This window comes from Anas platyrhynchos, chromosome 14 (genome assembly GCF_047663525.1).
Source record: "Anas platyrhynchos isolate ZD024472 breed Pekin duck chromosome 14, IASCAAS_PekinDuck_T2T, whole genome shotgun sequence".
Lineage (NCBI taxonomy): Eukaryota > Metazoa > Chordata > Aves > Anseriformes > Anatidae > Anas > Anas platyrhynchos.
Window position 1 is genome coordinate 3,630,124 of NC_092600.1, and position 63,418 is coordinate 3,693,541.

Below are 63,418 nucleotides of genomic sequence, written 5' to 3' on the forward strand. Positions count from 1 at the left end.
GCCTCATGATGAGCTTGTTACTTGCCTGACCCACGGATCTGCACTCCATCATCAATGGCGTTTCCGTTGTGGAAGAATCTGATGGGTCCGGAGAGCTGGCCGCTGAACGGGGCGTACACCGTCGCGCCATCAGCACAGATGACATCCACACCCGCGTGCCTTTCTCCTTTACCGCCCTGTCTGAAAACAGAAATACAGGATTATGCAAGTCAGGCTCTGTATAGGTAGGTTGGATAGCACAATACGTGAAGCATGTCTAAAAATTTAAATGGTTACATCTGCAGTGAAATTGGAAAGAGTTAGTGGCTTCAATTTTTTTTTTTTTCTAATTGCAAAATATTTGTATTAATCTGTCCTGCTGTAAAGAGGGACAAGATTTCAAATTTTAAGACTGTTTTAAATTTTAACAAACTCATGGGACATTTCAAGCTGTTACAGCAAAGTACCTCTCTTCTACTCCAAAATACCTCTGTGTTGCTGTAAATAGAATTGTATGTCTGGCATTTTCCCATTTAGAAAATCATAAGTTGCATGATGAAGATGGGCAATTTTTGTAGGGCCCGGGCATTTTTTAGGACAGCGTAGCCTTTTGTGTTGTAAGGTGCCTACTTAGAGAAAAGGATGCCTGCAGGGTTTTGTTTGTGCAATCTAACCTGCATGGCTTCCTATAAGATCTGTTGATGAATGTTAGCTAAGTATCTGGTCTATAAGGAACAAGAATAAATTACATTAGCCCTTGAAATATTTTCCATTACTGTTACTACTGTTACTACTAGTATATGTAGTAGTCTTACTTCTTCATCCCTGTGTCTGTTGGTTAAAATAACAGTAATTACTTCAGTGAGATTGCCAAGTAATGTCCCAAGGATGAGTAAGTGATCACACAGAAAACCATTTTCTCTCATTTAAAAGTGTAAAAGAAATATTAATAAATGGTAAAAAAAAGCAGAAATATTAATACATGGTAAAAAGAAAGATGCTATCAGTGATTTTATGTACTGCTTAGGTCTTGGTGAAAGAAGGCAAAATAGTAGCAAGCCTTTGAGTTTTGAAAGATGTTTAAACTTGACCCTATTTTCTTTGTGAGCTTTTGATTTAGGTAGGCAACAACAAGCTCCACGGCTCCAGGATCCCGGTGCCCACTTGGGTTACCTGCTAGCGCCGAAATTGCCACAGCCGTATCTGTCACAGCCTCGGATCCTGTTGGAAGGATTCCCGCTGCACAGCTGCGCCCAGTGCCTGTGCTGTTGTTGGGGATGTTGGGGATTTTGGGGATGTTGGGGATGTTGGGGATGTTGAGGAGGGTAGACATCCAGCTGCTTGGCGAAAACTTCATGTGCAAAAGAGGAAAATAGAAAAAAAAAAAAAAAGAGAGAGAAAAAAAAAAAGAACTGTATTGTTAGCACCGTGCAAGAGAAGGAATTAAGCTGCCACATACAGTGTTTAAAGTGGGAGATGTGAGTGACTTCTGCCCCAGAAAAGAGGTTCCTTTCTTAATGACGGGTAGACAGGGCTGTGGGGAATGGTACAGGAGCTTTTGTAATTTCACAAACTCTATCTATGAGAACATTGTACAACCTGTTAACCTGTTTTATATATATACAAAGTTTTGATCCCTTTTCTGGAAGCCTTGTGTCTTAATTATTATAAGATACAGAAACTAAAATAAAGCAAAGATTTAGATACACATTTCAAATATTAGTTTCTGAAGTAATTCCAACCACTCACTTTTTTCACAAAGCCAAAACACTTCACTACAGCTCTAGCTCTAAATGCAAACCCTTTCCTACTTTTTCTAATTATACTAGTACACACTACCATAACTCTTCATAAAAATACATTTTAAAAGTTTAGCATTATTCATGTTGGAGAGAATTTCAAAAATTAACGAGTGTCTGCCTAAAAATCTTGAGCTAAGCTGCAGCAGATCTCAACTCACCAGCGGACAGCACGCTGACCAGGGCGATCAGGCTGAGAGCTGGCATCGTGTGGCCGCTTCCCCGGTGTTCTTTGATCAAATCAAAGACGTGGTGTGGTGGCTGCCTTTAGTATTTATGTGTTTTCGAAGGCATACATCAGTTGTCTTGGGCAATCAGCCCTGAGCAAAGTATTACAGCCCGGGGCAGGCAGTTTTGCCATATTAGGCACTAAGGATGTCCAAAAAATATAACAGTTAGAGCCGGTTGGGAAAGGCGGATAAAATAACTGGCCTCTTAGCACACAGTAACAGGTGGAAATGAACAATCCCGCATTTCAGGAAGCTCTCGTTGAGCCATTTCTTAACACCTTTTCTTCCCCTACCTCAAGTAAGGGCACACTTAGGCCAAAAATGGTGGGAACCAAAAATCTGATTCAGAGGATTCAGCAGCTGGGAAAAGATGGGCGAAAGTCTCTGCATTGTCTGGTCTTCTGTGTACATAACCTGTGTGTCCATCACTGCTCGCTCCACTACCTCCTCCCCAGGGGTAAATGCCCCTTACAGCTTTCCAACATTGAACACATGAGGGTGTAATGTTTGGCATAGCCCAAATACTCACTTAGGCTAAGAAATACAGTTGCTTTTGCATGGCAGCCCGTTTTTCCTGTTCGTCTGAAATGATCTCCTTGTCTGGACATAAACCCATGAAGTCCTTTAACTGAAACCCTACTTTTTGACAATGAAGTACGTGTTAAAACATCTTCAAATTCTGAAGCAAACAGTTACAAACCAAAGTTACATTGCATAACTGATGCAGAGTTAAAAAAAAAATAAATCTAGGTTTTATAATGGTTCATTTAGCATTTGCTTGACTTCAGCTAGCGTACTGTTAAGCAAGCTGGTTAACATCTCCTCATTGTTCCTTCCAGCCAGTTTTTCTGCACCACTTACAGAAAAGCATTAGATTTTCTTTACGAACAGATCTTATTTAATATGAAATTTAAATAAGTACAGAGCTTTCGTATAAGCTGTCCAATGCTCCAAGCTACAGTAACCTCTGGAAGCCCTGCACATTTTGTTCGGAGGAGAACCAGATGTCTCTGCTGCACTGCTGCTTTGCAAAGAGTGCAAATTGTGTTTTCTCAGAAACTCCCTGCAACAAGCAGCTGGAGACAAATTCCTGCCTTGTGGTTCCAAGCTCTTTTACAGCCAATATTTAACCCCCAAACAATATTTTAGGCCTCCCTGGAGTTATTACAAGTGGCTTTAGTGATTTTATCCCCGCTGCTTTCTCCCCCATCGTGCCAGACAGAACTGCTGTTTTTCACACTCAGAGCCACCAAACAAGTATTTATATAAATATGTTGTTTCCAGCTTTCCAGGCTTATTCGCCTTCATTTCTCAAGCTAGTTAAACTGCACAGATGGAGAGCTGCGTCCTGCCAGGAAGAAATGACCTGAGACTTAGGAGCCAGCTCATGTTTTTCCATGACCCAGGTCCCTCACTTCCTCTTCGACTTCAGCACACTTTGAGTTGTCATCTAAAGATTTTGGATCTTAGATTTCATATATCGGTTAAATTACTCTGAACTTCCAGAAAGCTTTAAAGTTGCTGCGACTGTCTGTGTAAAACACTTGTGCATGCCACCTAACTTCCACAGCTGCTGCCTGTCACCTGTTTCTGTCCCTGGTCACCTCTTCGAGCCCAAAAGAGCCCAGAACCTCTCTAAGAAGGCGGTGCAGTGCCAGAGGCTGCCCAAAGGCCCCTGGGCTCTATTCAGAAGACAGAAGGATGAATGAGCAAGCAAGGTGGTGTGTTAGATTTTATTCCTGGTGTGTCTCCCAGGTGTCAGTTTGCACTCGCCAAATTTTAGATACACCATAAGGCAAAGTTCACCTGCAGCAGACCTGCTTTGAAAAGCTAAGGATTTTTATAAAGCTTTGAGAACTCACATGCTCTTAATTTTCCCAAGGAATAAATTACAGCACCTGTTCATGTGCTCTATGAAGTCTTGCAAAGGGAAGGCCAGGTGTAAAGCCAGCCAGCCCAGCTGCTAGGCAGGAGGATGGAGGTGCAGCTGCTATCGGAGCAGAGGCACTGAAGATTTTCTCTGAGTCCTGCTTTGGTATTTTATAAAACCACTCTCGGCTACCTGTTCTTTGCATTTTTTTTTTTTCCATTTAATTTGTGTTACAGAACTTACTCCAAATTGCTGGTAGCTGTGTGTGTTTATTAAATTTTCTTTGTGAGTGATCTTAACAGTATTGCATCTTGTTCTTTCTCTCTAAAACATGTCAAAATGCCATTTGCTACAATAACATATCTATCAGACTTCTGGTAGAGTATTCTTCTAAAAAAAAAAGAGTTGTCATGCGTGTGTTGCTGCAGTTTAGGTTTCTCACTGCATTCCCTGTCCTTGCTGGGTGAGCTGCAAAGTGCAGACCCATCACCTTGGGCCTGAGGCAGCTGAGCCAAAGCCGATGGGATTCCCGTGTTGGGCAACAGAGATGTCAGTATAACAGTCGGTAGGTGCAGTTGTGAAAGCAACCGTCTGGGCACTTAGCACACCCTAACAGAAGGATATGGAACAATCAGGGAGTTGCACAGTCCCGGGAGCTGCACTTGCACCACTTCCTTCCCCGCGGCAGGGAGCGGGCACCAAGGTGGGGAGAAGCCGCCCGCGGGGCTGTTAGCAGAGCTGCAGGTCTTATTTCTTGGTTAGGTGCTGGTATTGCAGCTGTAGGCTTCTCTTTCTAGATCTGTTTTACAAAACAGTTGGCCAGCCTGGGAACGAATTGGTGCTGGGCCTTCTGGCTGAGCTTTGTACAATATGTCATTAAGGAGCCTTAAACACAGTTTCTCTGGGAAATAAATAATATACTTTGTTCTAATCGTTTACAATCAAAGTATAATTTAAAATTTAGACATAGAAGAATTTACTTGTGCAATTAGCAGTGTGGGCTTTCACGGTGAAAATCAAGCTGGCAGAATGGGAAACAAATTGCTCTCACTGTGTAATCAGGCTTCTGATCACTTGAGCAGGCTGAGATAAGAGAGATTTAGTCACAATGATTAAATAAGCTTTGTCTAAACAGCTTTAATTGTAGTATTGCTGGAAAATCAGCAGGCTGTGCTCGTTGATCAGCCACAAGGCACTTTTGGCCATGGCATTTAAAATCCATATCATGCTGTAGATCTGAGACATTGATCTGGCTGAATTCTCCAAAGGTCCCTTGATTCTTTGAGAAAGAAAAGCATGAAAGAAAGTAAAGCACGGCAAGTCGGTGCTTGCTGGGGGCCTTCCCTTTGCAAATGGGAGAAGCTGGGTTAATTGGGTTAAAAACTGGGATGTTCACCAGGTGAAACCTAACTGGGAACATTTCCTTTCTCTGGGAAAAAAAAAAAAAAAAAAAAAAAAAAAAAAAAAGGAAATTTTGGTCTAAACTGACTGGAGAACACTGAGAACTTTTTCTGGGATGCTTCTACTCTCATTTAAATATATTTTTTTATTTTTTTCACAGAAGAATGAACTGGGCGTTGTGGCTCAGTGTCTCTGTAGGTCTGAGCTTTACATTTATCTGGATGTGCTGATGTTTTATTCATAGCAAGGCTAAAGTGGCTCCTGAGGAAGGGGAGTGGGTCACAGCAGGTTCAGAATTTTTCACAGCTGTAGCACATGTCTTTGTGTACTTTCTTGTAAATACAAACCTGCTGCTGGGACATACACAGCTCCCACTGTAGCAGCTTTCCTGCTTACCTAAGATTGCAGTGGCATTAATAAACCCGTGTGCCCGCAGCTCCTGTTGAGTGCCAGAAGCAGGCTGCTAGCACTGCTTGGGAAAGTCCTGTGCTGTTAACAGGACTCTGTTCTCTTGGGGAAGACTTCAGCTGATTTGCTAATGGAAAGAAATGCCTCACTCGGACAAAAAGAAACCTGAGCTTGGCAAGGTAATCCCAAAGCAGGATTCTGGGGAAATGGAGAGAGTTACTTCATTAACCTTATTTTACATTTTTTGCGATGGGCCCCAGGAAAGATTTGAGTTTCAGCTTTATCCATTTTCTTTCCCCATCTGCAGAACCCAACCCAAATCTGTGGCGGCACCAAAGAGATTCAAAGCAATTCATAGTGGAACAGCCCTTTAATGATATGACTTTCCATAGGCAAGCACAGTGAGGTTTCTGGCTTCATGAGGGACCGCTGGTGTTTGGTGGCACAGCGCTGCGGGGTCCCCGAGGCTCTGTGCCTCACACTGCGACCATGATGTGCAGGATACAGAAAGAGCTTTAAAGCACGTATTATATGTCTATGCTAGGATAACAACCAGCATTTTGGTTATGGATACTCATGGAGCCATGGAGAAAGATCAGTGGCTTCCACTTTGCTGGAGCAGCCACCGATGCCCAAGCAATTTAATGAGCAGCCAAGGGAGGAGCTGAAGGCTTTGCGTGGATGTGCAGCCTCCCCTTACAGGTTGGAAGTGGGATTTGTTAAGTCGCAGTTCTGGATGTGGACGTGGGATGTGATCCCTCGGTAGACGCTCTGCATGGGCAGCAGGACGCCGATTTTCTCCCCCTTCTTGACGGCGCCGCTGTACTTGATGGGTTTGATGTAAAACATCTTAATGCAGAATCCTGGTAAGAGGGAGGAGAGAAGGGGAGAAACTGTTGTTCCTGTGTATCAAAGCCTGGCAAAGTCATAACACTCGGTAGCAAAATACAAATGACAAAAAAATGATTTGAGTTACAGCAGCAGGAAACATTGCAGAAAATGCTGTGATGTTCCTAGAGCATCAGAGAGAGAGAATAAGAAAAGAGATAATTAAATATGGAGGAGACTGGGGAGGGGATTAAGTTGGGTAGAACTGCATCAGCAATACATGGCTCTTCCTTTAATCATCCCCAATGTGCAAAGGGCTCCATCCTTTAACCTTTTTCACAGGTGGGAAATGCCACAACCTGGCATCAATCAATTTTCCTGCAAAAACAGAGCCTGGCTTTCAAAGATGCATTTTTTGTTTGGATTCATCAACAGGCAAACACTCTGCAGCTCAGGCGGGGGTCACAAATTTGGACTCAGCTTAAAATAAAATAAACAGCCAGGAGCATTTTGCAATCAGGGGTTGCAAGCGCGCATCCTTCAGCTTGGCTACCTTCTCCTGACATCTGGATGCCGTTGTCGATGGCGTTGCCGTTCCCGTAGGGCTTGGCCTGTTTGTCGATCTTCCCTGAGAAGGGCGCGTACACCGCCGAGCCATCCGTGCACACCACGTCCACCCCTTTGTGCGTCCTCCTTCCCCTGCAGAAGAGCAGACCCCATAAACAAGCAGTGGGTTGGTTCTCCTGCTGCCCCCCATCACCCTGCTCTGCCCTGAGCTCCAGGGAAACGACCCCAAAGCTCCAATCTCACAGCTCCTCCACCCCATCCCGCTCCCCCCCCACTATTTTGTGCTTATTTTTATTAAGAAGGCTTCAAGTGCTGTCCTGTCCTTGCAGCCCAGACCTGGGGGCGTTGTAGCGGCCACAGCCGTGTTGGTCACAACCTCGGATTTTGTTGGAGGATTGACCTGCGCAGATGTTCCCCCATTGGCCTGCAGCAACTAGAAAAGAAGAGAAGGTGAAAGGCAGCAGCTGGCAAGGAGGTTTCCCCGCCCATGTTGTTTAACAGTTTCTATTGCTAAGTGCCACACAAGAGAAAAATCTAAAGGCCCGGTTGAAAGTCTGTTGAAATTAAGAGTAAAATCCCTTTGGACTTTGTTGTAAGCATGGATCAGGTTCATGGAACCAGATAATTTGTTATCTTTTAATGGAAGTTAATTTTAGGGATGCTGTGAGACATCTTTCGTTTTGTTTTATGCTTTGTGCGATGACACCTGAGGGTACTTGCAGCAGTGACTGCAAAGCAAAGACGCAGAACAAACAGTTATAGAGTCACAGAATCATCTAAGCTGGAAAAAACCTTCAATACCAAGTCCAACCACCCAAGTGATGGACAAAGGATCCAGCTTTCACTGTCGTCACCCACAGCCAAACCCCTGCTGATAACACAGCCCCAGCCACGCCTGAGAGGAAGAGCTTTGTAGGGGAAAAGGGGGAACAGGGGCACCCTCCTTTACCTTCTGGAAGCCCCAAAGGGTCCCAGCCTCCACCACCAAAGCCCCCAGGATGCCCAAGCGATGTCTTTGGGTCTGGAGAACAGGGCTAGCATAGCAAAAAGCAGCGGGCTGGGGTTTGTTTGTGTGCATCAACACCTTGCAGGCACCAGCCCTGCTGGCATCGGGGAGCATACACAAATGGGGAAATTATACGCCAAAGGACTGGTGCTAAAAGGTGCAGGAAACCTCTAATGCCTTCCTCAAGCTAAGCAGCCCTTTGTTCTAGGTATTCTTCGTTTATTGTAATGAATCATGTATTCTTTATGGAAGCAAAGGTGATGACATTTAACGCACAAACACGTCTGGGAACACTCTGTGCTCAGCAGGCTGATCTTTAAGTAAAAGGCTTTTAAGAAAAAATGCGTGCTGTTAGGGATTGGTGCACCTCAGCTGACTCTGTGCTATTCAAGCAGTGCTGGTACTCCTACAAAATTTCACTGCAATTCTCCACCATAACTAAAAAGGGTTTTTTGATGTAGGTTTCTATGCAATGGGAGGGGAGTGATTTTCAAAAGCGAAAAATGGCACAGAATAAATCAGCTTCTATACCACATAAAGAAAAAAAAAAAAAAAAGCACAAAACAAACAAACAAAGAGAAAGAGAAGACAAAAATCAGAGAAAGGAAAAAAAGGCAGGTTGCAATGAGCAATGTTTACAAAAATTGAGCTAACTTACCACTGGAGATGGCAATCAGAAGGATGAGTGCGGTGACTCCATGCATCTTGATGCACCTCAGGAGCTCTGCTTTCAAAGCAAAAGGTCCAAACCACTTTGCTGTCTATTTATACATCCCAACAGAGGCTGTATCCCAACTTTTCCAGCCAATCAGAAAATTTACATGACAGCAGTGCTTTTGCCTGCAGATTCGGGCCAGGAGCAAGAGCTGCCAACAGCCCATGGGCTGCACCCCCAGCCTGGCTGCTCGGTGTGTGCAGGCTCCAGCCCGTTTAGCAACACCAGCTGCGTGTTCTTGTTTGCTTTTGTTTACAGCAAAAAAGAAGAATTTTAAAACCAAACATTAAGGACAGTTTGTAAGCGGTTCTCTCCATTCCTGCCTGTTGCCCAATTCTGACGTTTAGCAAGATGCCATGGGTGGAAAGGGGGAAAAGAACTCGAATGTAAAAAAAAATATATAAAATATATATATATATGCCTTTGCTGTCCCACCATGGCTTGGAAAGAAATTCAGGCAGGTGGGTACAGCTCCGTGCTTCATGCAGGAAAAACTCTGTGTGCCCAAACTTGGGTTAGGCAGCCCATGAGATGGGACCCCTGATCCCCATTCCTTCGTTAATGCATCCCAGATATCGCTTTGTCCAGGATGACAAACCTGCCGTGCTAATGGCGTGGGAGATGTTTACAATCTTCACTGTTCCTGAACGGACAAAGTGCAGGACCCTGTGACATTGGGGCTGAGCAAATTTACGGGAAATGGAAGGACAAGAGAGCAGTGGAGCGTGAACAAGGCCATCTCCAGAGCTGTTTCTGGGAAAGGAGGGAGCTGGATGCCTGGTTTATAGCCAGGAGCTGGAAGTTGTTATCTGCTTCTCTCTCTGGCTGCCCGGTGCATGCTGTTTGGTTTCTCTGTGTAGAAATAACCCCGTGCCCAGGTGCCCACATGGCTGTGGGTCAGGGCTGGCTCTCAGCCCGATTGCTGAGATATGATCATACCTAAACCATGTCAAATAAACTTGCATTACCTTAAATTCAGATTGCTAATTGCTAATTTTATTAGCAGCTTAACAATTAAGATCAAAGAGGAGAAAAGAATGACTGAAGTAATGCTGTGCATTTCCCCAGCAGCTAAAAACGAGTTTTCCTGCATATTCTCTTGCTAATAAATATCCTGAGGGCCAACCCCCTTTTCAGCCCGCTTGGTTTCACGTTGCATGCTCAGTTTAGTGCAGCAGAGGAAGCGTACCGTGGTGAGACGTGGCAGGGAACCCACCAACTTCTCCAAACACAACCCCGAGCCCTCCTGGCCATTGACCTGCTCCATCACTGGCATTTCCCTGGCAGCAGCCACAGCAGCTGGCTCCTGCACCCACCCTCGGGTAGGGGTGCCACCAGTACACTGTGCATGTAAACCTTACAAAATGTGCATCTGCTTTGGTTTCATGCAGTTTGCACAAAGAGCTTTTTGGAAATCTGGATTCCCAGGTGGGAATTTGTTCCCCCAGGGTCTTTTAATAAACTGCTGCCGTGGTGCCTGCAGCACGTGGCAGCCAGGGAGACTGTGGTGGTCTGCAAGGCAGGCTCCCCGTGCCCCTCTGTGAGATGCTTTGCCTTTCTTTGGGCTTTGCTAACTGAGTTAGAAAGTTTCAGCAGAGCTAATGGAGTGAATTAAACATGGCAAAGACTGAATTATTTGCTGACATTGTGCATTACTCCCTCAGATAAAGATCAGAGAGGTACAGAATGACTAACTCAGGTTTGGCGACAGTGGTGCAAGAGCAGCTGATGCCTCGCTTGCCTTGTGTGCATTCACAGCACTGCCTTTGGTGGGAACTGCAGCCTTGTGTCTGAGCAATGCTGCAAAGATCAAAGCACTGCACAACAGCTGCCAATTCCTTCACGTTTTGCTTGTTGCTAGCTGTAGCCAAAGTTCATTGTTATTATTATTATTATTGGTGTTATTAGTTTGCATAAAATCAGCCAGAAAGGTGGCAGCAGTTGGCAGTTAATTTTGCATTGCTTGCAGGTGTGTGAAAGAGTTCAAGCAGTGGTTGGGCTTGAGGGGGGCTCTTTGGGGAAGGAGGAAGGATGCAGGAGTCCCTGTGGCAGGTGAGTGAGGCTTTTCCTCATCTCCTGGAGTGCTGGGAGCCACTGACAAGTGGATGAAGTGGGTGGCTGGGTAGTGGTTGGTGGCCTCTCCTGCAGGGGAGAGGATCGGTAGCAAAGTGGTGATCTGCTCACACGCAACTGAGCACCATCAAATTACGTGTAATTCAAGTAAGATCAAATTTAAAAGGCAGCAACATTAAATCCTAGTCCCCAAAACTCATCAAACGCACTAAAAGCAATTTCCAAAGCTGTGGCCCTGCTGGGATCTAATAAACTTTTCATTAAGGAGGAAGTGTTTGACTCAGCCCCTCATTTAGCGAGATGAGGGTTTCTCCCTTGTGGAAGGGATGCAAATAGCTGTAATAATTTTATTTCTGCTTTACCAAGCACCAAGGCATGACTGAGTTCGTTGGTGATGCTCTGAAGGATAGGAGTTCTCAGCCCAACTAGCTTATACTAAAATGCTCTTAGTTCCTCTCCCCTAAAACCTGCAATTTGGAGGGTTTAATTTCTAACGTGGAATTGAGGGAAGTAAGCTCCGAGGTATGGGACTGCAGATGTTTGTTATCAGTCGCTTCTTCCCTTTTATTTTTGTTGGAGGAGGGTGCTGTGAGTGAGCTGCTCGAGGGGTGCTGAGCTGCGTGCCCCCCCCTGCCAGCACTGCTCTTCCCCTGGCTGGGTGTCTCCTGAGTTTTCTGGGGGCTCCTGAGGACAGGAAAGAGGGCCTGAATTAGTCAGAAAGCTGTCCATGGTAATTTACTGCTTCTGTTAATCCTGTTTAGCAAACAAAGACATTGGAATAACAGGGCATGCCAGAGAGCACTCTGGTGTCCAGAAGCAGACGTTTCATCTGCCCCCTGTCTCTGATAGAGCCCTGGGACCTTTAAAGAAATAGGAATTATCTTGCCACCAAAAAGCCTCCTTTTTTTTTTCTTAGAGGAAACATTTTTGTTTCCAACGTATAACGGATTCCTGAAATGCACCACGCAGCTGGCGTAAATGGGCACTGAGGGAAAGGATGGTAATGAAACCCAATTTAACTAATGAGCGTAATTTAGAGAGACTTTATTGCAGAGTTTTGTGGGAAATAGTTTGGAAACATTCAGCTTGTGGAAGAGAAGGGTGCTGTGGTTCCTCCAGAAGCCTTGCTTCGATCTGTGGAAACGCACGGTGGTTTTTTGTTGGTTAACGCCAGCAACTGAAGTTTGGGTGCCACCACGAAACCTTGCTCCTCTCTGGAGCTTTGCGTGCTGCCAGCAAGCTGCCTCCAGCTGTTCTGCAGCCTGCACTCCGGGAGGATTTGTGCTGGGCCTTTGTTTAGCCCCTGATAGCTTTACAAGCCCCAGTTCTGTGACAGCTCTTGCATGGCCCCAGACAGACCTCGGGGCATCGTCCCCAGGCTCCTCTTAGCCCTAGGGCGATGCTCGCCCTCTGCCCCTTCTCCATCATCTCTGCTCTCGTCCTATTGATAGTTCTGGAGGCATCCTGGGATTATTATTATTATTATTTTCCCTCTCAAAACAGTTGAGCAAGAGATCTCCTTGGAAGAGCTGGGAGGGGAAATGGGGAAGGACCAGGGAAGGCAGCGCATGGGGCTGTGGGCTGCTGCTAGGGCTGCCTCTGCCCTCTGATGGAAAACGGGAGAATGCAGCCCTGCCTCATCTCCCTGCATCTTTCTGTGCCTGTGTGTAGAGATAGAAGTGTGTGTGTGTGTATATAATATACATATAATTTATTTTTTTTGCTTTCTTCCTTGTTTTGACCATTCCAACCCCACAAAGCACTGTCCCAGCTCTCTGGTATTTTCCAGCTCTCCATCTCCAGTGAAGGAAAACCTGGTCCCAGTGCTGGTGTTCATGAGGATGCCCACCTGCCCTCTGGGGCTGGGAATAACACGTCCCCCACAGTGTTTTTTTTTTCTCTTCCCTCTTTGCATGCCCTACCTACATGCTGAGGAAGGGCTGTGCAGCACAGCCGGAGCCCCCTGCCTCCCCTGCCACTTCAAAGCCCCGAGCCTTGTTGGGGCACCTGGCATCTCCCCTGCCCAGGGGGATGACAACTATAAAAAAAAAATACGGGATACAGCTGTTGTGGTGGCTGTTACTCTCTCGTACCTAGCAGCTTTTCTTTACCATTTTAAGAGGAGCGATCACTGGATTTTGGGAGGCTGTGGATGGCCTGGTGCAGGAGCCGAGGCCAGTCTGGCTGATGGCTGGGCAGCAGCTTTGGTCTGTGTTACCTTGGGGCTAGCAGAGCCCTGCCCTGGCAGAAATAACCTCTCCTGCTTGGGGACGGCCCCTTGGCAGGTCTCTGAATGGAAACCAGATAATTGTAAACCACTGTCTAGCCTAAAGCACTGCAAAGTGTTTAAGCTATTGTATTTCCATGGCTTGTTCAAGGATATTTTTAGTGGTGGTGCATAAAGTGCTGACTCTAGACCAAGTGATCCCTCCTGAATGCTGTGGTCCCAATTAGGGAAAATTGATCTTTGGCCGAAATGTGTGCTGGGGGAGGCTCCCTCCTTGCTGCTGCCCCAGCCGCCTGGTGTAGGGTTTGCACAGAGGAGCACTGGGCATGGAGCACAGGTAAGGACAGAGGAGGGATGTGCTTGCCTTGACAAGACAGAAAATGAGCCTGGGCTCCTCGGAGCAAGGGGACACAAATGTCGTGGCCAGAGCTGACTGCTGAGGCCACCCAAATTAATTCTCACTTAAGCTAGAAGGAACATCGCATTCAATTTAAGCACCACCGATGAATATCTGGCAGTGATTTTCTTCTGGGCTGAAGGTATCCTGAGCACGTCTGGGGTCCTGCTGGGTGCATTTGAGGTGATTTGTGATACCTTGGATATTCCTGCCCTGTCAGCCCCCTCTGCTGAGTGAATGCCTCAGGTATGATAGCAATGCGTTATGGCACGATAGCTATGTGTTATGGTATGATAACTACTGTGCCACTAAGAGACGGCTTGCAAACAGCTCCCTCTTGTCCCATTAACTCCACAGCTCGTTCCCTGCCCCGTATCTTATCGCTTGGGCTGCTGATAGTTTTCCTGTATGGCTTCTCTCGGAAAAGAAAAGTCTGTCGTGCTGTGCAGTTTCCTTCCGCTGGCTGGTGAGGGTTAATTAAAGCTTCCCCAGGCTCTCTTGCCTTGATGCAATGAAGGCTAGGGATTTTTTTTTTTTTTTTTCCTTTTAGGAAACAATCGAGTGTCTGCAGGTAGTCTCCCACAGCTCTAATAAGGAATCCCTGTGAGCAGGAGCCCTGCACATGTTCCACCTTTAGGAGCGCCTTGCTCCTGGATTTTGCTCCCTCACTGTCCCCTGAGCCCTTTTCAAAGATAGACTAAAAGATAATTATTTGTAGTTATTGCTGGAAACAGAGCTAGCTGCCCGTTCATTCCTAGACGTGGCTGATGCTGGATTTATTGCTCCTGGTGGCCAGGGCACAATTTGCACCACTGGTTGCCTCTGGCTGGGATGAGAGATGCTGTAAAGCAAGTTGTGACTTCACCTGTGCTGTACCCTTGGAAAGACTATTTTTAGGCAGTAAAATCTCTCATACAAGGCCTGTCATGCATGAAGCCTGCCTGAAGCTTGCCTGCATGTCTCCTCTCAGTACTCTCCAGCAGAGGGTGCAGTAGCTTTTCGTGTTTACCCAGCTGGTTTTCAGGGAAAGGATGACTTCAGCCCTCACCTCCCTTTATTTAAATAAATAAAAAAGAGGGTGAGGGAATTGAATGGGCCTTTTGCTGTCTGAAAACTAAAATTATTTTATGTCCATATCAAAATCAATCTAGTTACTTTTAGAGAAAAGCATAACAGTGTTACGGTTCCTCCTGAGAACTCTTTGATTTACAACCATGTGTAACATCTATAAATAGGCAACAGGGCAAGGAGAGGACAGGAGGTTTGTGTCCTTCTGTATTTTGATATGCTTTTAGCAATCCCTTATGTATCAAATTGTGTTGGGGTTCTTAAATCTGTCATTGCTTTTTGGTGTGCACTGTGCAGTGTCTGTAGCTCGGGCAGGATCCGAGGCTGTGCCCTCGCTGCTCATGGGGTCAGGCAGGAGGGACTTGGTCCCACAGGTGCAAAGCCCTCCTTTGTGGGACTGGGTCCAGAAATTGCTTGGTTATGATCCTCGTACCAACCACCCGTGAATAATTCCTCTGCTGCCAGGGTCAGCCAAACACTGCTGGGGAATTGCCAGCGATCAAGCAGTTGCTTTGGCCAGCAAAGTCACTTTTGACCCTATTTTTTTTTCCTTTTTTTTTTTTTTTTTTTTTCCAAACCCAAATGCTGGTCGAGGGAAGAAAAAAACCTAAAAGGCAGGTGTTTTGTTCTTTCTTGGGCAGGAGCATCACTGGTGTGTGTTGGGCAGCCTCGTGGCATGCTTGCCTGGCACATTGCTGCCTTTGTGAAAAGTGGCAGTGGATATTTTCCCTGGATTGCAGACCCAGGGTTGATGCTGAAGGCTGATGGATCAAGGCCTTGTTATTCCCGTAGCGGTGAGCTTTTGGGCTGAGTTTACCCGCTGGCGAGCCGTGCGATGCAAATGCCAGAGCTCCAGCAGGTTCCCGACCCCTTTGCAGCAGAGTGGGGATTTATTCATTTTCTGGTGCCAGTTATGATTGACAGCAATTGGCATGGGAATAATGAGGGCTGCAAAAATCATCCGACGGCTTGCAAAATCTCCTCTTTGCTAATATCTCGCATGCAAACAGAACATCTCAGATGAGAATGGGATTTCATGGTCTTTTTAAGGCCTGGAACATTGTAACTTAGCGCAGCATAATTGGATGCAGTCTCCTAATTTAAGTCTATATTCTCTTCTTAATGAGCTACAGGCCCAAATTAAATTGTGCTCCCCGTGAAAAATATTTGCAAACTCTCCTTGCTGCATGCTGCTTACCAAGATTATTGAAGGGGTGTTGGTGAGCGGGGTGAGAGCCTTGTGCCAAATTTATCCCTCTTGTACAGGAGGAGAGCCAAGCCCTCGGTGATGCTGCGTGCTGTCTGCGCCGGGGCACAGCACCCCTTGCTGCCTCAGCTGATGTTGTGTATTCACCTAACGAGGGCCAAAAAGTGATCTAAGTCCTACAGGAACTGCACAGAGCAATTCAGCTCCCACGTTCAGACCTACTGCTGTTTTCGGGACATGACAAGGGCCTCAGCTCAGGTCTGAGTATGAGCTGGGACCATTTGCTCTTCTGCTCGTGGTTGTGATTGTCCATGCGTGTTGAGCTATAGATAGCATTAAAGGGCTTGCTAATGTGTTGGGAAAGCCTATTTCTCTAAAAAGATTAAAAAAAACCAAAACACTCATTTAAAAGTGACATCTTGTGTTCATATGTGCCAATGTGATCCTTGATTTTTACACCAAGACATAGCCAGCTTCCACGGGACCTGCTCACACAACCTGGCGGCACAAATTCTGCAGCTCCTTGATGCTCCTCTTGTGGTAGAAAGAGAAAATGAGTCACTCCTGCTTCCTCTTCTCTCCTGCACAGTGAACAGGCTGGGAAATAGGGTGGGCATCCAACATTTCTGAGACAGGAAACCAAATTCTTGCTTCACGGTTACGTGTGGTGTGAGTCAAGGCTGGCCCCATGGCAAGGGGCAGCACTGACGCTTCTGATGGGTGTTTCTCTGTATAAAGGCTTTGAGGCCTCCTGGCCACTGAGGACACCCCAAAAAGCTGTGGCAGAGCAGCACAGAGGAACATGAGCTCCACAGGAGGATGGGATGAGTTGGTGTGGAAGGAAAGATGAGGTTATCCAACCAATTTCTCAAAGCAAACACCTGTCTTCCTTCTTCCCTGCCTCTCATGGCCCCTTGGTTCGGAGAGGAGCCCATGGTACATAAATACCTTTGCATGATTTGAGCTCCCATGGCATTTCCTTTGGGGAAAGAATCCAAAAGAGCACAGTTTCTTACATTCTTGATCAAACTCAAAACCTTGTTCAGACACGGAGGGAGAGGAGGGGAGTTGCAGGTAGGAAGATGGGCTCTCCTGTAGTGAACTGGAGGCATGAGCCTGCCCCTGGCAAGGGGCTGCCCACTGCTCAGCTCTGACGGGAAACAGGCACAGTAACCTTCAGCATGCTCCTTGCTGGTAATTAGTGGGGGACTAATTAGTACTTGTAGGCCAGAGTCCATAGAGGGTATTTCCCTAATGATCAAAAAGGCACGGCGTGCAGCATGGGCTGCATCCTGCGCTCTCCATCCCTCTGGGGAAGGAAGCCTCGCTCTGCTGTCTCGCCACGCTTCCTAACAAAAAGTTCGAATCCTAACTTAACTGTATATATTTTCTTTAAAAGTGGTGAAGCAATGTTTTCCTACTGAAATATTATTCCACCCCTCCCTGCAAGCAAGCCATCGTTTTCATTTTCTTTGAAAAACATACTTCTCGTTTCAGCTCTCGCTGCTCTGGTCTCAATTTTTTTACATTTGCAGTTAATTGCCTACTTCAAAGAAAAACAGAGAACTCTTTGATTTACTAGATTGGCTAAATTCAATATCTTTCCCAGAAACAGTGGCTCAGTGTTTCCTAACAATAAGTTCAAATGTTTGAGTGATATAATTTCCTCACTTCTGACACTCATCAAAATCAGTGTATAGCGTCCAATTTGGTCTCCTTCATATCCCAGTGGCAAGCTTAGCTTAAATTTTATCCACTTTAAACAATACTTGTGTTTGCCACACAGTGTCCTAAAGCTGCAAGGTCTCAATCGTGATACGAATAACATGCACAGTTGGACACCTACATTAAGTATGTATGATGAGATCACTTCCAGTAAAATCTTGAAATGCAGTAATGTGAAAAACATCTGGTTGTTGTGCATTTGATTTAAAGTTGGAAGTCCTGGACAAAGGGACTATACATTTATTAATGAGTTCTGTGCTTTATGGAGGTTTCCATGCAATTTACTCATTAGACTTCAAAAGCAGGAAATTATATGACATCTTGATTGAAATTAGCTTATTAGACATCAAAAGGGGGAAAATATTATATATCTTGGTGGAAATTAATTAGAAAAATTATATATTTTATTAAAAATCTGAATTTAACATAGCCATTCCACCCTATGAGCCCACCGCAGGCGCACTGTGTGTGTGTTTGGGTGTGGTTTTTGTGTGCCAAAACCAGAGGAAGATCTGGAGGTTGGGATCTGGCCACACCACCCCGTGCTGGGGGATGTGCAAGGGGCAGGGAGCCAGGGGCTCCCATGGCACAGTCCCACAACCGTGCCAAATGCTTAAAGCCATGTCAGATGGCTGTGTGACACCTCCTGGAGAAGCAAGGACCGAGTGCCATCTCTGCCATCGCCCCAGGCTGGGGTCGGTCCCTGCCAAAGTTGGCTGCAGTTGTGGGACCCCCTCATTGCGGTGTCCCCGTTCGTGGCTCCCCAGCAAAAATGTGCGGTATGCCTGAGGCGTATCAGTAGCGAGCAGCAGTATCCATGGAAATCTGTTTGTTTAGCAAATTGAAGAGAGGAAAATTCAACAGAGATGGCCAAAGGAATGAGTTAGAGCTGCCCCTTGGCAAGCGCGATATAGAAAGTGCTGTTATTTTTGCTTTAAAACAAAACAAAAACACATATGCATATGAAATTGGTAATTTTTCAGTCATCGCTGACAGTCCGCTCCGAGATGTGGAAAATATTTGCGGGGATGTTACAATGTCTCCCACATTTCACTCGTGGTCCAACGTCACCTTGCTGAGATAGGTGAACCTCGCGGAGCCCAAACCCTGGGGGCTGCTGAGGTGAGGGATCCCTCAGCTTGGTCCCTGTCCCTCTGCCACCTCCCAGCTGTACTTCTGGAAAAATGTGCTCTTTGCAGCCCAGATTTAACTGCTCTGGAGGCAGGTCTGTGCCAGCTCCCTGGCAAGCTCAGCCACCATCCCCATGTCCCCACTGGCAACTGTCTGCCAGCTCTCCCCTTTCTCCTAGAGATTTTTTAGTGCTTGTTCTGGAGAGGAACTCATCAGCAGGAGGCTTCAGGCTGTGTTAAACAGGGAGCTGTTGTCCCCGAGGTACTCTGAGTGCTGCTTAAAGGTGTTTGTCTCTGTATTTTGTTCAGTAAGGGTGACAGGCTGAGGGTGTTGCCGCATTAACCCTCAGTTTCTTACCAAGGGCCATGTATTTCTGTACACCCTGTGCTGACCTTCATCTGGCAGCCTCTGCTTCAGAATGGCTCAGGTTGGAAGGGACCTTAAAGATCACCCAGTTCCAACCCCTTGCCATGGACAAGGATGCCACCCACTAGATCAGGTTGTCCAGGGCCTCGTCCCACCTGGTCTTGAACACCTCCAGGTTTGGGGCAGCCACAGCCTCTCCAGGCAGCTTGTTCCCGTGTCCCTTATTCATAGAAAACCACTGATCACGAAGCGGTGTGGTTCTGCAGCAGGCACTGCACCGTCCTGACAAATACAGGCAGCCAACCAAGTGCAATGCGAGCAGTTTATCCAGAAGAAGAATTACCTCGATCTTCCCTCAGGATGCCTTTTGGGGAAGCAGACAAATCCCTTGGCTGGGATGCCCTGGGGATCTGTAGGGCCAGCTCCCTGCCGTGTCCCTGCTCTGGAGGTTCATCGCGCCGGCTGGGAAAGCCGGGGCTCTGGATGTGCAGACAATTACAAACGAGAGCTTACTGGAAAATATTCTTCTAATGACACCGTCTGTATGCAGTCTGACTCATCTGAGAGCAGACTAATAAGACAAGTCACCTCTCAGACTTAAAAAGCCCTAGGTTAGCCCCACGTACAAATATCCTTTTTGAGCAGCCCCATTACTCCATGCACGAGGCATGTTCTGAGCCCGCTGCGGGTCGTTTTCCATGGAAGCACAACGCAGGCACGATAATCCCAGCTACTATGAAACATCTGTTCTGCGTTTGCATATGATTTATGGTAACATGTTGCAAACATACATGTGTATCTGTATATATATATATACATGAAAGAATAATACATTAGCACTGATCTAAATGGGATAGAAATCCTGCTTATTACTACAATGCCAACAAATTTATTTCTTACTTTTAACAAGCCATTTATTGTCCAAATTCTTCCATGGCATACGTGAGTAATAATAAAACAACAACGAACTCTAACAGTCTTCAAAACCAACTGCACATCATTTTTCTAATATGAAAAGGCCAAGGAGAGATTTTTATGCACAATATTTCTTTCTTTCTACAGTTACCCCAAAACTAAGAGTACAGATTACATTTGGACTATGTGGAATCACTTACCTTAGCATAATACCACCAAATGTCTCTGAGTTTACAGTGCTCACAACAGTAGCTTAAATTCCTCACATTAGGCTCTTCATTTGTTTTTTATTCTGAAAAATGTGATAGCCCTTGAAAGGAAGGAAAATGTTTGTCTGGATAAAGAGAAGTCTGAGCTAAGAGTTAGCAGGAAATTTTCTTGATGTGTGTCTTATGGGCTAGGTTTCACCTTCATTACACTGTCCCCCCATTGCTTTTTACACTGTTGACTCTGCTCCCCCCACACATAACTTTTTCCCCTTCATATTGACTTTTTTTTTTTTTTTCTTCATTTCTGCTTTTACAGTCTAAGCAGAACATGAGGCAATACCATCAGGGACTAATGTTAGCACCAGACTTTTCCCAGTGGGCAGACCGAAAGGGAAAGTCAAATCCTGCTCAATGTTCTCTTCCAAATAAATGAAAATTCCTCTGGGAAGATGCCCAATTGCTTTGCAGTGAACCTGCTCATGGCAGAGCACAGGTTGGCCTGAGCTTGCAGGCAACAGATGGACATGATGTGTTAATTCCAGGTGTTGCACGGGGGCATATCCCCAGGTAAAGGCTGCTGCTGAGCAAAGGCAGCCTGAGGTTTCTGCTTGAAGTCACACTGCTGATCTCAGCGAGATCTGGAGTGGGAGATGAAATACAGATATGCAACACAATTACATTTCCCAAAGGGATCAAGCAGCTGTGATATTTTGCCCACTCTCTCCTCCCACTGTTCCTGTGCTTTAATAGTATTGGACTTATTCTTCTGATAAAACCAAAATTGCTGCTCTCATCCCCTACCCTTTTCCTCCTTTAGGTAACTTAAAGCCTTCCAATATAATAATAATAATAATAAAATAAAAATAGTATTTAAAAAGTCCCTCATTTGATTAATCATTCTTAAAAAGTATACTTCATGTACATGCTTGAGTACTTGTAATGCCATTTTTGCACTGTTTTGGTTAAGAGTGGTATAAAGTTACTGAAAAATGAATAACCACTGTTACAAGTGCCAAAACATTTGCAGAGAGCTCTGCTCCCTGGTTTCAGCTGTCTCGTTTTCCCCCTGGTTTTCTGTCCCTCCATCCTATCTTGCTCCTGAAACTGGAGCCTCCTCCTGGAGGGGGCTGCATTTTCTGGACCAGTGGGATTGCTTACTGGAGAAGAATTGCACGGTTTTGTCCCTTGTGGGGGGACAGAGGTCATTTTTGTGTTTTCCACCATAATTTTCTACACTTCAGGATAAAACTGGGTCTCTGTCCAGCTCCATATTTCTCTCCATCACTGGGAAGAGTACAGGGAGAAGTGTGCAGGGGTGGCTGCGGACTTGGGGATGCACAGGGCTGGAGGGAAAGGAGAAGAGATGCTGTGCTGGCACAACAGCTGAGCCAGCAGCTGGAGGCTCCAGCTGTGGGTTTGAGGGGCCTTGGTGGGTTCCCTTTACATAGTTTTATTTTTAAGGAAGTGTTTCCATAAGAGCTGCCCTACATGGGGGCTGGGGAAGGGAATGGGGAGCATGGGACAGGGCTGGGGGCTTGGTGGAGGAGCGAACTGGGGATGGGATTCTCCAAACTTCCAGGGAAATACGAGGCACCCTATTTCTGTGTGCCCAGCATGTGTTGTGTGTAATGTATGTCGGGAAGCAGAGCTAGTTCTCGGTTTTGAGAGAGCCTGTGGTCCTCTCCCGGACTCAAGGATGTGGTTTTACTTGAGGAAAAGGGAAAAAAATCCATGCTGGGACCAGTGTGAGAGGCCGTGAGCTGTGTCAGCACTTGTGGCCTTGCTGTCACACAAAGCTACATCTTTTGGTGGTTTTGCCTGGGGGAACTGGGAGAACTGGTCCTCAAGCCTGGGCTGGCCCTGGTGGCCATGTGGATGACCTGAATGTGGGCAGGATGCAGCCTCCAGCTGCTTTTCCCATGGATGTGATGTGAGCCATCCTCTGTAACACATTGTTTGACTCACAAGGAGACGGTAATTGAGATATCTTGGTTCTTGCAGCACCCATTCCTATTTTTGCAACCAAACCTCCTGCGCTGGGATTTAGCCGAGTTGCTCAATTTCCCACTTCCCCCATTTGCAGCACGTTGGGCAGGAGCGATTCTGGCACTGGAGACAGCCTCACCCCAGGCAGAACACATCAACCCAGCACCTGCAGCACATGAGGCGAGTTTTGTGCTTTTCCTCGCAGGTCCCTGAGCCATTTGCAAACCTTCCCTGGTGCTTCCCAGGCATCTCATGCCCCATCACAGAAGCTCCCACTGAGTGTGGACGGGAGGCTGCAGCCCAGGCTGGATCCTGCACAGGTGAACCCTGAACCCAAGAGCAAGAGACCAAGCTCCATGGGTTGAACCTAAAATGCCTGTCCTGTCAACCTGGGAGAGATTTGCCCAGATGACTTACATTAATGTTAATGGAAACTGTGTGCAGAAACCACAAGCTTAAATCACGAAGATTATGTCAAAAGAGCAGACTTTACTTTCATAAATCCAAATGACAGACTCCGACTGTTTTTTTTTTTTTTTCTTTTCTCCTCACTCTAAAGAACCCGTCGCTATTTTCAGCTTCTTAAAGCTGGTGTGATGCCCAAACTTTGTGGGGATCAAGTTTTGAAATGGTTTTTGTAATTCAAAGGATAAAGGAAGAAATCTCCCCAACTGGGGTCATGTTAATAAGCAGCTACATTAAAAGAGCAGTTCTCGGAGACTTCAGCACAAATTTTGGCTTGGCATCTCACTGCAGCTTCTGTGCCAAGGTGGGATGAGCTGCTGAATATCATTTCCTTGTGGTGGGGTGGTTGGGAGCAAGGCAAAGGATGTTGCATCAGTCCATCCTGCCTACCCATCCCAGCAGCGATACTGGTGCTTTCTGTGAAAGAAACAGCCTTTCCTGGCCTGTTGCACTTCTTTAATTGTATCTGTTAACTTAAATGGAAAGGAGTGGAAAAGACAAATATCAGGATTCACTGTATTGTTTTTTTCTGAGATTGAGCCCCAAGAAGTACCTCCTGAGCCTGGGAGGAGGTGGGGGTACAGGTCAAATCCAATACAGCAGTCATGGACTGCTCAAAATGCTCTTGAAGACAGACGGGTGTGAAATTTAATGTTGTGAGTGTTGCAACAGGTTGAGAAAATCACAAAATGCCTGTGCAAAAGCGGAAAGGAAAGGATCCGGCTTCCAGGCTTGGATCCAAAATCCCATTGCATCCCAGCCTGGAGAGCTCCTTGACGTGCAGCTCCTGGCCTTGTCCACATGGCTCGCCTTGCTGAGGAGGAGCAAGGAGCCGGGTGATTGCCCTCTGCTGTCCTGAACTGCTCCCCAAAAGTCCTCTTGGGTTTTTGCAGAAACCTGCTTGGCTTTTTCAAAGCCTTCCTGACCCTGCTGCCTCCTGGGGGTTATAACCAGCCCTTGGGGCTAGCAGTGTCAATTTGGAAAAAAACATTGCCTGATGCCACCAGGCTGGTGGAGAACCTGGTTGCGTCCAGCTCTGGTGCCTGTTTCTTCTCTGCAGACCCCAAAATGCCTCCAAGACCATGGCCTGGTGCCGCCTGCCTGGTGGCAGTGCTGGGAGCAGCTCTCATGGGCGGTCTCTCCGGGGAAGTAAGGAGAACCCCATCCTGCAAAAGCTGCTTTCAGAGCCTGCTGGGGGCAAACCCAAGCTTTTCTGCCAGGAAACAGTAGCCATCCCTAACGAACAGGGAGCAACTCGTCATTAGGCTCTTGTCAGTGATTGACGTGTTTGTGGCTCTGGACATCTGGAAGGGATTTAGCAGGAAGGTCTGGTTCCTGGGACACCACTAATGGCCCTGGCTGATGGATTCAAAGGGAATGAGGTAGATAGAGAAAAGAAAACTGAAAATTTGGGGGCTGATTCTCGACACATGTGAAATAACTAAAGGAGCCACTCAGGAAAGACAGTAAACAAGCCAGGTCTGCAGCACTGACTGCTTTCTCCTGATTTTTCCTTTCTCCTGTTGTTTGTTGGAGGTGACCACAATGTACTGATTGCGCTCAGCCCCTCAGGGTCCCCATTCTGCAGGGTTTTGGGGCTCTGGGGCTCCCCTCGCGCCCCTTTCCCTCATGGCACAAGCACCCTGGGGCTCAGCGCTGCTCGTCCTGGGGAGGTGGTGAGCAGAGCCTCAACTAACACCCAGACCACCACCAGGTGCAAATTCTCATCCAGATTTTGTGCGGTTTGGGACCCTGCCTTTGGCCTGTCAGCCTCAAGCATCTGCTCAGCGACGTGGCCCGTGTAGGAGGGGGCTGACCTGAGACACGCAGGGGTGTCCTCAGCCACTGAGAGCCACGGGAACCTGGAGGTTTGAAGTGCTGGTTTTATTCTGGTGTGACAGAAAAGTGAAACATGGAAAAAAATGTGCAGAGAAAGGGAAAAAATTCTCGAAGCCAAAGCTGGTGTGCTGAGGGAGCGAGAGGCTGCGTGCCCTTCTTGGGAAGCAGCAGGCTGCGCCACACTGGGGGCTCTCAGATTTTCTCAGTATTACATAAACCTGCAGAGCCAAAATGGTTCAAAATAAGGGATGTGACCCGACTTTCTGACCTCGTCGATGACCTGGCTGCCAGGTTGTTCTGGCAGAGCCCCAGATTTCATCCTGCCCTGTGCCGGGGCAGCGTTCCAGCAGAGAACACAACGCGCACCGCTGAGCTGTGCTGTGCTCGGGCCCTTGGTTTGGCCCTGCTCGAGGTGGCCTTCTTCTCAGGCACCATGCCGCTGTACACTGAGCTCTGATAAGCCACATATCTCACGTTTTTTCACTTAATATCATAAAAGATTTGGAGTATTATCCCATGCATGCCCTGCCTCTCTGTATGTAACAACGGGACTGAAGGAGTAGAGCTGCTCCGTGTGTTTAACTTGCTGTCCTAAAACTTTTTGTGGGATGCCTTGTGTTTTTGAGGTAGTGTTTTTTTAGTAGCAACTGGGTTAAAATAATAAGGGTCTGTCTGGGACTCAGGAGCCAGCCTGTTAGCTCAGACCTCAGTAGGGCTCAGACACAGTTCCTAATTTGGGCAATTCCTGATCCAAAAAGTCCCTGGAGGAAAGGGGCCGGGGAACTCCCTGGTTCTTATTTTAAAGCGTAAATCACTGAAGTCCAGTGGAAGGCTAATGAGCAGGCCAAAGACACAAACACCTACAAAAGTATTCCCAGCAGTAATCAGAGAGGATGAACCTTTAAACAAATGTTTTATTATTTTTTTTTCACTTTTGAGATTATTACTATTATTATTTTTTAATTTAGAAGAGCTTTCTGGGAGCTTAACAATTTGAATTTTGATGAGTCCTGAAAACTCAGAGCAACAGGAACCCAGTGGTGGAAATTTTACATTGCAGCCTGGCAGCCTTGCTGTGCCCTGGAGCAGGACTTCGTGCGTGCTGGTGGCTGCACATCTGCACATAGCCACGTCCCTGTGGTTTGCTCTCAGCGCTCTGCCACCTCCTACCTACCTGATCTGGCCTCTAGAAGAAAAAAAAAAGTACAGTTTGGGATTAAACAACCATGACCTCATCCTGGGAGTTTCGCATTGCTGCAAGGATTAGGACCATATGACTGGAAAGCCTGTCTGATAAATATTTGTTCCTGCTCATGGACAAAACGTCTCTCCTGCAGCAGCTGGAGCAAGGGAGCGTTGCTTCCCGCAGCTCCAGGACTCCTGAGGAGCTCCGCAGGCTCAGGACTTCTCCTCGTGTAAATTAGCCCATCCCTCCGGGGTAATAAAAGAAGAAAGCAAACGTGTCCGCCTGCCAGCCCTGGAGTCGGAGAGTGCTGACTGTGGATGGTGCCAAACCATTGTGAAAAGCAGACGTAGAAGAATTAAAAACTAATAATGAAGAAATTAGTATGTCTTGATTGTGCTGCAACTGCCAGACTAATCCTGCTGGAATCCTACCAGGTTAGAGCATCACTTATTCATGTTCTTAGTAGCTGGCAATCCTGCGTTGTCGAAGCAGTGGTGAAAACAGCTTTGGTTTTAAGCAGCTCTTTATTTGTAGTGAGGTTTTGCCTCATTTGAATTCCAGGTTTTCAGGCACTTGGGGCTAATTCTAATACAAAGTCCTATTGTATTGCACTAAAGAAATAACTTTTCTGACTCTTCCCGTAAATGCCAAAAGCTCGGTTTCTGTTTACCTTGCCTGAGTGAGAAGCACCACTGAAATCAAGAGGTCAGTTTGCCTGAACAAGAGCAACTGGATCGGGCCCAAGTTATCTCGCTTTACAACGTGCTGTCTCTCCTATAAAAATGTGCGTCTCCACTTTCTCTCGGCTTTAGATATGCCAAAGTCTGGGTGCGTGTTCAGACATCCCCTACCAGACCTATTCCCACACCTGTATCTCCTGTAAAAAGCAGCAGACCCGAGCGCACGTGAACCTGAGAAATGTGTGCGTGCCCCGCTGGGTAAACAGTGCTCGCCTGCTCCCGGCGCTGGGCTGCAACCCGTAGAAAACACTGCTCTTTGTATTGCACGGAAAATAAGCTACGTGGGCCTGGCTGGTCGCAGAAGTCATTTATCCAGGAACATATGTCTGTACGTTGTGCTTGCATAATGAAGGCAATTATTTTCCATTCAAGCCTCCTAACACATTGCAACACTCGTTCTCAGCAGTGGGGAGGAAATGGATCCAAACTGTTCCAGCTCTCCCTGGCCCTTTATCAAGGAGCCTTTACAAGCTCTGTAGGCTGCGTTACTAAATCATTCCCTCAGAAACGATTACTAGCCTGGTCTTGTTATCTGCTCGGCTGTAGCTACAAAACCACTGCGACTAAATAAAGCCGTATGTCATCCCCGATTCCTCGCGGTGATGACGAGCCCACAATACCTAACTTATAACTGTGTGTGCGTACATGGTTTTGTCCATGTATTTGTGCAGATAGGAATACTCCAGAATCACGGGCTTGGGTGAAGCCCTGCTTGGCATACAGCCCCCAAAGCAGGCAGCAGAGAATGGGGATGTCTCATTCTTATCACACAAATTCTCTAGCCACAAGGAAACAGGAGGAAAAGGTAAAATCCAGGCAGGAAGGAGATGCACAGAGCTTCACAGCCTGAGAAAGTCGCTTGCTGCTGCTGGGGCTGCTCAGTTCCCTGCAGCATCCTGCCCGCTGCCCAGAAGAGATCTGATTGCTGAGGAGCTGGTTCGGGTCATGAATCCAACGGGAACCTGGAGCTGGGAAGCTGTCCCCTGCTGCTGGGGGACCTGGGGAGCTGCCTGGCTGCCCTCAAGCACCGTGCAGGGCTGATGGAGGCAGAGAAGCTTGCTGGCACCTGGCAGATGGAAAAGCATCCTTTGTGGGGCGAGTCAGCCACAAGGCTGAACTTTACAGAGACTGGCCCGGGAGTCTGTAAGCGGCCCTAATGCACACTGACAGCTCAGGTCATCTCGCCCATCTCCTTGGCACCAGTCCTCCCTCCCAGCAGGCGGCTGTCCCAGTTGTTTCTGAAAGCCCAGGGAGGCGATTTCCCACCCTGCCCAGTGGGGTTTTGTGGTGCCAAGAGGGGGGGTTGCTCAGCTGGCTCCCTGCCGGCCCTACAGCTCCTCCTAACACCATGCCAGTGAGCGTGCTGCCCCGTGGTGGTTTGGACCTGTCTGCAGAGCCAGGAGAAGGGTGATGGGGTCCAGAGGGGGGCTGCTGTGGGTCTGATGGACCTTGGCACTGGTCTGACACAAGGCATGACCTGGTGTGTTGTGAGGTGTCCCTTTAATGTCATTGAATATTGCGCTCTCTTCATTAAAAAGGGAAAATTTATTAGGACCCGGTTTTCCTAAAAGTGGTCTTCATTTGGTTTTCCATCCTGTGCTTTGTTAAGTACCTGCTTCCCCTTGGTGCCTGACGTGGCTGTTGTATGAAGAATGGAATAACCAGAAAAAAAAAAAAAGAAAAAAAAAAGAAGAAAACAGCTCCTTAAATATTGCTGAAGAAATTATTGTGCCGAGCTCTAAGGGGGGGGGGTTGTTCTGAGGTTGGTCCTAAAAGCAGAGTTCTGTCATGGTTTCAGTGAGCTGAACATCACCCAATGTCTATAGGATAACAGAAGCAGCCTTCTGGCTACGCATCTCCTGTTACAAGATGCTTTATTGACACAAGATAGGTTCTGTATCTTCTTGGCAGGAAAAGATTTCATCTGCCTCTTGTATTTAACTGAAATTAACTAGTATCTTTTATTTATTTATTTATTTATTTATTTATTTATTTTTAAAGGAAGTTCCAGTATATCATAATAAACTAAATGAATTCAGATTTCAAAGCTTAGCATCCCAAAATAACAGTCTGCTGTAATTTGGCTCAGGATGCTCAAATGTTTGCTCTCTTCCTGCAGTACAGAGTGGCCCCCAGCCAACCTCAGCAGATTACCACGCTGACATTGGGCGTCTATCAGACCTTTAAATCAGTTAAAGCAGGCCAGAAAAAAACTCGCTTTTATCCATTTTAAGGTCTGTAGACTCTGCTCTTCAAGTGGTTTGCTCTCCAGTGATGGCACAGACTTTTCCATGGCTTATGCAGCTATGTGTGGAAATGAATACTCCCTAGAAAGATACGTCAGGCTAGGATTTCTTAGGGTTTTTCTACTTCATTGCTGGCTTGCTGAAAACAAGAAGATAAATTGCAGGATAAGGAATAAAATAAGAACATGTGAGAGCTAGAAACGTCTTGTGGGAGCTGTTTTCTATCTCTTTTTTCTTTTTCATACACAGACAATATGACTAAGTGTCACTGAATCATTCCTTGAAGGTTGAGTTGCTACTTCTTGTGCCTTCCTGCTCCAGAATTGTACCGTATCGTATATCTGCAATACGGGGCAGGGGGAAATAGAAAACAGATGCGGGGATATCAGCTTGGCCCCGTAGCACTGCTCAGGAGTTTCAGTGGGTTTCTTTTCTGTTTATGCCTGTTGGTGTGTGCGGGAGAAACAGAGAGCAGTGCAAAGACCTTCTTAAAAAGATTTATCTCAAAGTATCTAATGTGGGAAGACAATTACAAGCTTGTACGATGAGGTAAGGGGATTGTTTTGTTTATACCAGAGAAGATAAAACGCACTTCTTCCAACACAGTGATAAATTAAAAGGAAGCAGAATATTGTGTGTAATTGCCTTTTTGGCTGGCGCTCCCCGAGGCCAGGACGACGGGGTGCCTCTCAGGGCTCGCAGCGAACACATGGCAGCTACCCTCTTACATGCTTGTGGGGAAGTCGTTTCATCTCCTGGGAGATTAATTTGGCCAGGCCTAGCAGGGCATTCAGCAATAACTTTGCTCTTAACAGGAAAGGAGAGGCCAAACAAACAGTAACACCACCTGAGTTCCTTCAAGCAGCTTTTGGGAAGATGTGTTGGAACTGGGCTTGTGATGGAGCATCGCGGCTCTTCCCAGGAAGAGCTCTTCATCATCCTTCAGCCGATAGAAGCCACATATGGATGCTGTAGACTGAGGACGTGGCAGAGTTTCATGCCTTTTGATGGAGATAAGTTTTCTCTTGCCACCACAGCAGCAAGCAGGAAGGTTTCTGTCTCTTGGGCTTTAACAAAGCACTAAATTTGATAGCCAAAGCATGTCGTCTTTTGCTTTTTTTCTATTATTCCATTCTAGATTTTTTTTCTGTTTTTCCGTACTCTTCCTCCCTCTCCAAACACAACCCCAATTCTTATTGTGGTCTGAATTTCCACCGTGTGTCACATACTTAAAGGGCCGGACAGGCTGCAGGCTTTGCTGAGGCTTCAGAGCCAGCTGGTGCTGCCCACCGCCCTCCGCATTGCTGAGCAGGATGTCACCGTGCAGAGCTCTGTCCCCACACCCAGTGCCTCTCGGACAGAGCCATGAGAAGAGCCAGGAGATAAATCCCATGAATTCCCTGTAGCATATGTGATGGATGCTGGAGCTATGGGGGAAAGCAGGATTAATCCTCTTCCTTTTTCTGCAGGCTCCAGATCCATCAGTTGGAGCTGCCTACAAAGGGAAACAACGAGGATTAGGAGGTCTTAATCAGGATCTTTGTACAAGGCAGATGTGTGAAAGCAACAGTGTGGTGTGAAGGAACATCTGCCATGTCTTTAACATGTGAGCTGGAGATACTTTAACAGTCATTAGCTGGAGACAAATTAAATGGAGATTCAGTCTCCCCCAGAGACGTGGCTTTTACTAAATGTAGCTAGAACTTTTTTGATGGCAATCACTGCTTATGCTGTTATGAAGATAGTAGAAACTTACGATGGCAGGCAAATATATATACATATGCATATTATATATATATATATATATATATATATATATATATAAACCCTTTTAATTTCATGCTGCTGATCAGTTCTCCTAAAGCTGTTACCGGGGAGGTGGGGAGGTGGTGGTTGTTTAAAAGCTCTCATTCTGGCCTCCCCATGCAGCTACAGAACAAAGTAAAAATATTTATGGTCTTAATGATTCAGTAATTTCAGCTTTCAGCTTTGTTTACACAGAAAAATCTTTAAATAATAGATGTTTATTATTGCTGTAGATTTTTTTTTTAGTTGGGCTTTGGGTTATGTCTCGCAATTCCTCCCTTTTGGTGGAGCAGCTGTTATTTCTGCTTCTTGCTTACTCTGAACTGTGTACAGAAGTGTCTATTTGTGTAAGTGCGATTTTCTACGTGATTGATTTTTGGGTATTTGTATGAGTGTGCACGGAGCCCACTGCCAATGGATTTCATTTCAAACTAAACATCCGTCTGAAGGCAGAGGTTAAAACAAGTGCAAGAGAAAGTGATGGCCATTCACAAATAGGTTTGTCACAGTCTGATAGCCTAATTTATTTAAATATTTCTTTGAAACAGCTGAAGCACTCTCAGAAAGATTCACAGAAGCTAATTGAAGGCTTGGTCAGAACAGAGAGTCCTGCTGGAGGGGAATAATGAATGGGGATGCACTGGAGAGGAACGAGGAGGCAGCGGGACAGAAGGGAGAGGTGGGGAGAAAGAAAACCAGCAGAGGTGGATGAAAACAGGGAGTTTGCCTTCTGGGTGGGTGGAATATCAGGTCTCAGGTGAGGAATATCAGGTCTTGTTTTGGAGGGTGATAACATCCTGGTGATGTGGGGCTGTAGATAAGGAAGGTTGGTGTTAAGGAAAGACATCAAAAGTTCAAAATCCTTCCTTTTTCTCAGGAAGACCTGAAATCTCTGTTTCTTGTCTTTGGGGCTGGAGTCATGAGCCTCTGCAGGTAAGGCTTTGTGATTCATCTCCATAAGGGAGGCAGCAGCCAGGCACTTCCCAGGGAGAGGAAACCCGACACTGGGGAAGGGTTTGTGTATTTTATCCAAGAAGCGTTAATGCTGTTTACACTAATCGGATTTATTTACTGCAGGGGGAAAAATATCTTTGTAAATAGAAAGTGTTTATTATTGCTAAAGACTTCTTCTGTTTGGCTCAGCGGCTGCTCCCTGGATCCATTTCAATTCCCGTCCCTTGCTGAGCAGCTGCCCTTCCTACAGCCTGCAAATCCTCACAAGGCTCCGCACAAGTCAGTCCCTAAGAGCAAGTGGCCACAAAGGACTCCTTCTGCCTTCCAGGAACATTTCGGGAGAAAAGAGCCCTTAAAGTTTGGTGCCGGTCCAGCCAGAGCGGATTCTTTAGAAACGCGGTTGGGATGCTGCGGTGCATCAGGCTGGGTAAAGCTGGGAGCGAGGTGCCCTTGACAGGACCGGAGGTTTTCCAATCGAGCTGTTACGATGCCTGGGATGCTGAGGCTGTCTCCAGGGCAGGGCTGGCTTCCAGGGTGCCATCACACTGGCTACGGTGGGCTGGCACCTCTGAGTGTCTGTGGCCCTTCGAAGCAAGGGGTTCCCCTGTGGCTCGCTGCTGAATTCACCCCAGGGTTTAACCCAGAGCTGTATGGGACACAAGCAACCTGCACAAGGGGAGCCTGTTGATGGCAGCCTTGCTGCTCCTACTGTGGTTTAAAGTAAACCAGAAACCCCTCGCCAAGTGTGACCCCTGACAGTGCTGGAAGGACCCAGGGGAGGGGGCTGCGATGCCTGCAGGCATTTGAGAAGGTACCAGGCAAGGCAGCACGGGGTGGAACTCAAAGATGCTTGTGGGGCAGGCAGGAAAGCTCCCTGGGGGCTGGGATCAGATGGGACCCCTGGAGCACATCAGGGACCTGAGTCAGGGGAGGTGAGAGAGAAAAATGCCCAGGAGAAGAAGAAAAGAGAGATTGTGGGTGAAATGCTGTGCTGGAAGCGAGGATGAGGGATGCCCCTGGCTGCTTTCTGCTCCGGGGGATGGATGGATTGGGGGATGGATGGATGGGTGGTGGGATGGATGGATGGGTGGGTGGGTGGGTGGGTGGGTGGGTGGATTGGAGGATGGACAGGGGATGGATGGAGGGATGAAGGGATGGGTTGATGGGTGGATGGATGGACAGATAGATGGGTGGATGGATGGACGGATGGGTGAGTCGGTCGGTGGATGGGTCGGTGGACGGATGCCCTCCCCGGGGGCGTCTCCCTCTCCCTCTCCCCTCCTCCCTTCCTCTTCTCCCCTCCCCTCCCGCAAGGCCGGGCCGCCCTGCGGCTCCTCTCCCCCCGCGGGGCCGCTCCGCTCCCCGCCCCGCGCCGCCGCCGCATTTAACGGGAGGCGCGGGCGCCGCCGGCCCGTCCCGAGCCATCCCGGACCCGTCCCACCCGGTCCGTCCCGTCCCATCCCGGCCATGGCACGCCTGCCACTGCTGCTGGCGTTGGGTTTGGGGTTGGGGCTGGGTTTGGGGCTGGCCGCCAAGTCCCCGTACCAGCAGGTCCTGCAGCACAGCCGCCTCCGCGGCCGCCAGCACGGGTAAGCGGCCGCTGCGCGCCCCCGGGGCGAGAAGGGGAGAGGGGAAGGGGAAAAAAAATAATAAAACACCCCCAAAACTTTTTTTTTTTCTTTTTTCGGGGGTCGCGGCTCGGGTTCCTTCGCTGCCCGGGGGCTTCCCACCCCCGGGGGCTTTTCCTTCTTTCCCCTTTCTTCCTTTCCTTCAGGATGCTTCATGCTCCGGTGGTCGTTTTAGACGGCTCTTCATCAGTTTAGCCCCGTGAAGGGGTTAAAAAAAAATCCTCAGATTTCCACTTAAGCTTTTCGTGGAAGGAGTTCCCCTTTTCAAGAGTTTGAAGAAAAAGAAAGAAACTTGGTTCAGTGGCTGCGGGGTGTCTGTGGAGTAAGCACCAACTTGCTCATTAAGTCCTGAAAGTTTTCCTGAGCAAAGTAATCCCGTATTTAATCAGAGCCTTCAGAGATAAGGAACACCCCAAAAATGCAGGTAGACGTCTCTATATGTGTTATGGGCTGTGTGGTTTGACTCTTTTTATTGATAGGAGGAGAGCTGCCCAGCTGTTGATGGCTGCCCCCACTGCTTTTGTAACATATCGGGAATAGGCAGAGTGAAACGATGACAGACGCTTCAGCTGGCTCTTGTCTCTCCCGGTGGTGACATTGATTGAGCTGCAGCTTCCATTTAAATGGGCTGCTGAGGGCAGGGTCACGAATCGCATTGTAAAAAACCAGGCTGAAATATTGCAATTTGATATGTCACCTGGCAAAGCTCCAGGTCAGCCTTTTCCAAGAAGGGGAGCACTGTTTGGGTATCTCACCGGACGGAGGACCTTACAGGCAAATTCGGAGCAGACGCCTGTTGGTAAAATCTCAGTACCGAAAGGGTTGCAGGCATTGCTGTGGCAGCGTTACAGATGAGGAGAAGTTCTGCTGAGATAAACCCGGCAGAGCTGACAGCAGCACTTGGCTCGCCGGTTGCTTTCTGATGGAGAGAGCAATTTATCCCGAGCGAGTTTTTAAACTAAATTCTGAACGCTGATTAATGATGTGTCAAAGGGACACGGCAACAGAAAAGCAGCCCAAAAGCTCTGGGATGTGAGGCGTGTTGTTTCGCTTGCAGGAAGGAGCTCTGGAGGGATGTGCGAGCAGGAATGCCACCCTTTCTGCTCTGAGCATCCCCCGGCACCATCAATGCTCCCATTGAGCTGGGAACGAGTTGGGTGGCAGGGCTTGGCTCTGCAGCAAAACTCGTACAGCTTAATTATTTTTAAGTGAATCAGCTCAGGTGCTGGGGGGCGAGATGAGAAGCATGTGGGGAGGAGCATGATGAACATCTGAAGATGGAAATCTGGGTGCGTGGGTGCAGTCACGGCAGGGAGATGCTGCGGGACTGGGGAGGTCATAGGGGGGGTCCTGCACTTTAGTGCCCCTTCCCAAGGGCTGCCCCTGCCCCGGCAGCTCCCAGCTGCTGCCTGCCAAGGGGAAGGCTTCAGATGCAGGCAAACAATGGGCGGTTTTATCCGCGAGTCAGCTGGGAACGGCATGGCAGAGGTGATGAACTCCAACGAGGAGCGGGGAGAGTGTTGACAAATTCATTTTAAGCCAGACTGGGCAACGCACCAGAACAGGCACGGCGGGGAGCCGCTACTACAGCCTGCCTGTGGGAATCATTGATAACGCGGCCCTCGGGGGGATTGCTCTGCACAGGGTTAAAACTGGGAAGTTTTTCCCAAAAAGTCAGCGAGCAGCCCGGAGGCGCCGGGTCCCGGGCAGGGAGGAGGGGGCAAAGCAGGAGGTTTGGGGCTGCCCAGGAGGTTTCTTGGCAGGCTGCTCCCAGGGATAGGGGGGAAGTGATCAAACAAGTCCTTCAGTAGCCAGGCTTGTCAAGACGAATATTAGAGGGATTGTCCACTGCCGTCAGCCAGACGCTGAAATCGAGGCAAGATTTGGAATTTCAGTGTAATTGGAACCACATTTCGGCGCGCCGGGGCCGGAGGAGCCGAGGTGGGCTGAGTCACTGAGCACAGACGTGTCTCTCAGCCGGGGTTTGGAGTGGAAGTTACTGAGCTGGTGCCAGCTTGCACCAGCTGAAAGTTTGGCTTTGTGATTTCTACCTTTTTTTTCAGTAGATTCTTTCTCCTTGTCCCTCACCTTATGTATAGAAAGGGAGTTAAATGCTTTCATGCAGCAGCAGCAACCTACCCTTACTGAGTAGGGCAGCAACAAGGGATGCAGTGAGCCTAATTCCCCGAGGTCCCATGGGTCCACACTTGGTCCCTTCTGGTGGTGCCAGGGTCTGGCAGGGTCAAATCCTGCCTCTGCAGGGCCCTGCTGTGGCCACATCAGCAAAAGCTTGTTGAAGGCAAGCCAAGCTCCTGCTCAGGCTGATGCTGGATTTAACCAACGTAGAGACCCTCAAGGTAATTTACACTAAGGATGGGCAGGGTGACTTGTGTGGGGTGCTGGTGTGAAGCAAATACGCCTGCAGGAGGGCTTGGCAGTGGGCTGCAGAGCCTCTGCAGAGCCTGCTTTTGGTGGCTGGGGCAGGTGAGTGGCAGTGTCCCAGCCAAACAGGGACAAATGTCTGTCTGCTTCCCAAAGGAGACCAGTGAGACCTCCACAGCAGCAGCTCCGTGCCCCATCCAGGATGTGTGCCTTGGAAGGTGCAGAGCAGAGTGCTTCCAAAGTGATAATTTATGTATTTTACTCAATAATTTATTTTCCCCTTTTTATTCTGTGAGCCAACACTGCTCATACTTTCTGTGCTACTGCCACAAGCTGGACATGATTTTGGTACTGGGAATCCAGGGGCAGTTGGGCTGAGAATCTGCAATATTTTGGGGCATTTGCTGCACTTCTGGCTGAAACTCAGGTCTATAAAATCACATCTCAAGGCCCCTGCCTTGCCCACACCCGTGGCCAGAACTGCTGGCACATGAGCCATGGCAAGTGGCAACTGGAGATGGTGAGCTGGGAATGGTGTGACCACAGCTTTGTTCCCCATGACACCACTTCTTCGACAGCTGGAAGGCTGCTGCCAGCTTCCAGTGGAACAGTACCACTTGCTCGTCTTCCCCTCCAGTAGCTCACGTCTGTGTCCAGCATAGGCTGAGTCTGTTGGACAGCAAAAGTGCCCGTCTTGGTTTTGGTGCTGATTAATATGTCCTTTTTTTAAGTTCCTAAACAATAAAATAATGAGTTTAGGGGGAAATATTTAAAATATTGCAGAAGTTTATTGGGTTACACTTAGGTCTCTAAATTAGAAGTTGGTGTTCACCATAGAAATCACAACTGAACTGAAGTTATCTTTAACTCAATTCCTTTATATTTTGGGAGGGGTGTAGCGTGGAGAGAAGCCAAGCCTTGCATTCAGTGAAGGAAGATGTAACCTTGCAGAGTGGAGTGAGGTAGAGAGGACTCTTTCACCACTTTCCTTCACTTTGAGACCTGGAAAGTCAGCTCTCCGAGTTCCCTTCGTCTCACACCCATGGTGGGGTTTTCTGGGCTCTCAGACCTCTGCTCTGTCCCTCCCTGCAGCCCCAACGTCTGCGCAGTGCAGAAGCTGATTGGCACGAACAGGAAATACTTCACGAACTGCAAGCAGTGGTACCAGAGGAAGATCTGCGGGAAGTCAACGTAAGTACTCGGGAGCCCTCCGGGGTCACCCCAAAACCCAAGCGGAAGCAGCTGCTGGGTGGGGGAAGCAAACGGTGCAACAGACACTGGGTGAACTTATATTGGGTGTGTGCTAAGGGCTGTTTTAGCCTTTCACTAGCAAAGAAAAAATTGTGGCTTTTTTTTTTCCCAATTGACAAGCACGATTCTGAAACACTTCACTGTTAAGAATGGAAAATACCCTGTAAATTCAAACCCTGGTGATTTATTCTAATTGCATATCGATATATGTTGTATAGCTCTTGATGCTGTGATGAAGTGTGGTCCAGATGGTTTCTGGTACTTAGCTGTGCCTCTCTCACTGCTAGGCCCAATATTGCCTAGCTGGAAAAAAAATAAAAGAAACAAAAGAAAAAAAGGCAGCCCGGAGCTGATGGTTATTGGAGAAAACACAAAATTCATCTACACGTGTTTTCTTTGGAAGAGGAAACAGAAATAAGGGGAAAGAAGTGTCAGTTTTAGCCAGCACTCTGATGACTCCACCAGGAAAGTTAATTACACTCGCAGGCCAATTCCACATCTAAGATCGCAAACAAAAATATTCAAGTAGCTGTCGCGTAGCGTAGCCGTGCGGGCAGCCTCGGGACATTCCTCTGAGCGATGCAGTCAGCAGATAATCGCGTGCCTGACTCCCTGCCAGGCTGTAGAGCAGCACGGGGAAGCTTTCTCCTTGGTGTAGGCCAACGAAGGCTCTTGGGGATGTTTGCTGGCCCCGGCCTGAGCATGCACATGGCGTTAGCCACTGCTGCTGTCCCTGGCCCCATGTCTCTGAGCCGGGTTTGGGGTTTCCACATGGGTTGCAGGAGTTGGTGACCCCTCAGCCACGCACTGTCCCTCCTCAGAAAGCAAAAACTGAAAGGAAAGTCCAGGAGATTTCTTCTAGGCTGAAATCACAGACTGCAAGAAACCACTGATCTGGGGCAAACAGCAGAAATCATCCGGTGTGCGTCTGGTGTGGTCCAATGTAAATCGTAACTGGATCTATAGGAACATGCTGTTCTTTACTGTGGATTAAATAAGCCATGTTTGTGAAGTAAACAGCAGATCTTGAGCTGTGGTGAGCTGGGCTGCTTTTATTTTGGTTGCCTTTGTTGGTTTAGCTGCACTCGCTGGCTATCAGATTTAGTAGTGTTGGTTTTGTGTTGGTGTTGTGAGGAGGGAGGTCAAATTGTCCCCGTGCGTGGCCTTTCATTGTTCTACCCGTCAATCCATCTCAAATAAGACAGTTCTGTAATTCAGGAGGATGCACTGCAGGATGTACCATGTGTTGGGCAGGTTTCCCTTAAGTCTAATTTTCTTTGCAAAAAAGAAAGAGAAGCAATATCATAAAAAGAAATCAGCACCCTCCTCCAAACCCTAATTCTATAAAACCATTAAATCCAGTAAGACTTGACATGGATGAGTAGAGTTCAGACTCTCATCTTGGTTGAATAGTGGCTTATTTAACATAAAAGGGACCAGATTATGCCATGGTATCATTGTTGCCCCTTCAGATAGCAGAGCCTGTTTGGAGGTAGGCCTCCCAACTAAATGAGACTGCTGTGGACACGGGGTGGCTTTGCTGCTCCACCCCAGGATTGCTTCAGCCCTGAAGCAAATCAGAAACTAAACCTCAAGCAACCCAAGTGTGCAGCTGTATTTGGCAGACAATTCAGCCGCTTATCTGCAGAAGGAGCCGGAAGGGCTGGCATCCCTCCGAATTTCACTGGGGATTTGGGGTGGTCTCCTCCAACCTCTCTTGCTCTGCTTTTCCCCAAATGTCTTCTCCAGTGACACGCTGCTGAGAATGAAGCACACACCCCATTAACCTGCGTGTTAACCTATGAGATAATGTTCCCCTTGCACGTGGGATTAGCTCACCGTTCTTCACTTCGCATCATCTCAACAATGGGTTTTACTGTCTTTTCCTCTTTTCCTAGTCACTTTGGAGCCTGTGCCTTACTTTGCCCTTTCACAGTGCTTGTGCAGAACAAAGGACACGTGCCTTGACTCAGATTTTCCGGAGGACCCCGGGACAGCTCTGATTACAGGCGTTTGCTGGTGATGGCTCCCACTGGACGTGGTGCTCCCGGCGTCTGGAAGCAATCAGGAGCCAGTGGGGATGTTAGGCGTTATGCTGCAGCAATCAGACTCCTACAGCGGTGTCGGGGCCTGCTGCTCCATCCTTGGTGTCTGGGCTCCCAGGAGAATTTATGGGTACAGTCCATGGTGCTCAGCATGAACCCCCAAACTGGCTCCCTGCGTGAGGCTGGGAGAACCTCTGAGAGCACCACATGTCTTTAAATCCCAGAAACAGTCAGGGTTTGGCACGTTTGGCAGCGTGCCTGGGGGCAGAAGCCCTCTCCCGAAGCTGTGTCCTTGGGTCCTCCTTTTGGTGGCTGGATCCACTCCTGCAGCCCTGCAGGGGACCCTGTGCCCGTCTCCCACCAGAGCTGGTGCACCTGTGGATAAGCACAGTCTTTTCTCTCCTCTTCCTAAAGGCTTTTTCCATCTCTGAGAGGAGCAGTCTTGGGTTGAGAGGTGCTTGACACATCTCAACTACTTCACTTTTGGCCCATTATCTTCTTTATTTGCTTAAAGGGTCAGTGGTGCCACAAGTTGGAAGTGACAATACAGTTGCAGATGCAAATACCTGCCTCTAGGAAGATAGCTTTGACTGTTTTGAGTTTTGATTTATTTTCTTGCTCTGAGCTGCGTTTCAAACAGGTAGCGGGGAGGGAGGTCAGCGAGGGAGCAGGTATTGCAGAGAAGCAAAGCGAGCTCCTGCAGAGCTGGCTGGGAGAAGGGAAACAGCCCTGAGAGAGAAGGGCAGAAACGCTGCTGGAAGCCAACAGCAGTAAGTCACAGGATGCTCCCAGGATGGTCGCATCCTGAGCCCAGAGACATGAAGTGACAGGAGAGGTTCAGATGTGCTTGGTCTTGTCCCCACATTCACGACCCTTCGGTGCCTGCTGCAGGCTCACTGTCAGAGGAGCGATGTCCAGAAAGAAATCCAGAAAGAAATCAGCTAGGGCTGTAACCTGGTGCTGAGGCTCTGCACGCTGGCTTCTTGATGGGCATCTTTGGGTCCATCGGGATGGAGAGCGCCACTGGAGCTGGATGTGCACGATGGAAAATTCAACTCATGCATCAGAAGGGGACTCCCACCTCTTTATCTGCTTTTCTTTTTCCTCTGTTTTTCTTCTCTTTGCTAAAGCATTGGCTCACGCACTTAGGGAGAAATTAGATCGAGGATTTATGTACATTTTATCATTGCATTACTGTCTGATGAAGTGAGATAAGGCAGTTGGCAAGAAGTCCGACACTGCTTTGATTTTAATGAGCACTGAAACAAGATTGTTTTGGTAATTAGGTAATTTTCCACTGTTGGCTATTCCAAGGCCAAAGAAATAGTTTATTTAGGGTATATTCTCATAGTTACGTCTGTGCTTTTTATATTTTTCTGTCTCCCTTATGAACTGGACTCATTCTCCTGGAAGTGGGGGTTGCAGCTGAATGCCTCCCACACGCGCTCTTTTTGTGTAGTGAACAAGGCAACAACTTCCTTCTTTTTCTCTTATTATCTTTTTCTTCTAGCCATAACTAGTAGCTGTAAGTTGCCCCTTAGTACTTTCTTTTTCTTTTCCTCTTAACTTTTTTTTTTTTTTTTTTGGTCTGATTTACTTTCCTCTATTCAGGAAAAAATATGAGCCCTGGCACTCTTTTTTTGTAAAAACGAAACATATGGGACTTATTACAGGAAATTATTACAAATGGATCTTTATTCACTAATACATGCCTTAGCTTGTTTTTATTACCTTCAAAAATGCACTTAAATTTTAATTTCAGGCCCTAAGAATGCGGCGGTGGTGAGACAATGGCTAATAAAAGGCAGGGAGCTTGCTTCTGCACCAGGACACGGGGACGTTTAGCAGGGCAGTGTCTCTAAACACTTGGCTTGGCTTTTGTGCTGAATCTGCTGCGTGGCTGGGGAGCATTTAGGGCTTTATCCCAACACTGTTTGTCCCCTTCCATTAAGAGCAGCCCCCCAGCTGATGCTCTGATCCTGACCATGCAGCTCCTCCAGTGCTGCCAACCTGGTGGTGTAGGGGAGCGCAGGTGGGGCGATGTCTCCATACGGGGCTGTGCTGTGGGGAATCTTTTGCCCTCTGGTCCCTCTCCTGGTGCAGCCAAAGCCCGTGGACAGCAGGGCCAGGTTAGCCACCTTTGTTATGGCAAAGCCCCTCTCTGCTGGGGCTCATGGAGGAGCATGTGTTAAAGGAGTGGCCATGCTCTCATATAGAGGTGTAGGGTACCAAATCCTGGAAATGAGGTGGAGCAGCCTTCAGCCATGGCCATGCTGCTCCCTGAAGGCTGGATGTCTTCGGGTGTTCTTGTGCTTTCACCAAGGCACAGCCCTGGGCGAGCAAGTGGCTGAAGCTGAAGATGTTTTCATGATCCCTGGGACTGGTTCCTTGTAGGTGCAAACACTTGGCTGAGCACCTCTGTGTTCACCTGGCCCTTTGCAGGTTTCTAGTACTCAGAAAGCTCTTATTTAGTTATTTATTTGTTAAAATAAATTTAAAAAAATCACAGTTGAGATCATACAGGACAAGATGGGAAGAAGGAACAGGGAGGTGAGGGTGGGAATGGCATACGTGGTGCACGGAGCCAGACGGTGCTGGCAGGTCAGCTCCAGAGCCTGGGGCCTGTGCCAACCCCATAACTGGCCTTGGTGCTTCTTGCCACTGGCTTCCCTGGTGGGGTGGTGCTGGAGACGTCCCCCCATCCCCCAAAATAATAAAAAACCTGGCAGTGTGGTCCCTGCATCCCATCCCGCTGCCCTCGCCCAGCTGCTGGGGCAGCAGCATCCCCGAGTCCATGTGCACCCCGTCCTGCCCCTCCTCGCAGCTCATTAATCTCCCAATCGATCTATAAATACGCCTTTTAAAGCCCACGTCAGCACTCAGGAATTATTTATGCTGAACTCTGCAACGATTTCTTTTTAATCAGCTCGTCGTCTTTGATTACAGGTCTGAACCGAGGGAACTGTCTAGACTGGATTTAGTTTCTAGGGTGAAAAAAAGAAAAATCGGAGGTCGGGGAGGGAAGTGGTGGGGGGAGAAAGTGTGTTTGTAATGAACACGAGCCGGGGGCTGGGGAAAGTGGAGCAGCAGGGTGTTAAGATCTCCAGTAGTCAAAGGAAGGGATTGCTTTAGGCAAGCTCTTTCCCACATGGAATATATAATGTCTAGACAATCAGTCTGGGTTTGCTTTGTAATTCTCTTAGGAAACCGTGACACAGAATTTATTTGCTTCTGTCACAGAAAAGCAGGTATTTGTTTCACTTACTGGCTCTTAATTACCCTGAAGAATTCCCTCTTAAACCCCAGGCATTTCCACTGTTTGTTAACAGTGTTAAAATGATGACAAATATCTGAAGTTTGAGGCTTTTCCTTTCTCTCTGAGTGAGTATGCCGGGGCTCAACACTACAGCACCGGGCTTGTCTCGAATCCAGGCAGGAGCACAGAGGAAAGGTTTGTCTTTGGGAGGAACACCTAGCGCCTCGCTGCCCCAGCCTGTCTACCAGATTGCCTCGTCCTTTCACACCAAGCAATAAGTGAAAGAAACCCCTGTAAAAAAATAAACAGGCAACTTCTGGGTTGATTTTTATTATTTTTTTTCCCCGTTTGTATGAAAATGTGTTCCCTTTAAAGGGCAGCTTTGAGAATCCATTTCCCATCGAGCTGCAGACAATGGCTGCAGCAGTCAGGCAGCTCGTGCTTCTTTAGTATCTGTCATCCTTGGGGCTCCCCATGTCCCCAGGAGGGGCTCCGACCCCTGCCCCCTGGTAGCAAAGCCGGGGGTGCAGCATCACCCCCTGGGGTGCCCACCTAGGCACAGGCATCCCAGCAAAGTTGTCCTTGGAGGGCTTATTCCAAGTCCTGGGGCCAGGGCATCCAAGACCAGAGGTGTCCCTTTGCCTCCAGGCCTGTCACAACAACTTTGCTCTTAATAAGTGAATATTTTCTGGTGGCAAAGAATGCGGTGAAATGGGGGGATGCTCGGTGGGTTTGTAGGGCAGCCTTACCAGAGCTGCAGTTCGCTGCCCAAACTGTGATCGGTTGTGTACTGGGAGAACCCCAAATCCTCCTGTGGAAGAGGCTGAACTTGATGACTTGGACTTCCCCTGAAAATAAGCAAATAAATCAGATATACTGGATATTTTGGTCTCTGGCTTGCCTCTCTCTGTGCTGTGTAGGTTCTGATTCGAGCTTGTGCTGCGCTTGCTGCCCTGCTCAGGTCATCTGCTGGGACCGTGCCATCGGTCTCCAGCCCCTGTTTATGCAGGGACTGACAAAATTGCTGGGCAAGTGTGGTTTTGAAAAACAATTGTCTGTTTTTGTTCTGTGGGGAGGTTGGCAACACGCAGCCCTGGAGGCGATAAAAATTGTGGTTTGCCTTTTGTTCAAGTGTGTGTTTCTAAGGAAGACGCTGCTTCGGAAACCTCACCACCAGGGATGAGCGCAGACAGGACAGTAGCTAACAGAGAAAAAGCAGCGAGGAGCTATCAGTTAATCTGTCGTGTCCATCTCTTGTTCCAGAGTAATCAGCTACGAGTGCTGTCCTGGATATGAAAAAGTTCCTGGAGAGAAAGGCTGCCCAGCTGGTAAAGACATTTGACATTTTTTACACTTCTTAAAATTACTCCTCGGCCCACTGAAGGGAAATATTAGAAAATTGCTCAAAGTGGATTTGATCTTTGCAATTGGTGCGCAAGATTGCTTTGAACGAGTCAAAACCAGACTCAGCAGAGCACCAGCTGAGCGCCAGCTCAGCTCCAAAGCATGCAAAAAGTCCCAGACAACGTGAAAACCTCGGATATAATTAAAGCCAATCAAGCACGGGAGGGCTGTGGGGAATTTCTGAGTCCAACAAGTAATAGAGCTGTGTTGGAAACGCAATGCAAGGTAGCGATAAAGCAGCAGACAGGTCTGCCAGTCTCTGCTCATTTCTATTTTGGCAAGGGTGAGCTGAGCAAAAATTTCACTTAATAGCAAATACAGCTCAGCTGCTGGCGGGCTGGGAGGGGGCCTGGTGGCTCTGCTCCTGCTGTCCCAGCGCTTCCTTCCCCTGAGTTGGGTGCTGGAACTCAACCACAGGAGCCTCCGGCAAAGCCCGCAGAGGAGATTTTGGATTACACAGCTGTGACTGAGGTCGGCTGTGTCGGCAGTGCAGAGCAGGATGAGTGGTGTGTCGGGGTCATAACCTTCTCTTCTTGCAGCTTTGCCGCTTTCAAACATCTACGAAACCCTGGGAGTCGTTGGCTCGGCCACCACGCAGCTCTACTCCGACCGGTCCAACCTACGGCCAGAAATCGAAGGACCTGGGAGTTTTACAATTTTTGCCCCAAGTAATGAGGCCTGGGCTTCCTTGTCTGCTGTAAGATATAACTCCTCCTCGTTCCCCTCTTCCTCTGGCTTTCTGAGCGGGCTCTGCAGGGGTCTGACTCCAGCCCCAGCTGGCAGAACAGGCACGGTCCTGATGCAGGGAGGGCTGTGAGTTGCTGAGATGGGGATCACTGTCCTGGTCCATCAACCTCAGAGCCTGATTTCTGAATGAGCCCAGCACTGGAGAGAGGTTTGGATGCTCCCCAGTGGGTAGATGCAGAAATCGCCTCATTCAGTTTTCCCTATTTCTTAATGTCAGATATTGCACTAAGACCACAGCAAGGGACTTCCCATCCCTTTCATTATTTTTCTGGCTGCCCCCACTTTACCACTCCGGTTGTTCTTACTAACTGGTACAAGCACCAGTCCCAACTGGAGCCTCTGGAAACCTGTAGCCTCCCTGCACCAGTGACTTCCCCTGCTCTGCTGCATCTCCATCTCCTTAACATCGGGTCTGATTTTCTCCCTCTGTGTCTTGTGAAATTCCCACTCCTGAAATTGCCACTGCTGTCCTCTGATGCACCAAATGGAGCATCCTCTGAATGCAGTGACCCCACACCAAGCTGCCCTTGCCCATCTGTCTGCCAAGGCCAGGGCCTTCAGAGCTGCTCGCTGCTGCTGAAAGGCCAAAGATGCAGCTTTATGGAAATTAGAGCTGCCCTGGTGGCATGGGGTTGAGTACCTCACCTAACACACGGGGACCTTCGATGCAGCCAAACCTCCGGACTCTCCCCACCAACAGGCTCAGCACAAAAAAATGAATTTTGCTGATTTTCAGGAAACGCTGGACTCCTTGGTCAGCAATGTTAACATCGAGCTGCTCAACGCCCTCCGCTACCACATGGTGAACAAAAGGGTCCTCACGGATGACCTGAAGCATGGGACAACGCTTAACTCCATGTACCAGAACCTGCCCATCCAGATTCACCACTATCCCAACGGGGTAAGATGCTTGCATCAAACCTACCCACCAGGGGCTTCCTTTTCTGCTGCCTTTCACCTCCTGCACTGTCCATGGACCTCCAGGACTATTTAATGCCTAGGCTGAAAACTCCTGATTCACGATAGATGTTCAGAAGGAGCTTGAAAAGAATATTTATAAGTGGCTAGTCCCATAGATGCTGTTGCAGGGAAGTTGCCCGTGTTGCTGTATAACATTGTGATTGGAGAAGTGCTTGATGTTGCATATTTTCTTAGGGTGGACAAAACCACTGATTACTTTCAAAGCCCTTTTAACATGATACCACTCAAATGGTTTTTGTTAGGGCATTCTTATTCTTTATGTGATTTTTTTTCCTTTTTTTTAGGAAACCACATTTTGGCTCCTGCTGCTTCAGTATTATAGTGCTCACTGCGTTTGAAATAGAAAAGCAGCAGTGGCTGCTACACCTTCTTGTTTCAGTGCGCTTAATGTCCCCTACATCTCTCCCTTTGCAGATTGTGACTGTGAACTGCGCCAGGCTTTTGAAAGCCGACCACCACGCCACCAACGGGGTGGTCCATGTCATTGACAAAGTCATCTCCACCACCACAAACAGCATTCAGCACATCGTCGAGACTGAGGAAAGCCTGGAAACTCTTCGGGTGAGTCTAACCCATGTGTGCTCCAGGGATCCCTAAAGGTATTCCCTCATCCCATTCCCATTGAAGCTTGTCAGTGCCTGAGTGCCGTGACTAAAGCTGCTGATTAAACCCTTGTGCCAATATAAGTTATTTTACTTTAGGAAGAGGTATTTTTGGTATTAGTGCAAGCAGGAAGCAGGGTTTTGTAAGACTAACTGTCACCCTGCTACTGTTGTCAGTAAAAAGATGTAGACGGAGTCTGGCTCCTCGCTATTGTATCAGAAACTTGGCCTTAGGAGATGTTAACTTTTCAGATTTGATGAATATCAACTTATTTGCTTTGGTACTTGCCAAGTTAAGGAAAAAAGTAGAAAGCAGAGGGGTTCTGCAGTAGGGTCTGGTCTGAATTATTCACTGGAGCTACCATGACCCTTTCCAGGCATATCAGGGTATTCACGCTGGCTCTGAGGCTGGCCAAAAAAGGCTCTTGTACTCAGATTTCTGGAGCACAAGAGAACCACAGGGCCAGGCCAACTTTATAAAGGGACCAAAGTGCTGAAAGAAGCTATTCAGGATTTTTGTAAGTGCTCTGAAATTCTAAAAGCTGTAATAAATCCGTCTCTCAGTGACTGCCTGGACAAAGCTGCTGACCTTTGCATTCTGGCTGGACGTGTTTTACCCTCATTTCTCTGCAGGCTGCTGTGGCTGCTTCTGACCTCAACAGCTTGCTGGAAAGCGAAGGGCAGTACACGCTCCTGGCTCCAACCAACGAAGCCTTTGAGAAGATCCCACGAGAGACCCTGAACAGGATCCTAGGGGACCCTGAAGCCCTGAGGGGTAAGCGCCTGTTTGCCAAGGCCAGAAGAGAGCTCTGCTCTTCTTCTGAATTCCTTTTTGAATCTGATCTGAGCTGCTCCTTGACACGATCTGAGAACAGCTGCAGTAAACACACTGGGCAGCTTCCATCTTTTAAAACCAGACAGCCCAGAGCTCTTGGGATGAAGGCGTGTAGACGTGGCACTGGGTGGTACCAGATTTGGAGCAGGGAGCCAGAGCAGTCCCTTTTATTTAGCATTCCTGTATGTGATGCTGATTTCTATCCACCTAGAGACAGAAGAGAATTTATCAGCATAGCTTCCCCTGACAAATGAATCAAACGACCACACAAAACTAAAGTTGACAAGTGCATAAAAATTATTCTTTTGGAACACTTGATTTCACAGGCTGCTGAATTAAAGCCAGCACAATCTGAAATGACTGCACACCCCTTAGAGCAGAGCCCTGTGCAAAGCCCTTTGAAGAGGGCCCCTAAATCTGCATTAACTCCGTGTCTGACTTTTGCAGCTCACTAAGGCACTCGCTTCTCTTGCAGACCTGCTGAACCACCACATCCTGAAGTCAGCCATGTGTGCTGAGGCCATCATCGCTGGCCTCACGATGGAGACTCTGGAAGGGACCACCTTGGATGTGGGCTGCAGCGGGGAAGAGCTGACCCTCAACGGGAAGCCCATCATTGCCAACAAGGACATCCTGGCTACTAACGGCGTTGTACATTTTGTTAATGAACTGCTGATCCCTGACTCAGGTATTGGAGGCTTTTTGCATCTGTTTGTCATGCCTTTCTTTTGTCTATTATTCTTTTTGACAAAAAAAAAAAAAAAATGGATTTAGAGGGCATAGGAATTTTGTAGGAATGGATGGATTGCCTTTAATGGAAGGTTATTATGCATTACTTTATTTATGTATTTTTTTATTTTTTCCAGCTAAGACCCTGTTTGAGTTGGCCCAAGAATCTGAAGTGTCTGAGTCCATGAACTTTTTCAGACAAGCTGGGCTCAGTTCTCATCTAACAGGCAGCGAGCGAGTGACCCTCCTTGCCCCAGTGAATGATGTATTCAAAGGTAAATTGGGGAGTAAATCCCTCTCTCCTGTCAGTGTGGGCCACAGACCTGCTTCAAACAGTGTCTCTTTGGCTGAGTTTCAGTGTGCAAACATGCAAACTCTCCCTTAAATGCCTCAGCTACAGACAGGGGCATGTAGCTTCAAAATTAAAATCTGGTGTGGGAAATAATCTGTGTTTGGATGTTTTTAGTGTCTCTGGTCATTTTAAGTGAATCACTGCTTGTTTCCACAATTTTTTTTTTATTTTTATTTTTTTTTCTGCAGATAAACCCATCTCTGTTGACAGCAACATGAAGAACTTGCTTCTGAACCACATTGTCAAAGATCAGCTCTCCTCTAAATACCTTTACCACGGGCAGAAACTGCAGACGCTGGGTGACAAGGAGCTGAGAGTTTTTGTGTACCGCAACGTAGGTGCCTGCAGCTGGCAGTGCTCGGGGTGGGATCCCCAGCATGTGGGGAGCCTGTCTGGGTGGGGGTCTGGCCTTGGCCTCTTAAAACCAGTTGAATTTCTCAAAATCGATCAGTTTAACCACTGCCTCTACATGACCAGTTCGTTGTGAGCAGGACCCGGGGGCTAAATTGTTTTTTCTTATCCCTTACCATAAGTAATAAGTATTCTGCAGGCTGAGCATCTTGTCATGGTACAGTTAACATAAAAAAAGTGTAACTGAGCATTATGAAATGCATAAATATCCCATTTTCAAAGCACATACCAATCAGGTTGCTTTTCTGCGATTGTGTTTGCAGAACCTCTGTATTGAAAACGCCTGCATTGCTGCCCATGACAAGAGAGGAAGGTTTGGGACCCTGTTCAGTGTGGACAAAATGCTGACCCCACCAACTGGCTCCGTGATGGATGTTCTCAAGGCAGACCATCGCTTCAGGTGACCTTTCTGCTCTTCCTAGGTGCCAGCTAGGAGCAGAGGAGCTGCTGTTCTGCTTTCTATTTGTTATTCTATTTATTATGGATCGTAGTCATGACTACATATAAGTTTTTTTTATTTTTTACATGGAAAGATTACCCAAAACCACGGTCTCATTCTTAAATTATAGGGAGTGAGACTTAAGTAGCCTTTCATTGAAGTGTGAGCCAAGAGTGTGTGGTCCCCTTGTGAGCACATTTAGAAGCCAGCTCTGAAGCCAGCTCTGCTGTCAGTACTGCTGTGGCCAAGGCTCTGTGTCTCCTCACTAGCCTCTTTGTCCCCAAGGATTCAGCATCCCCAGCTGGCTCTGCCATTTCTCACATGTTCTGGTTGGACCTCACGGGATCGTTTCCTACCCGATCGACATTTGGGTTAATCGATTTTGCAGGATTTTGCAATTGTAATTTCACAACTCTCTTGAACACAAGAGGTTATTGCTCAAAGACCAACAGATGTAGTTTGTAGTTTGTTTTGAAGCCACCAATGTTGTACCTTTGCTTGTCTTGCAGTACCTTGGTGGCTGCTATCCAGTCTGCAGGCCTAACGGAGAACCTGAACAGGCCAGGTACCTACACGGTGTTTGCTCCGACAAACGAAGCTTTCCGAGCCATGCCACAAGGGGAATTGAACAAGCTAATGGGTGAGCATTTTTAGAGCATTCGGGTGAACAGCTGCTGTGTGTTATTGGTGTGATACCGGAGCAATGGCTTGGTCTGTCTGCCATATTCTTTGAGTCTGTCTCCTGGGAGCATGGACATCCTACACGACTCATTAGGATAAGCCCTAGCCAGCAGAAACCTGAGGATGCACAGAAAGCAGTGGCACTGAACTCTTGCAAAAACTGTGGGCATGGGTTTATACTTCCCTTGTATACTTGTGAGTGCTATGAAATGTTTGGAGTGTGTGCTATGAAATTCCAGTCAGGGATGAGAGAAGTGAAAATGTCAGTCACACAGGATCAGGGTATCTAAAGTAAGTTTTGCAAATAGAAAACATGGCCCACATTCAGACTCAAGCCACACTGTGTGGAATTTCATTAGTAAAAGGATGGAGCTGTTGTTCCATCTATTTGTACATGGACGAAGCAGGAAGTCCTACCTGATCCTCAGAAGACAACAAATATTCCGGTCTAGGATAAACAGAGACCGATATCCTGAAAAGCACAGACATGCAGGCCAGTCATGGAAAAAAAAGCATGGGAATGTTTAATAACCCTCTTCAGGATAAGCTGCAGGATTTTTTTTGTTTTCTTCATGTTGGAAAATGGCTGTGGTTGGAAACAATGCCAGGTATTTGAGTGTAATGTCTTCTCGTCATTAAGGCCCAACCAAACATTGGCGTCATAATTTGTGGAGCATCTGCCCATGGTGGCTGGTTATCCTTTTAAGTGCATGAACGAGGAATTGGTAATATCAGCCTGCACACCCAGCCTAGTGATTAATGTGTAAATATTTCAGGGCTGTTCTGTAGCTATTATAAACGGCTGCAGGAATGAAGCATCCCAGATGTGGGCACTTCAGATGTTCTTGTTTTTTCACGCAAATATTTAGCTTATGCTTCTGATGAAGAAGTGAATCATGCTGGTGAGGATATGCAGTGTGAGCTGTGGCCACGATAGAAAAATGGTAATGGAAAAAAAGCTCACGGTGTGTTCAGATAGGGGCAGCAAAACAAGAAGTCCACCTTGCTTGTAGCTTCTCTGGTTTCTTCTCTGAAGGCCAGTTTTTGCTCTAGCTGTTCCTTATCACCCATCTCTGGGTTTTGCTCTGGGTTTTAGTCACAGTCCCTAAAGAACATGGAGCGGGGCCGCTGGCCATGCTGTGCACATCACTGCCTCTTCTGGAAAACAGGTGGTGAAGGGGAAGCCTCTTGTTTTCCTGAGATCTGGTTCAAAGCACAGCTAGAAAAATAGAGAGAGACTCTGAGGCAGGGATCCAGCCGGCAGCCTGTAAACCATCCGTGACATCTCTCCTGCACTCTTCCCCTTCCTAGCCAGGAATCATGCCATGCAAAGTGTCATTGGTGTTGATGAAAATAGCGATGTTTGCAAGCACAGGGTGCTCTATTTCACATAAGTTTTTTTGTTTCTTTGGTGTTTTGTTTTGTTGTTTTTGTTTTTTTTTTGTTTGTCTTCAAACTTCCTTGGAAGTGAAAGCAACAACAGAATAAAGCTCATATAATGCACAGTAAGAAAAAGAATAGACTGCAAAATAACCAAGAGATAGGGATTTCGCATATAGGGCAGGGTTGATGTGTGCCAAGGTGGGACACTGGGAGAACATCCTTCCTGGACTCACTTGGATCCTGACCTGCACAGGCAGGAACAGCCCCCATGTCCTATCCAGCTCCATCTGAGGTGCTTGTGATCGGTCTTTTTAATTTTACATCAATTCCTTGCCCTTTTAGGAAATTACGGTATTTCCACATAATGTCATTCCAGCACATGCAATATGGGAAACAAGCACTGACGCAGTTTCACAAACATACATGTTTTTTTTCCCCCCCAGGTAATGCCAAGGAGCTTGGCAACATCCTCCGGTTCCACATGGCCGATGAGATCCTGGTGAGCGGCGCGGTCAGCGCGCTCGTGAGGCTGAAGTCCATGCAGGGAGACAAACTGGAAGTCAGCGCCGTGAGTCACTGCCTCTGTTATGTGTTTAGATGTCTGTGTCAGGGAGCAGAGAATGTCTGTGCTCATGTGGGTGCTATGGGAACCTCTTCTGGACGTGTGTATGGCCCCATCAGCAGTGCTTTCGGGGCTGTAGTGGAGAGACTCTTGCCATGTATTCAATTCAGCAAGTTGGCAGCCTTGAAATGTGGTTTTCTTCAGCTTTCTCCCCAGAAGACCAATTGTAAATGATTTCCAGGAGCTGTTATAAATTTAACTCTGAGTCATAGGGGAAAAAAAAAACATAAATAAATTAGATGTATAGCTTGTTCAGCTAACACGTCTTTCTTAGCGTAATGAAAATGATCTCTGCATGGGCTCCCCTAGCACAGCAGGATTTATTTAGATGCACAATTTTATCTCAGAAATTCTGCACTACATTAAGAGAATGCAGGATCCCCTACTGAGGAAAAAAAAATGTATATTTCACAGAATAAATAACTCATGGCCCATTCGTTGCACAAGGAAGAAAAAGCAGGACAAAAATGGAAAGGCTGCTGCTCCAAACTGCATCGAGCTGGCCAGCTCATGTGCCAGGCTCCTGCCACGTCCAACCCTGGTCACTCCTACCACAATTTCTGTAGCAATCCCTCTCTGTGCAGGCAGCAGCACTGGGATGCTGATGGAAGGGCTCAGCCCATGTAGGCAGTCTGTGCTCCCAAACCTGCTGGTGACTGCTCCAGCTATCATTTGGTGTTATGCTCGTCTCAATTGGCAACAGAGAGGAAAATGCCTACAGCCAGCCTGCAATGAATGAATGCAAAGTGAGGGTGTGCGGGTTTTCTTTTTTTAGATGAAATTGGAAAGCCCTGATGACAAAAGTTTCTCATTTTCTCCTTTTTTTTTTTTTCTTTTTTTTTTTCTTCTCCCGAACAGAAAAACAACATAATACATGTCAACAAGGAGCCTGTTGCAGAGAGCGATATCATGGCCACGAACGGTGTGATTCACGCCGTCAACTCCGTCTTGCAGCCTCAGGGTAGGTCGTGGTTGGGATGCTCAGAGCTGCACCAGCAGGGTGCACAAACCCCTCCCATTTAACGTGGGCAGCAGCAAGGAACTGAGCAGAGGGGGCAGGAGGGGCTGGGGGCTGCAGCTGGCTCAGGTTTGGAGCTGTGGCCTCGTCTTGGTCCCAACTTGCATCGTCTCCATCCTTGCTTGGGGAGGGGGAGGTGACTTGTGGCAATTCCTTCAGTTTATTGAGGAGGATTAATCTGTTATGGGGTTTTCAGCACATGCTCTGAAATGCTGGAAGGAAGCATCCTGTGTGCTTTGAATGCCATCTGTATATCTGTGCACCTAGTAATCTCCGTGCTGTCTGTATCCCACCCTTAGCTTCAAGGCCACAAGAAAGAGGTGACGAGCCTGCAGATCCCGCGTTAGAAATCTTCAAACAGGCATCTGCATTATCTAAGGTAAAAACCAAAAACAAAGCAAAAAAACCTGTCACTGTAGAACTACAGAAATTACATTTTGCTAATAGTGATTTGAAGATAACCTCACATTCAGGTTTTGACCTACAAAGAGAATAAGCAGGTGTGTTTCATGGACTGATCAATCCTCTCTTCTTTTACCATTAAATGATATAAGAAATAATGTTTTTTGCAACATGAAGCCTACAATTTGCAGCACACCATAGATGCAGCCTTGGCACGTTACTGTATGTGTCAACCCCAATAATGCCTATGGCACCAAAGGGTCATTCATCCATCCCACTCAGCACTTCTGACACTGTCAGGGTAAGAACAAGCAGGTACCAAATATGACTCCCCAAATTTCAGAAACAGAAGGCTTTCTTCTATGAAAGCCATCGTGTGTAACTGCAGGTCGGACAGATGCTACAGGGGAGGCAGCTTGGTGCTGCTCCCTGACTCTAGCCCAGCACCTTCCAGGACAGTTTTTGGAGACTAAGGATGAAATATTGTCGTGTAAGTCATCTTATAGCTGTCGGAAATTTATTGTATTTATTCAAACTTTATGTTTTCTTTCCATGCAGGTTTCTCAAAGGAATCCTCGACTAGGTAAGGCAACTTCCTGAGCTTGTTTCTCATCTCTATCCTGTCCTGTCCCTTAAAGAAAAGTTTATTCTGTTGTCTTGCTGCAATCAAGATGCAGCTTAGGAGGGAGAGAATGGTGTCTGTGTGTCTGTCCAACCCACCTTGTTCTTCTCCTTCGCAGCTCCCGTCTACTCCAGGCTACTAGCAAAGATGAAGGAGAACTCGGGCGGGTTCTGAGCTGCAGCCAGTGCCTCCATCTGACCCACCCTGCTGAACGCTACAGGGAAAAAACCAAATATCACCCTTAAATTTATTGTTGTTTCCAGTGAAATGGATAGGAAAAACTAAAAGCCATATATATATGTATATATTTTAAGACCGTTTTTATTTGTTTTTGACCTTAAAGTTCCCCCACCGAGGATAGGTTTTTGTTTGTTTTTGTTCGTTTTGTTTTTACAAAGTAGTTGTTAATTTGCAGTTTTTCACATACCCAGTTTGGGGCTTGATACCTACAATGTACAAGGGCAGAGGCTCAATTCAGTGCTGCTTCAGAAGCACGGGAAGATGCTCAGAGCTCACCTCGGGGCCACCTCACTCGGGGACACCAGAAGAGGATGAATTAAAGCCCCTCTTCCAGGCTCCCATCTCTGGGAATCCAGGCTCCTAAAGTTGGAAGCCAGGTGTGAGCTCACTGAAAGCCCTCCTCCAAACCAAGGCCAGAAATGGGAAATTTTGGCCAGAATGACTGGTGTGTGCTCAGCTTTCTGGGCAAATGCGTCACTCAGGACCAACCGTATGTCTGGTGGTTGCTTTGGAGGAAGTAAATGTGTTGAATCCACTAACGGTATCCAAGCAATACATATATACATACGAAACAAACACTGTTTTCCTTCTTCCCCTGTGTTCTAAAAAGTCTTCCACACAATTCTGAATTGAAGGCTTTTAACAAAAGCCTCTCTATTGACATTGAGGAAACTGCATAATTATAAGCTATGGTTTGAAACTCTCTCTCTTTTTCCTTTTTTTTTTTTATTGGGTTGTTTATTGTCTATGGGTTTTAACTGTGCTGCCTTTTATTCACAAAAGAAGATTGAAATGAGAGTTCTCCCTGGCAGAAGCCTTCCAGTAAACGGTTCATTTGTAATAATGGTTGTTTTTTTTAATAAAAAAAATAAAAATAAAATCAAAAATATAAATATGAGAAGTGCTGGTAATGCTTGGTTTTGTTTGTTCATTTGTGTGTAGTTGTTTGATGGAGCAGTTTGACCACCTGAGGAGGGGGTTGTTGTGGGGCACATCAGTATTTATAGACCTAACAGCGAATGTCCCTCTTTTCTCATCCCAGGCTTACAGAATTTTTTGGGTTGAAGAAAAAAAAAAAAAAAGAGAATAAAGGTATCAAGTGCAGAATTAAAAAAATAAAATAAAAATCCAGATTGTTTTGGCCACCCTGGCTGAGAAGCATGCCTTTTCTTCCATTAAAAGCCCAAATTGAAATGCCATATGTGAGCCATCAGCATAATTCAAATGTGTGAAAAATAACCAGCCTCTTCTTTTATTTCCCTTCCCCAACCTCCCATCTCATCTCTATTTTTCTTCTGTGGCTCAGCCCTGTGTTAAGTAAGCCCTGAGAGGTGATGGGGAACATCTTGGGCCACCTGTTCTCAGCAGCCTCAGGAAGAAGGGCTGTACCGGGGGGTAGGCTCCTGGGGGAGGCTCAGCCCTTTGTAATTAGGACAATCAATTATTGACTCATACAAAAGCCTGAGAGAGAAAAAGAAAGGTTTTTGCAGCTTGCTCAGTAATGCATTCAGTTGCAGGAGGCAGTCATTTATTTATTTATTTATTATTTTTAGTTTTTGGATTTTTTTTTTTTTGGCCCTTGATGCTTCAAGAATAAGCACTATGAAATCCTTCCCTGTCTGGGAAGCTGGAAACCAGATCTGCTCCTCACCTAGGTGAGTACCTCTTGCACCTTCCTTGTGTCAGACCTGGCTGGTAAAGTGTTTCTTTGCAAAAATGAACTTCCTAGAGAAGGTGACACTGGACAAGTCTTGCTTAGATGTGACCGTGAGATGTCCCCTTTGCTGGCAGAGCTCTGGTGTCCTGCTGCCTGGTTTCTGGGCAGGCCTTGGGGCTAGCAATGATGCAGTGATGGTCTTTGTGTTTGGTACATGGTCTGGCTTTGCTTGGATTGCTTCAGGGAGAACACCAGGCCTCTGAATCTCAAAAGTATTTGCAGTAGGTAGAGGTGCAGATTCCTACCATGTGCAAAGCTCTGAAAATCTCGCTGTTGGCTTTAGGTTTCTACAGCAGCTGGTGGGTGTTAGAAGTCCTTCCACAGGCCCTTGGCCTCCAGAGACAATCCTCCCTGTTAGGATTATCCTTTCAACCCTGTTTGTTCCCTTTTCACCCTCTACCACGACACGTCCCCTCTGGCAGTGCTCTCTCCCACACTCCTCCTGCTCCATCCAGGCCCATGTCCCTGCTCTGTCTCCCCTATAATTTCCTTGGGATCCCACATCCTGGGAAGCTGTCCCGGGGAGCCTTCCCACGAGCTCTGTTCTGAGAAGCCCTTTGTGCTTTGGTGTCTCCAGCTGATGCTTTGTGTTGGTGGAAACTCTGGACACAACCTAACTCCCTGCTCCACCTTGGCTTCTCACCCCGATGCCTTCTGGAGGGGCGAACCCAGATCGAAGACAGCAGTTGAGCTGCTTTAGTTCATCAGCAGCATCTCTTGCTTCATTCTGGGGGTCTTTTCCCCCAGGGGTCCCTCTGCCCTCGGAGGCAGGGGGGAGACGTTTTTGCTCCCCTCCCAGGGGCGCACGGATGGAGGAAGCGAGAGGCGAGCAGCTGGGAGATGAGGAAACGAGGAGTGCTGAGGCGATGGGAATGTCCCACTCATCTGCCATCTTCTAAAGAGGGTTTTTCTCTTTTTTTTTTTGCAATGCTATGGGAGGTGGAAGTGAAAGACAGAAGGAAGTTGCTGGGGGTGTGGAGGAACACAGCCGCTCTGGGGAAGTGCTGGATGAAGGCTACGGAGCCCCCCCAGCCTGCCTGGGTGCTGCAGGGGGAGGTGGAGGCATGTCCCAGCCCTGGGGGTTATTTCTGCATGTGCCAGGGCAGGGATGCTCCTGGCAGCACCCTGGGCATCGTTACCTGTGCTGCAGAGAAGCAGCAAGCAGTGTTTGGGATTGGCCTTTTCTTGGCAAAAACCCTTGGGGTATTTGGCACGTGGATGTACTGCATCAGCAATGTTGCTTTCTCTCAATTAGAGTATTTCCTCCCAAAACACAGAGCAGATGGGTGCATGTGGCCATTCAAAGCAGAGCTGTCCTCTACAGGAGCTCTTTTCAGGGCTGGTAAATCTCAGAGAGAAAAAAAAATAAAAATAAAAAAAAAAATGAGAGCAAGTATGAGACTTCTCAAGAAGATTTAAGTCTAAAAGGGGGCAAAAAAATGAGTGTTTTCTTATTGAACATTTCTGGGAATGTGCAGACTCCCTTGTTTACTTTTTTTTAATAATAATAACTTGTGCACTTTCAGTGGCTCCAGTTCAACAAAATAATTAAATGTATGCTGAAGTCCAGTTAGGAAAAGTACAGCTTTTAAGCGTGTGCTTTGTGTCCAAGGCCAGGCAGAGCGGGGCAGCAGCCTGAGCACCGCCGAGGAGCTGCAGCCAGATGTGCTGCAGGATGACCCCTGAGGGCAGGGGGAAGCCACCCACACGCTGTTAGGGATGTGCTCCCTGCTCTGCTGCTGTATGGAAGTGCTCCCTGCTACACAGGGCTTGCTGAGAGCCATCACACCTGCTGGCTGCTGCCTCAGAGGGAGAGCAAAGGAAAAGGCTGGAGAAGGGTGGGCTCGAAGGAGCCATCGGGATCCCAGGCAGCCAGCCGCAGCTCAGGCAACACGTGTGGGTTTCCTTTGGAGTGTTTTTCGGTGACACGGTTAAGAGACATTGCAGAAATCTGTGAAATCCCTTGAAGAAAAATATCTGAGGGTAATTTCCCTCCAACCGCTAATGATGCCTCGGTGTTTTGTAATGTTTTTGAGTAAGTGCTTTGCAGAAGTCCAGCACTGTTCCCCAGAAAGGTCACCCGGTGTGAACGTGGGCTGGTAGCAGGTACCCAGTGAGCCTGCATGGCACAGGGGCTTCCCCTGCAAAGGCAGCCCAGCCCTCCAAAGGATCCATTCCTTCCTCCTGGGAAGGAACGTGGCTGTTCAAGACACTGGAAGAGTTCTTACAGAGTTCACAAGTGAGCCCAGGCACGTCTCTTTGCTGGGGTGCTTACCCTTGATGTGCCTGTGGTTTTTCACAGGTTGGCTTCCTCCTAGGCTTTGAGCTTGCAGCCCGTCTCCTCTCTCTCAGTTCAGTCGGTTCTTTCCAGTGGGACTTTGCCCGACTTCTGTTTTTTCCATACACCACTTGTGCATCAAGTTCTGCTATTTGTGACAAATGCAAAGCTGGTTATGTTTTGACCCATTGCTTTTGGAGGAGAATCAAGATCGCTGGTTTGGAAAATAATTGTGCAGAACCTGGAGGCCCTCTGAGGGTGCTTGTTGAATTTGTGGTTTTGTGGAGGCATGGGGATGAACTCTGATTTCAGGACTTGCGTTGGTGATTCTGTGCAGCTCTTCTCACATTCTGCCTTTGGCTTAAAGGGGATAAGTGACCTATTTCAGTGACCGTTAGGTGGAAAACTGTACACCCTGCAAGGATTGCAGCGGTATTCACATCCATACATCACTCCTAGAGCTGCTGGCCTCCACAAGGAGCCTGAGGATGGCTCTGCAGAGGGGTGAAGTGACGGTCACAGCAGTCCTGACCTTACAATTCAGGCTCATTTTATAACACAAGTCTGAGGATGCATCCAGCTGCTGGAAGCAGTAGGCTTCCTACTTTAAATACCCAACACTGTGTATGCTCCTAGCAGTGCTGTCAGTAACATTCATTGCTTTGGGCACTAGTTGGGCTCACACGGTGGTGTGCTGTCCAGCTTGGGGCATCTGGGCACCCTGAGGCTGTCCAAGACATCCCACCAACTTTGGTCCTACAACTGGACAGGGAACCTCAGCTTTCTCATCCTGCAGACCCTTGGATAAATCACTTACAGACAGTGGTGCATCCATCCCCGCACTCAGAGGGACCCGATTTTGCAATTTTGGTTCCCGTGGATGACATTGACACACCCCATTAATCACCCACACGGATGTGAACAGGCACCAGCGAGTAACGAAACGAGCACAAGTGGCTGGTTCCTTTCCTTAGCTCGTAACTAAAGAGCAGGAAGAAGCGGGATAAACAAAGCAAAGCCACAGAGCAGTCACGCAAGGCGAAGGGAACCGAGGAGCATCAGCAGAAAGTGCTCTGGGACAACACCAGCTGCGAGCACTTGAGGGTCAGGAAACGCTGCTCCTCACCCAGCTCACGGTGCGACCGGGTACGGCCGGAAACAGGCTGGGGGCGAGGCGCTGCTATGCCTTTCATTTGCTCAGCATATTTTTCTCTTTTTATGTAAAACCAGCAAATGGGGAACTTAGCTCCTTTTCTCGTAAGATATTTTGACTGCAGAGTTATTTGTTTTCTCGTTCTGGGCTGTTTTTACCTTCTGTTTTTGCTGTTACCCTGAAATGTGGGGAAAGGGTGATGAAACGGTGTGTGCCCCAAGCTTTTCTGACAGCCCTGGGAAGCTACTGAGGCCTGAGTTGAGTTACAAGAGACTGAGCTGGGTTTACTTGGGGTCTCTGCAGCGAGGGGCTGTGCCAGAGCACCCAGGACTGGCAGCATTGTACCAGGGGCTTGCATGCAGGGTCTGGCAGGCTGCTGCATTGCCATATACAGGAATGAACCCTTTCTTTAGGGGGAAAAAAAGTGTCTGCAGCGAGTCTCACAGAAGAGACCGGGCTAGATGAGGATCTCCACCCCACCTGTGTGGGGGTGACCCTGGGGTGATATTGCAGGACATTCTCGCTCACCCCCAGCAAGAAGCTGCTGTAGCCTTGTCTCAGACCCGCTCACCTCGGGCAAGGTGTCAAAGCAGTGCCTGGCCAGGGTGCTGTGTGCCCACTGTATGAAGATGAAGCCTTGCAGAAAGCAAGGTGATGCTGAGATGTCTGGGGGCATTTTTACTGAACAGAGCAGTCCAGATCATACTGGAGCCTTTAAAAAAAAAAAAAGCTAGAAAGAAACTGGCCGTTGGTAGCCCTGAAGTGAGGTGGTGGCTGCCAGGGGAGAAATAGCAGGTCTTTGGTTCAGCAGGGGTGAAGACTTCAGAAAGCTGTGGGAGGATGTGCCCAGGAAATCAAAGGGTTGCCTTAATTTGGACTCTTCCTACCGCCTTTTGTTCTTTAATGCTTTGTTTTAATATGACGCTTAGGTCCTTTTAATGAGAATCGGAGGAAACTGAGGCTGGGCATACCCAGGGAAAGCACAAAGTGCTGGGCTGTGCAGGGCTGACGGGCAGGGAGGGATGCTGAGCGTGGGGATGCGTGTTTCTGCCCTGCACAACTTGGGGATGCTGCAGGGCAGGGGGGAGCCAGGGAAATGCAATGAGTAACACTTGGAGTAGGTGGTCCCAGGCCTGCTGCCCAAATGTTCCTCCCAGCCTACTATATCTGGACACCACAAGCGAGTGACTTCACTCTCCTGGTTGAAAACAGGCCCCCTAAAGCTTCAGCCCCAGCTGCTGATGCTCGCCCAGCAGCGACCCTCGCCTCCCGCGGCACGGGGGCTGCCCACGAGCTGGGGGCTGCAGAGCTGCGTCGCTCCCCACCTAATTGTAACCAGATTCCCCTAGAAATGTCTGCTGAAATATTTATAAATACCATAGCCAGCAGCTGCTAATGCCAAACAGGAAATTTTAAGCTGAACAAACTTTTCCACGTTTCTAAGTGGGAAAAGTAAACTGTAGCTAAGATTTTTTTTTTTCTAATAATAAAAAAGTCTAAATAGCAACAGGCGTCCACTGCACCATATCCCCAAAACAGTTCATGATTCTTGAAGTGTTGGTCCCTTCCAGGCAGCCCACTTTCTGTACACAGTATGTCTGCACGGTGATATGGAAGGTGGCTATCTTAATTAAAAAAAATAAAAATATATGGAAAAAAAGCTGTTATGCCTTGATGTTAGCAGTTGTGCTATATGATGTGACAGGTTGGATAATGTTAGAATCTTTAAGTTAGGGCTCTTTGGGGCCAGAAAGTGGCTTTTGGAAAGCTTTCAGTAATGGTATGTGTGTTGTACCTGCTCTCATGTTAGCTATTCATCTCGGGACTGGCATTTTCAAGCCCTTGATGTACTTTTGAGGGAAAACAATGTAGAACTTGAATGGAAAGCAATGAGTCAGGGACGAGGCCAGTGTAAGCAGCAGACACCTGAGGGAAATGAACCCTTTGGGGTGCATATCTGGCTCTTCATGTTTGGGGCTTTTTTTCCCCTCAAACTTTTTATTTTCTAGGACTTTCTTGTTTCTGCTCATTCATTATTTGGTATTGAGATGATATTTTGGAGCTCTATGAAATGGAAAAAAAAATCTAACACCAAATTTTTGTGGAATTGTTTTAAACAGCTGCCATTTATGAAGTCACTAAATTCCATCTTCAGGCAAAAGGCATTATTAAGCTTTTAAAAACTGATTTATGTCACTTCATAGTCAAAGGTGTTGATGTAGAGATGAAATGATTCCAGTGTCCTTTCTGTATATTTTGAAATCATACTCTTTAAATCAAGAATCTTCAAAATGAAGAGAAGTACAGAGCTATAAACTGGAGTATTTATTGAAATAACTTCCTCCATCCCTGCTATAGCCTTCATATTTAGCTATATCTAAGAGCTTCAGTAGAGAACTCTTATTATGGTGAAATAATGGCAAGAGAAGAGTTCTCTAAAATTTTGTTCTGACGCTGAGACTTCATTACTTTTAAACTCTCTTGGTAGCAAATCCTCATTCACTTCTATGACTTGAGTTAATTTTCTTTTGAATGAGTCAATGGTGGGCAGTGAGCTTGGCTGGAGGAGCGCACAGGCTGAGTTGCACTTCATTGTCTGGGTGGTTTTCAGTGAGCAGCGTGCCTGTTAAGAGGCCAAAAGATTGTAAAAGGAAATGAACTTTTAAGGATTCCTGTAAATTCCAGCAACGAACAGCAGTGGGATCTCAGGAAGGCTTTATTACAGTATAAAATATGGAGCTCAGCAGCAAATTTATTCATAGAGTGCACTGGAGTAGAAAAGCTATCTGGTTCAGTCCTGGGAGGAAAGCAGAGCACCCAGGTGGGCAATGCGGGGTGCACGAGAGCAGACAGGCCTGTGTGATTGCTTTTTCTTTACTTTTATGCTGTCACTGCAGGTACTATATAGAAAACAACAAATTTTCAGCAGCTGGGAAGATACCGTAGGAACCAGGCCCAAAGGTGGGGATGGTTGGACAGTATCTACAGAAATGTTCTCAGCATAGCAGAGAAAAATATTTTGTGTCCGTCTCCTACTTAGCGTTTGGGCCCCAAGTGTCACCAGGTGAGGCCTGTGAAAGTGGTTAAGGCATTTCACTGCTGCTGAGTGAGTCTTTGTGCTCTTTGCTCCGTTCAATAGAGACCTGCTGGTGTTAGGCTGGGGTGCTCAGCCGGCTGCTGCTCCCCGCGTACCTCTCCTCCAGAGCTGTGGCTCTCCAGAAGCCTTAGTGATGGTTTTACCCAGTGGTAGGACAAAGCCTTGATGTGGATCTTGCAGGCATGTGTAGATGAGGTGACCGAATGTCTGTTTCCCTGCTTTCGTGCATCAGTGCTGCTGGAACAGCCTCATCCCTTCGTAGCACGCCGTCCTGTCACCCGTGTTTGTGTGCAGATGTCATCGGGGGCAGCTCCTTCCCAGACCACAGGGATTCAGCAACACGCACATGTAAAATGAAGCAATTCAGCTGAGGTCAGGCAGCAGGACTGTGGCACGAAGGAGGTCCCTTTACTAGTTTTGAAAGTCCATCAATGAAATCCCTTTTCTGCATAATTTATGAGGAAAAATCCGGCTGCCTTCATTAAGCTCTAGCAGCTTTACTTTGCCCAGAATGTGATGCTGTTTGGTTTGGGGCTGCAGACCGCTTTTAAGTCTCTGCCCATCAGCTTGAATGGGCATTGCCTGCTCATTCCCCATCTTTCTATTTATTTTAATGGAAATATCAGAATAATACTGTCATACTTATTCTCTCAATCTTGCCATGATTACTAGGGAATGACAGGGATACAGCAAGGCTGAGAGCCCCCTCAGGTTTTTTTGGGGGGGGAAAAATAACACATGGAAGTAGGTAACCACGTCCCCAAAACCAAAGCTGACTTGCTCCAGACCATGACAAATACTGACTCATTAGTACGTTGCCCCACACTGCCTGCTGCCAAACACAAGCTGGTTCAGTGTAAGGGATCACCATGACAGCTTGGAGAGCAAGACACCAAAAAAAAGGAATGAGCTACGGATCTAAAATTACAGCTGTCCACTGCAGCTTGGGTTGTTTAAGGTAAAGGCAAACTGAAATGGCCATACGAGTAGGAAGAAAGCAGCTGGCCACAGCCCCGTGTGCCAGGTCCCTGCTGAGGTGGCATTGCTCCACCATGCCTTGGGCGCTGGACTTGCAGCACTGGAGGAGCTGTCCTGGAATTTTTATGACGTTTAGGAGAGAATTAGATCTGCTTTAAGAATTTTTCCAGTGAAACCTTTCTTTGCTGGGAAATGTGGATTTGATGAAACCATAACTTTGTGAAAAATAAAACGAGACAAGCGTTCTCATTGTGCCTAACAGCCCACCCATGGTACGAGGGATGGAGACCATCACAGCACAACTCCCACTGGAGTCTGAGCAACAGCTGCTGGTATTTCAGGCTGGATTTAGGCTCGAGGAGCTCACCCACACCTCAGGTGCAGATTAGTGATACATTTTGTCCTTCCAGCGAGAGATGCAGGAGGTGTCCCAGCTCTCTGCATGGGTTTGGGAAGCTCCAAGAACAGAACATTGGGGAGTATCAGTGTCTGTTGCTCACGAGGGATGGCAGCTGGTTAGAGAGGCATGGAGAAGAGGAATTACCAGCTCCTGGTTTGGGGACTGCTCTGCAAAGGATGGCTTTTTCTACTTTGTGCTAGGGGCTTTAGCTGAGTCAGTCTGTCCTGCTGCAAGTGGGATAGCATCTTGAAATAGATTTTACCTTATAGGAGCCTTGATTAATCAATTAGACTCTCAGAATTGGGTCCATCAGAAAGAATAAGGCTCTGCTGCAGTTGCTCCTACTCACATCCCTACAACAGCATGCAGCATGGGCTGTAGGATAGGACAGGAGGCTTGGAAACAAAAGCACAATGAGATTA

At 47.5% G+C, this 63,418-nt stretch overlaps 3 protein-coding genes across 4 annotated transcripts in view; 1 reads left to right on the plus strand and 2 right to left on the minus strand.

Moving 5' to 3' along the window:
* LOC101795398 (myeloid protein 1) overlaps positions 1-2,097 on the minus strand; it is a 4,756-nt gene extending 2,659 nt beyond the window's left edge. Inside the window, 5 exon segments of one of the 2 annotated variants that reach the window (NM_001310355.1) lie at positions 26-180; positions 1,153-1,240; positions 1,243-1,252; positions 1,254-1,330; positions 1,940-2,027. In NM_001310355.1, coding sequence (NP_001297284.1) covers positions 26-180; positions 1,153-1,240; positions 1,243-1,252; positions 1,254-1,330; positions 1,940-1,985 — 376 coding nt within the window. In that variant the 5' untranslated portion in view covers positions 1,986-2,027. 2 annotated transcript variants of the gene reach the window in all.
* Positions 2,098-6,038: 3,941 nt separating this feature from the next.
* Positions 6,039-8,905, minus strand: LECT2 (leukocyte cell derived chemotaxin 2). Its single transcript, XM_027468633.3, has 4 exons — positions 8,747-8,905; positions 7,419-7,515; positions 7,069-7,214; positions 6,039-6,550 (listed from the first exon to the last, which is right to left on the minus strand). Exons 1-4 carry the CDS (start codon positions 8,790-8,792, stop codon positions 6,384-6,386), a joined length of 456 nt encoding a protein of 151 aa, XP_027324434.3. The 5' UTR covers positions 8,793-8,905; the 3' UTR covers positions 6,039-6,383.
* Positions 8,906-32,697: 23,792 nt separating this feature from the next.
* On the plus strand, positions 32,698-54,274 carry TGFBI (transforming growth factor beta induced). Its single transcript, XM_038186240.2, has 17 exons — positions 32,698-32,932; positions 36,446-36,544; positions 43,169-43,233; positions 43,849-44,006; positions 44,793-44,957; positions 45,452-45,598; positions 46,273-46,414; positions 46,950-47,162; positions 47,341-47,478; positions 47,744-47,889; positions 48,230-48,366; positions 48,915-49,045; positions 50,913-51,037; positions 51,950-52,052; positions 52,409-52,488; positions 53,070-53,094; positions 53,252-54,274. Exons 1-17 carry the CDS (start codon positions 32,811-32,813, stop codon positions 53,305-53,307), a joined length of 2,052 nt encoding a protein of 683 aa, XP_038042168.1. The 5' UTR covers positions 32,698-32,810; the 3' UTR covers positions 53,308-54,274.
* The last annotated feature ends 9,144 nt before the right edge of the window (positions 54,275-63,418 follow it).

Coding starts and splice junctions, on each gene's coding strand:
- LECT2 (XM_027468633.3), bottom strand. CDS start 8,792: ATGCATGGAGTCACCGCACTCATCCTTCTGATTGCCATCTCCAGTG. Junction 7,215..7,418: donor GGCCGCTACAACGCCCCCAG/GTCTGGGCTGCA, acceptor GCTCTTCTGCAG/GGGAAGGAGGACGCACAAAG. Junction 6,551..7,068: donor CATCCAGATGTCAGGAGAAG/GTAGCCAAGCTG, acceptor CCCTCTTACCAG/GATTCTGCATTAAGATGTTT.
- TGFBI (XM_038186240.2), top strand. CDS start 32,811: ATGGCACGCCTGCCACTGCTGCTGGCGTTGGGTTTGGGGTTGGGGCTG. Junction 44,007..44,792: donor CCTGGGCTTCCTTGTCTGCT/GTAAGATATAAC, acceptor GCTGATTTTCAG/GAAACGCTGGACTCCTTGGT. Junction 52,489..53,069: donor AGGCATCTGCATTATCTAAG/GTAAAAACCAAA, acceptor CTTTCCATGCAG/GTTTCTCAAAGGAATCCTCG.